General features: G+C 39.0%; 1 protein-coding gene across 3 annotated transcripts; it reads left to right on the plus strand.

Moving 5' to 3' along the window:
• The first annotated feature begins 4,864 nt into the window (after positions 1 to 4,864).
• ZNF84 (zinc finger protein 84) lies at positions 4,865 to 32,646 on the plus strand. Of its 3 annotated transcripts, XM_055550228.1 has the most exons (8): positions 4,865 to 5,038; positions 6,635 to 6,747; positions 8,541 to 8,643; positions 9,936 to 10,128; positions 17,860 to 18,048; positions 23,689 to 23,815; positions 25,085 to 25,180; positions 26,607 to 32,646. In XM_055550228.1, exons 5-8 carry the CDS (start codon positions 17,995 to 17,997, stop codon positions 28,577 to 28,579), a joined length of 2,250 nt encoding a protein of 749 aa, XP_055406203.1. In that variant the 5' UTR covers positions 4,865 to 5,038; positions 6,635 to 6,747; positions 8,541 to 8,643; positions 9,936 to 10,128; positions 17,860 to 17,994; the 3' UTR covers positions 28,580 to 32,646. The 3 variants fall into 3 exon arrangements, with proteins under 3 accessions (XP_055406203.1, XP_055406205.1, XP_055406204.1); XM_055550230.1 differs by lacking the exon at positions 17,860 to 18,048; XM_055550229.1 differs by lacking the exon at positions 8,541 to 8,643.
• The last annotated feature ends 35,034 nt before the right edge of the window (positions 32,647 to 67,680 follow it).

The following is a 67,680-nucleotide window of genomic DNA, read 5'->3' on the forward strand; positions in this document are numbered from 1 at the left end:
AAATAACTGTACACATGTGAAATTGGGAAAAATTATGAATAATAAGACATATAAAGGCCAAAAATAACTGCTAGTTCTAGGTGCAGTGAGCAAAAGAAGGATAGTGTGCATGATCCCTGAACAAAGTGGGTGGGTAGGCCACCCTAAGCCACCCATTTGGCCCAACCCACTGATCCACCCCTACCTTCACCCCATTTAAGGGACCAGCTTACCCTATCTCAGAAAGCAAGCAAGGGCACTTTTTTTCTTGTTCTGCAGTGTGAGTCCCAATAAAGCCTTGTCTGAACTCCTTATCTGGTTACTTACCAATTTCTATCCATTAAAGAGTCCAAGGACCCAAGGTGGTAACAGAGTCATTATGTTGTTTAACAGGAAGTAACTTACAATTATAAGACAAACAAGTACTAGGGATGTGTTGAGGTCCTTTAATGGACCCGAACCTGGTGGTCCAGAGTCGACAATAAGAAATTAAAAGAGAGAGAGAAAGAGGCTGATATTCCTTGGTTTACACAGAAAGCCCATAAAGCCTTTGACACAAGGCTTGCACTGCTACACGTAGGCATCAGGAGCCCTCTTGAGGAGGTGAAGGCACAGTGTGCCTTCACCAGAGGGTCTTAGAAGCCCGGGCAAGAAAGTGAGCTCAGTGAGCTTCTGCACTCCAGAGAATTAGCCTGAGAGAGACAGAGAAAGAAAGAAAGACATGGGGACCCAAGCTCTGATGGAACAAAGGTGTTTATTTCAACATGCTATGCTAAGTCACTTCAGTCGTGTCCGACTCTGTGCAACCCCATAGACGGCAGCCCACCAGGCTCCCCCGTCCCTGGGATTCTCCAGGCAAGAACACTGGAGTGGGTTGCCATGTCCTTCTCCAATATTTCAACATAGTGTGGGTATTTATACTGTCTTACAAGGTAACTATTTTCAGAAAAGATAAAAATCAAAAGTCCAGACTTACAAATTATCATAAGGTGATCCATATCAAAGACAGAGGGTTATAAATAATCACTTTTACCATATGGTTCATAAAAAGGAAGAGGGTCATAAATAGTTACTTATCACCGTATGGAAAAACTAACGAAGGAAATGCATGCATACTTCAGCCCCTGGGAGTAGTTTGCTACCCCCACTTAATTCCTGAATATTCAGGAATTAATAAGGGACAGAGGATTCATGACAGATCCAAAACAGCACACAGGAAGCCTCCTGTTAAATGCTTCGTGACAGGGATGTAATGTACAACATGATAAATATAATCAACACTGATGTATGCTATATATAAAAGTTTTTAAGAGAGTAAATCTAAGAATTCTCATCACAATGAAAAATATTTTATTTCATTAAATTTGTATCTATATGAGGTGATGGATGTTCACTAAACTTGTCATAAACATTCTATGATGTATTTAAATCAAATCATTATGCTATACACCTTAACTGTGTATTGTGAAAAAGTGAAAATGTTAGTTGCTCAGTTGTGTCTGACTCTTTGTGATCCCATGGACTGTAGCCCGTCAGGCTCCTCTGTCCATGGAATTCTCCAGACAAGAATACTGGAGTGGGTTGCCATTCTCTTCTCCAGGAGACCTTCCCGACCCAGAGATGTGTTCAAACCCTCATCTCCTGCATTGCAGGCAGATTCTTTACCCTCTGAGCCACCAGGAAAGCTGAAATGCATACTGTGCTGTATATGTCAATAACGTCAGTTATATATCAATACAACTGATGAAAAAAAGGAGACTAAGACAAGGATATGCACAGATGGAGGACTATGTGAGGGCATGGGAAGAAGACAGCCACCTGCAAGCCAAGCAGAGACCTTAGAAGAAACCAAAGCTACAAAATCATGATATCCTGTCTCCAGAATTGTGACAAAATAAATTTCTGATGTTTATCCCACCCATCTATGATATTTTGTTATGGCGGTTCTAGCAACCAAACAAACTGGAGATGAGGAAATTGGCTTCCCATGTGGAAACAAAATGAAACTGGAACAGTATCTCATACTATGTGCACACATACAACTCCAGACAGAATACAATTTAAATGTGAAAGCAAAACACTGAAACTATTAAAAGATAATACATGGAAATCCTTTATGATATCAGAATTGAGAAAGATTTCTTAACAAAACACATAAGTAAACCACAAATGAAATGATAAAGGAAAAGCTAGATAAATTTTATGTCAAAGATAAAGCCTATGGGATCAACAATTTTATAAACAAAGTCAAGCATATATTGACAGAAAAAATTAAAACATATATTGCATATTGAGGATTAGTAAAAATATACATTCAGCTCCATGAACAGATAACACAATTGAAAAATGGCAAAGATAATTGACAATTTATGGAATAAAAGCCTCAAGTGGTGTAAAAATGTGTATGCTTCACCAGTGATTGTTGACACACATCCTTGTAAAATAGGGAAGAACAAATCTGACTCCATATTTGATCTGTTTCTTTTACTTTAATCTTTGTATTCTATTGCTTTTGCTAAAATAGTGTTGCCTATAGCCTAAAATTTATAGGATAACCCATTCTCAAGTCTCTGACCTTTAAAGGTATAACACTTTTCTATTCATAGAGATAAAAAGTTGCAGAAGAATAACATTTCTCTTATTGGAGGTTTAAGTGAACATTTGACCAGACCTACATGAACAGCTCTGAGAACAAAGGATTCCAACACTAAGAAGTTTGAAAAAACCAATCACTCCCCCTCTCCTTTCATTATAAAAGAAGCCTGAATTCTGACTCAGGTAAGATGGTTCTTATAAAACTCAATATTCAAAAACCTAACATCATGAAATCTGGTCCCATCACTTTATGGCAAATAGAAGGGGGAAAAGTAGAACCAGTAACCAACTTTATTTTCTTGGACTCCAAATTCACTGTGGATGGTGACTGCAGCCATGAAATTAAAAGATACTTGCTCCTTTGAAGGAACACTATGACAAACCTAGACAGCATATTAAAAAGCAAAGACATCACTTTGCTGACAAAAGTCTGTTAGTCAAAGCTAGGGTTTTCCCAGTAGTCATGTAAAGATGTGAGAGTTGGACCATGACTCTTTGGTTGTGCACCGGAGAATTGATGCTTTCGAATTGTGCTGCTGGAGAAGACTCTTGAGAGTCCCTTGAACTGCAAGGAGATCAAACCAGTCAATCCTAAAGGAAATCAACCCTGAATATTCATTGGAAGGGCTCATGTTGAATCTGAAGCTCCAAATTTGGTTACCTGATAAGAAGAGCTGACTCACTGGAAAAACAAAAACAAAACTGATGCTGGGAAAGATTGAAGGCAAAAGGAGAAGAGGACGGCAGAGGATGAGATGGTTAGACAGCATCACTAACTCAATGGACATGAGTTTGAGCAAATTCCGGGAGATAGTGAAGGATAGGGAAGCCTGGTATGCTTTACAGTCCATGGGGGTCACAGAGTCAGATATTATTTAGCCACTGAACAACAACAACAAGATGGTTCTTTGGGACACTAGTCCACCATCTTCTCTGTCTACTGACCTTCCAAATAAAGTCACTCTTCAGTGCCCCAGCAACTCACCTCTGGATTTACTGCCCTGTCATGCAGCCGCCAGCATGAACTTGGACTCGCTTGTGTTCTGCATTTTAAGTATTAGTTTAGTTTTTCCGTGAATAAAATAATTAAATTATAGTGATTTAATTATTTTTCCGAGAGGTGGTACTTTGTTTTGGCCATGCCACTCAGGCTTGTGGGATCTTGGTGAGTTCCCCAACCAGGGATCAAACCCGAGCTCCCTGCAGTGGAAGCAAGGAGTTCTAATCACTGGAGCACCAGGAAATTACCAGTATTAGCCTGGTTAAAAAAAATCTGAATCCTGAGTATGGATCCCTTGTTCCTAACTCCTAATGATATTCCACCTTTAAGCAGCATAGTGGTTTAATAGTTGAAATGGATATTTTTTCTATCAGGCTAAATTAGGAAACAATTTTTTTTAATTTATATTTTAAAACCTATAATGTATTTTTTCAGTTAAACATTTTTTTCATCTCGTCGAGGTAATATCAGTTTTTCCCTTTAACTTATTTACTTATGTCAATATATACCCTGATTGCCCTTATATTTCTAGAATAGAATCCCCTTGGTTTCCAGTCTACGAAAATATTTCTATTTCTACAAAATATTAACAAAATATCCTACAAAAAATTATCTGTTAATAACTTCTCAGTATTTTTGCATGGGCAGCAATAATCAAGTTCTGTCTGTGCTTCCTTTTAAATCATAATTTGTCCATTTTGGTACCTTTATGCTATTAAATAAATAGAAACTTTTCCTTCTTCTAATTCCTCTAAAACTATTTAAATATAAGAGTTCTCTGATCACTGGATGTTTGAAAGAATTCATTGGAAACGCAATGATGGATACTTTTCGGCACAGATTCCCTGATACTGCCTTCATTTTTATTCACGTCCAGGTTTTCTCGTTTCTCGGATCAAATCTGACACATCTACTCCTTGAGAACCATAAAGAATTTAGAATTTATTAATACAGAGTGGATTCTTAATCTCTTAAGTGTCTGTGGCTCCTTATTTTCTTTTTTCATCCTACCTTTCACTCTTTTAAAAAAAAATAGTGAAAATTATAACCTACCCCACTGCACTTGAGTTATATATTAACTTCGCTTTTTTTGTGCTTTACTATCTGTTTTCCATAAATGTGTTAAAATTATTTTTCTGTTTTCTCCAAGACCGACCCGCGTTCCAGCGACTCCTGACGCTGCGTGTCCCAGGGCCTCCTGGGAAGTGTAGTTCGGCAGGGCCTTTCCCGCGCGCACGCGCAACCCTCTGCAGCCGGCTTGGCCCCTCTCTTTGTCCTTCGCCACCACGCGAGAGGCCACTGTGCAAGTGTCCGCGTGCTCGTGCGCGCGCTGTTCCCCGGCTAGGCTCCAGGCCGTCGGGAATCCCGCGGATCTGCCCGGGTCGCGCAAAGCCCGGGGGCGGGGCGGTCACTTGGGTCCAGGTCCCCGTCCGGCGCGTCCGTGGTCCGAGGCATTTTTTGCAGGTTCCGGGGCTGGATCCCTGTGGGGCGGGCGGCGGGGGCTGAGAGGGCTCGTGGGGGCCGGGTTGGGGGTCGTGCCAGGGCTGCAAGTGGGCGTCCTCATTTCGGCCTGGATCTCAGTGGCTGGGTTGCGGTGGGCACCGGTGGGCTCTAGCGGTGGGGGGAGGCCCTTCCTCCGCCGCTGCAAGTGCTGAGCACCTTGACGTTTCCTTCCAGACCGGCTCGTACAGGTGGTGTCTCCCACGCGCGTGCCCGGCCGCGCGCGACCTTCGGGACACACAGCCAGTCGTGTGGGCACCCTGGGCGTGTACGCGGGGCGACCCGATTGTTCGCCTCCATCCCGGCTCCACCCAGCTTGCCTCTGCTTTTATCAGTAGGATTTTTTTCCGAGGCGTCTCTAGTAACAAAAAAGCCAAACAACTTTGACAGTTGCTAATGCGGTGAGGACAGCGTTGGCCTCAAGCCTTGTCTCTGACTTTGACCCACAACTGCCACTTGAAACAGTCAACTCACAGTTCCTGGGTCTCAGGCTTTTCATCTGAAACCGAGGGTGTGGCAAGAAATGACCTTTTCTTCCCTAGCTTGGAAGCTTTTTGCAGTCATTAAAACACATTATTTTATTGATTACTTATTGATTCCTTACTGTTTGTTTCAACCACATGGTGCTGGACTGAAACTACTTTGCTTGCCTGTTTTCTTGGGTTAAGGATTTTAAAATATGTTCACTGTCGTCAGTTTAGAGTATTGATAAACAGATTCAAATGAAAATCATTCATGATCCCATCAACAGGAAATAGTCACTGCTAACGTTTTGTACATCTTTTAGTCAATAAATGTGTGTATATTGTTAATAATCTTAGTTGTTCCCTTTAAGAAAAAAACAACAAAATTGGGAATATGCTACATATCCTGCTTAAAGCCCTTACAATCTATCACAAATATGTTAAGTTGAAATATTTTGTCCCAAGTGGGGAGTTTGACCTTTCTGGGGGAGTTCTTTCAACTTGCCCCTGAGATCTTTTCTTTCTCTTATTTTTCTCCTTAGTCTGCCCTGCTGCCATCATCTCTGGACAGGGGACTCTATCATGCGTATACTGGGAATATAAACAGGGACGCCCAAGACATTTGCCCATCCCTCTTTCTACTGCTGTTGTGGATCTTTGGTCACAGGCCCTGGGGTAGACTGCATGGAACCAGTGGCCCCAATCTACCATTCGTGCATATATCATCTGTTTGGGGCACATGAACTTTTGTGCAGTATTACTTCTGTAATGAATGCTGAATGCATCAAAAAAGACAGCATGGTATATAGAACATCTGGCACATAGTTGTTTACTTGCTACATTGTGTCTGACTCTTTTGGGACCACATGGACTGCAGGTGGGCAAGGCTTCTCTGTCCTCAAGATTTCCTAGGCAAGATTACTGGAGTGGGTTGCCATTTCCTTCTCTAGGGGATCTTCCCAACCCAGGGATCCCACCTGTGTCTCCTGCATTGGCAGGCAAGTTCTTCACCACTGAGCCACCAGGGAAGCCTGGCACATGATAGGTGTGAGTAAATGTCACTTTTCGTTGTTCTTTTTCCCTTGTAATTCCACAGGACTTGATGCTGAGTGGGAACTTCGGGATGATGATGAAGGTGCCCCTTCCTCCTGCAGGTGAACGTGAGCATGTCATGGGGAGAACTGCAGTGCTGTGCAGGAAACTGCTGAGGTAAAGTCAAACCCATGAAGTTAAAAGGGGTCAAATTTTATAGCGGAGGGGTAGGCTTCCATTTGCTGAAGGAATACATGGAAGTCAAGGGGAAGAGCACTCAGGGAGAGCTCTCTCAAGAGCCAACCTGCAAAAACATTTGTTTAAATTAAATGAAAATAAGGTCGAATCTATTGTGCTGAGCAGTTAGCATCAAATTTTTAAAAACTACCACACTTATGGCTTATCACACTTTTTCCACCTCAAATTCTTATGCCTCATTTCAACATTTCTCTCTACTCTTGATAAATTTTCTCTGAAACCCAACTAAACTTTGCCAAGTAGTTTCTGACAAAGGAAATTTAAAGATCACATTGTGAATTTGGCTGTCTGCTTAATTTTTATTCCATGAAATAAAGTGAAAGCGTAACACAAAGGAAATGACCTATTTATTTACTAGAGGTGTATCATCCTTGTCTGGGGTTTGTGTGTATGTTTGTATTATGATTGACTTTTCTTGAACCACACAGAGGTTATTACATTTTTTAATGGTTAAATCTATTGGCTTTTAAGTAACATTTTTTTACTTTTGCCTTCGTAGCATGTGTAGGGACATTTTCCCCCAAACTACACAAATACTCACTTGTGTTTCTTTAGGCACTATCATGGTTTTCATTATTTTAAGTTCTGATCCCTCTGAAAGTACATTTGACCCTTGAAAAATAGGGGTATGAAATGCGTGGGTCCACTTATATGCAGTTTTTTTTCAATAAATACCACAGTACTGTATGATCAGAGGTTGGTTGAATCTGCAGATATGAACCTTGGATATAGAGGGCTGACTATAATATTATGTGAGGATTTTTGAATGCATGGGTGGTGAGGTGGGTTAGTGTCCCTAACCCTCAAATTGTTCAAGGGTCAACTGTAGTTTGTTGTAATATATGAGATAGATATCTGGCTTTATTTTCTTTCAAGTGTTAATCACTTCTCCTATTCATTAAGTAATCGGGTTTTACTTTGGGTGTGAAGCGCCACATTTATTGCATGAGAGATTTACATATTTGGGCTGTTATGGTTTATTTAGCTGTAAATCTTTTGTGGAGACAGTATGAAATACTTTTTTTTAATGTAATTTTACAATATATGTTAATATTACATGGACCTATTTACACTCATTATCTTGTGTTTCCCAAAATGTCCAAAGCTGTTCCTGTACCTTTTTTTCTTCCAGGTGAACTTTAGAATTGCTTGTTAAAAAAATTTTTTTGAGATTGTGATTGCAATTGACTAAAAATATAAGTCATTCAGGGCTGAATTATGAAGTCTTTCTGTCCTAGAAAGACCAATTTGTGTGTGAGGAAGTCTATTTTTATAGTCCCCATTGGTGGTTTTAGTTTGCTTTAGCCTATGAACTGTGTACATTTCTTGTCATGTATATTTCTATATTTTATGTATTTTTTCTGATATACATAGATTTTTTTCTACCTTTTTATTTGTTTAAATAAGAAGGCTGTTGATATTACAGTACTATGTCTGTTGATCTGGAAAGATGGTTTGCATAGTGGGAAGAAAGCAAAAACAGTTTTTAAATGTGACCTTATATTTTTGTTAAAAATATCCAGGTTGTTTATACCACCTCTTAAGAATGGTTATGTTTGGTCACAAGAAAGAAATTTTTCTTATTTAGTTTATATACATTTCTAAGTTTTGTCATCATATTTTACTTCTGTAATAATAATTTATGTCTCTCTTTGTTTAGTTCTTATGTGTGCCAGTTCCAGTTCTAAAATGAATATATTTTCACAATTTAGGGTATATAAAGAAATCATTTCTTGTGTAACTGGAAAGAACTACAATATATATTTCTGAGTTGACACCAAGGGCTGAATCACAGGAAGACATGAAAGGGAAGAGGTTGGTGTTTGAAGTGCTGCTTTAGTGTGTCATAGGGATGAGCAGGCTGTTCTTCATTTGTGTTTCTCTGGAACTAAGGTGACAGAATGTGTGCATGGAAATAAGAGCTAATTCTGGGATGTATGGTGAGTGTGTGAACATATCTGTACATGAATACACACAATAACTTTATGATTTTGGAAGTAAATATCTTGAATGTAGGGCTTCCCAGGTGGTTCAGTCATAAAAGAATCCACCTGACAATTGAGGAGATGCAGGTTTGATCCCTGGGTCAGGAAGATCCCTGGGGAAGGAAATGGCAACCTACTCTAGTATTCTCGCCTGGGAAATCCAACGGACAGAGGAGCCTGGAGGGCTATAGTCCATGGAATTTGAAAAAGGGTCAGACACGACTAAGCAACTAAATGACAACAACCCTGAACATAGCAAAAAAGAGAATAGCATTCATTGCTGATACTTAATAGTTGTTCAGTCATTGGCACACTCTAAGTTTCATTTTTTGTTCTATAAAATGGAGATTTTTAATGCTTTTCTGTCAAATGCCTTTTGGGTTGTCTGTGAGGGTTGTTATAAAGTGTTTAGTATTTTGTCTTATATACTGAAAACACTCAGATGTGAGAGCTATTGTTATTGCCAGGAACTAGTCACTTTCCCTTTAATATCTCATTTATTCCTCAGAATCCCCATGGCATTACATAGCAACTAAAGATTAATTCTCCAGAAATATATAATCTCTATGCTTCAAACAACATAACTTTAAGCATATAATCAAAACATCAACAGAAGTATAAGGAAAAACTGGCCAATCTATAGTATTGGGAGAATTTAACATACTTCCTTTAGAAATTGATATGATTGGCAGACATAAATTAGGGAGGTTATAGATTTTAAACCTTAGTTTCCTATTTGTTCTTACCCAAAGTCACAAAGCCAGGAAAAGGAAAAAGTTGATTAAAACTTAGATCTGTTTTAATACAAATCACATAAGCTTTCCAAAAGTCTATCTGTCTAACACAAAGCTGCCTTGTGCTCCCCAGCACTGTCCCTCAGTGTCCTCAGTGGACATTAACTGAATCTCAGGATTACTTCTGCTGAGTAATCTTTATCTGTGTGTAGAGACATACACTTCTGCCATTCTTTTGTATCACATTCTATTTCTATCCCTGGTAGTCCTGTGTCAGTTATACAGAAAACACACTCTGGCATTAGATGATTATCAATTCCTATTTCCTAGCAAGAAAGGGATTTTAGGTGCACTGTGAATATACCAATTGAAGTGCATTGGTCCCCAGGTTCACAGATCCTGGTTCCCCACAAATAAGCCTGCTCGTGTGAGACAAGAAAGGCATTCCCAGCAGAGAAATTCATTCCTGGTGTTAAAGACCTCACTCCAGAGCTTCAGGGTAGAAGCAGAGGCCACAGGACTGAACAAAACTCAGACTTGCTGATCATCTCACACAGGCTGCAGAAATGACCGTGTTACAGGTGAGTTTGTGTTTATTCCTCATTATTTTTCCAGGGGATTAGAAGGAGTATGTAAGAATGAAAAAGGAAATATTACATTGTTAAGAAGTCAGGGGAAGATTACCCTCAGAATGGAAGATCCAAACTGGGACAAAATCAAAGCAGTGATGCAATAACTATAGGGCCTTGACAAGTTCTTAAAGTTTCAATTTTTATAAGCCTTAGTGTCCTACATAATTATTGAATGAGCTATAAACTTCTCAAATTCTCGACAAGTGTAATAAATATATGAATTGTATTATCTAAAGGAAAAAGCAAAATTCTTCATGGAAAGGAAGTATTTATTGGTCACTCCTTGGGGAAGCCTTTAAATAAATGATATAGTGGTAATGTCCTCAGGAGAAACATGGTAATAAATACAAGAGTATTGTAGCCATTTTTCATGGTTTTCCACAGAATGTGACCCAAGGGTAGTATGCCAAAGCCGAACTTAATCACCATAATTATTTATTTATTTACCTCTTTAGTCGTGAAGCAGAATTCACATGGAGAAAAGTTCATAAAATATTAAAGTGCAGCTTAATGTGTTGTCAAATGAATACCCGTGAAACCACCATTTCATTTCAAGAAATTGAAATCACAATTTCAGTCCCAATCACAGCTTCTTCCTGACAGAGGGAACCAGGACTCTAGCTTCTGTAACCATTTCCTTGCTTGTCTGTTTAGTTTTACCCCTAAGTGTTTATCCGCAAACACTGCAGTTGGTTTTGTCTGCTGTTGTGCATGCTCATTTGTGTTTTGCTTCTTTCACTTTCACTTTCATTTGTTTCTGAGATTCATTGCGTTTGCAAGCTCTTCAATGAAGGCAGCTTCTTCTTTTTTTAAGAAATATACATTCAATTTCCTCAGTTTATTTTTTTCAAAGCTTTAAAAAAAAAAAAAGTTTATTTATTTGGGTGTGTCGGTGTTTAGTTGTGGCATGCAGGTTCTTCCTGCATCTTTTCAGGATCTTTCATTGCAGTGCACAGACTTTCTGGTTGTGGCACATGGGCTCAGTAGTTGCGTTGTATGGCCTTAGTTACTCCACAGCATGTAGGGTCTTAGTTCCCAAACCAGGACTCAAACCTTGTCCCCTGCATTGCAAGGCAGATTCTTAACCACTGGACCATCAGGGAAGTCCCTGAAGGCAGCTTCTTAATACCATCAAATCCAGCCATCATCAAGTTTCCATTAGTCTCATAAATTCATAAATTCTCATTTGTTTGCATCAGACTCAAGTAAAGTTCATACAGTGCAGTCAATCTGTCTCTTAATCTTGACACTGCGTATTTTTTTCTATCCAAATCATTTGTTGAAGAGGCCAGGCCATTGATCTGTAGTTTCTCATTATCTGAAGGCTCTGAATAAGTGATGTGGTGGGTAATACATCCCCATGGTGTTACTGGTGTGTTGTCACCTGTGTTTCCTGTAAATTGGTAGATTCAGAGATGTGCTGTCCAGTACTGAAGCCACCGGCCACATAGGACTGAACTTAAGTTAATTCAGTTAAATCCTTTTGTCACAGTTGTCCCCGCTCAAGTGCTTAGTAGCCACAGATTGGACAGCCATGAACTGCGTAGCACAGGTAAAGAACGTTTCCATCATCACAGCAAGTTCCACCCTGAGGTTTGATCAGGTTCAAGTGTGACTTCTTGGCAAGAATGCTTCAGAAGTTGTTGTCGTGCTTCTTTCAGGAGTTGCACGATGCCCACAGGTCTCTCTTTGTCTTGCTATGGCTTTAAATGATCACTGCTTGTATGGATCATTTCATTAGGAGCTGCAAAGCGATAACACCCTCCTTGTAACATTTTTCTTATTTACTAACTAGAATGCTGTTCTCTAGTACCACAAAATACATCAAGGCTCAGTTTGTACATCTTCTGCCCTACAATTAGTAGCTTAAAATTTAGTTATCATAAAATTTTGTTATAATTTTTAAAGTATGGCCAAAACATAGAAATATACTATATTTTTGCTTATTGGCTTGGTATTCAGGAACTTCATAAGCCCATTTAAACTAACTAATAATTTTTCTTTAGATTTGGTTAGATTTCCGTATTTATAAAAATATCAGCAATACTTTTTTTTTAATAAAAAGAAATTCCACTGACTTCCTAGTTTGCTAAGACTTTCTATAACAAATAAATGTTGATTATTTTTCAATTTTTGATGTGTTGTTTCATCTGTTTGTTCTTTTTCATACTTTTATATTCTCCCTTATGAAATCTAGTCCTTCTTTTTGAAAAACATAAATGTGCTTTTTTAAAGCTGTTAGATTTTTCTGTTATTTGTAGCTCTTGTGATGTACATTCTTCCACTTACAGATATGTTTTATCTGTATCTATTGAGATGATAATATGTTTTTCCTTAATCTATTAATATAGTAAATATCAATGATTTTTTTTAAGTATTAAATCAACCTTGAATTTTGGGGATAAACTCCAGCTTATTTTTGATATATTTTATTCTTTATATTTTGTTCAGTATAGTACTTTGGTGATGTTGTTTAGGATTTTCAAATCAGTGTTCATGTGTAACTTGGCCTTTGCTTTTCCCTTCTTAGCAGTATCCCTATTGAGTTTTGTTATCAAGATCATGTAAGTGTCAAAAAGTTTATCAAAAGTTGCTTCCATATTATAGAAGAGTTTAGTAAAATTGGAATTACTTCAGCATTAAATGTTTATAAAATTAACTAGTAAAGCCATTTTTTTGTGAGATTTAAATTCAGGAAACCAGTTTTCCACATGGCCAATGCATGATTTGTAAAATCATTAATGAGTAAATGATCCATTTAAGAAGCAAGATAAAACAATAGATTTTAATGTGACCGTGTGAGAAGTTCACCAATATGAATGAAGATTCTACATTGCAGCTCATTTTTGTGAGACCAGTTGATTAGTTTTGATGTGATATCAAAGAAGAATGTCCACAATGAACTAATTCTAGTTGTTGTAGGGTCTTTTGGATTTTCTTTACGCAATCATGCCATCTATGACAGTTTTACATGTTGTTTTCAATATTTATACTTGTTCCTCGCATTGTATTGTTCTGACCTCCTGCAGTACTTTGTGGACTAGAGATGGCATTAGGATCACCCTTATCTCCTTAGGAACACCCAGGCCTGCACTGTCCACTACATTGCACATCACAGGGGCTCACTTCTGACACCAGCCACCTGGAATTAGCACAGACTCTGCAGAGTGAGAGCACCATCCCCAACAAGAGTGCCTTCACTTTAGTTGATAGCTGTAAGTTCAAGAGTCCTCAGGCCACACACAACACTTCTGTCCAACTGGCTGCAAATTGGGGGGGTTCCTATGACCCCCTCAGGTTCGATGGAACAGTTCACAAGACTTAGGAAAGTGCTATACCTAAAACTAGTTTTATTACAAGGACACAAATTAGGACCAGCCAAATGAAGAGACACAGAGTGAGGTCTGGCAGGGTCCCAAACACAGAGCTGCTGTGCCGTCTCCCGGTGGAATCAGGATACATCATCCTCCTGGCCTATGTCTGCTTACCAGCCAGAAAGCTAACCTGAGGCAGAAATATCCAGAGTTTTTATTGGGTGTTCACTGTGTAGGTGTGATTGATTAAATCCCTGGCCATTTGATGGAACTCAGCCTCCAGCCCTGTCTGCTCCATGGAGGTTGGACTGATAGCATCTCTCTGAAAGCCCCAACCCTCCAATCCAATGATTGGTTTTCCAGCATGGCCAGTGCCCGCCTGGAGACTCCAGCAGCCCACCATGAGTTACCTTGTTCCATAAACTCAGGAGGGACCCACCACTAATAGCACAGAAATCTGCCATCCCAAAAAAATGGCACAAAAACCAGTTGTATAACCTATAGCCATTAGCTTCACACACTGCTTAATTAAAATTAAGTAAAATAGAAAAGTCAGTTTCTAGTCACCTTTGACATATTCAGTAGACACTGGTGGCTGCCAGTGACTATATTGGATGGTATAGATATGAGCATTTCTGTCGTCACAAGAAATTCTGTTGGACAGTGCTGTTCTAGTCCTCAGAGACCAAGCACTCAGTGTTTCACCATTAAGTATGATGCTAGCTGTACATATTTTATAGATTATGATTATCAGATTAAATTTCCTTCTATTTCTAGTTTGTTGATAGTATTTTACAATGAACAGATTTTCACAATATGCCTTTTCTGCATTTTGAAATGATAATGGCTTTTCTCCTTTATTCTGTTACTATAATAGTGATTTCAGAATCAATATCTTACATAATTGAAAGAAACCTCATTTGGTCAGGCCACATTATACTTTTTATGCATGTGAATGTGTTAGTTGCTCAGTCGTGTCCAACTCTTTGCAACCCCATGGATGGTAGCCCTCCAGGCTCTTCTGTCCATGGTATTCTCCAGGCAAGAATACTGAAGTGGATAGCCATTCCCTTCTCCAGGAGGTCTTCCCAACCCAAGGATCAGACCCGGGTCTCTTGCATTGCAGGCAGATTTTTTTACTGTCTGAGCCACCAGGGAAGCCCCTTTTCTGCATGGCTAAATTCAATTTGTTAACACTTTGTTAGGAATTTTGATTCTCTAAGAGCTTGTAATGTTCTTTTGTTGTGTTCATGTCTGATTTGGGATTAGAGGTCTGCTGGCCTTATAAAATGAATTGAGAAGTCTGCACTGTTTATTCTCTGAAAGAATTTATATGAGATCATTTTATTTATTCCTTGAATGTTGGGAAGAATTCACCTCTGAAACCATCTAAAACTTGTGGGTTTTTTGAAGGAAGGTTTTAAATTGTAGGGGTGAATTCCTGTAATAGTTAAAGGACTAATTCAGACCTTCTTTCTTCTGTCACTTTTGAGTACATTGTCTTTGAAGAAATATATCTATTTTATCTAACTTGTCATGTATGTTGGCATAAATTGATTAATATTGTTATCTTTTTAACACCTTTATTGAACTATGTCAGTAGTATCCACTGACATCACTGACAAGTGTATAATTCTGTAATTTTTTTAGTAACTTTATATTGTATAACCATCATCGCAGTCCAGTATTAGAAGGGTTTATCATCCCAAGAGAATCTCTGTGACATTTGCAGTCGGTTCCTCCTCCCATCCCCAGCCTGAAGCAACCACTAATTTTCTTGCTGTCTATACAGGTTTTCCTTTTGGAAATATCATATAAATGGATTTTTATAAAAGTGAAATCTTTTGTTTCTAGCTTCTTTCAATTAGCATAGTATTTTTGAGGTTCATCTATGTTTTAGTATATGTCAGAAACACATTCTTATTGTTGAATAGTATTCCATTATGTTGAATATATCATTTTTTATTTATCCATTCACCACTTGATGGACACTTGGAATATTTATACTTTTTGGTATATTTGTTATATAAATATAATTTTTATAAGTAGTACTAATATGAACAATCACTTATAAGTATTTTATTAATCAAAGTATAGGTGATTTACAATGTTGTGTTACTTTCAAGTTATAGCATTTGTATCTATATGCATATATATATTCTTTTTCAGATTCTTTTTCATTACAGGTTATTATAAATATTGAATATAGCTCCCTGTGCAGGTCCTTGTTGATTATCAATGGGATTTTATATATAGTAGTGTATATATGTTAATCCCAAACTTCTAATTTATCCCTTCTCATTTCCCTCCTTTCCCTTTTGTTAGCCATAAGTTTGTTTTCTATATTTATGAGTTGTTTCTGTTTTATAAATAAGTTCATTTGTATTACTTTTTTAGATTCCACTTATAAGTGATGTCATATAATATTTGTCCTTCTCTGTCTGACTTACTTCTCAGCATGATAATCTCTAGGTCCATCCATGTTGCTGCAAATGGCATGATTTCATTCTTTTTTGTGACTGGTATTCCACTGTGTATATATGTACCACATCTTTATCCATTCATTTTTCCATGGACATTGAGGTCACTTCCATGTCTTGGCTATTGTAAATAGTGCTACTATGAACTTAAGAGGTGCATGTATCTTTGCAAATAAGAGTTTTCATCTTTTCTGGATATATGTCCAGGAGTGAGATTGCCAAATCTGTGGTAACTCTATTATTAGTTTCTTAAGGAGCCTCCATACTGGTTTCCAGAATGGCTACACAAATTTACATTCCAACCAACAGTGTAGGAGGGTTTCATTTGCTCCATGCCCTCTCCAGCATTTAGTATTTTAGACTTTTTGATGATGGCCATTCTGTCTGCTGTGAGGTGATACCTGATTGTAGTTTTGATTTGCACTTAAAAAAAAAAAATAATTAGACATCTTTTCATGTGCTTTTGGACCATCTATATGTCTTCTTTGGAAAAATGTCTACTAATGTCTTCTGCCCCATTTTTTGATTGGATTTTTTTTTTTATATTGAACTTTATGAGCTGTTTGTATATTTTGGAAATTAAGACCTTGTCAGTCACATCATTTGCAAATATTTTCTTCCATTCTGTAGGCTGTCTTTAAATGTTGTTTCTGGTTTCCTTTGCTGTGCAAAAGCTTTTATGTTTAATTAGATTCAATTTGTTTATTTTTGCTGTATTTCCATTACTCTAGGAGACAGATCCAAAAAACTATTTTTTGAGATTTATATCAAAAAGTATTCTCCCTGTGTCTTCCTCAAGGAGTTTTATAGTATCCAGTCTCACAGTTAGGTCTTTAATCCATTTTGAGTGTATTTTCGTATGTGGTGTTAGAGAAGGTTCTACTTTCATTCATTTACGTGTAACTGCCCAGTTTTCTTAGCACTGCATATTGACAAGATTATCTTTTCTTTGTTGTATGTTTCCCCCTACTTTGTTGTAGATTAATTGACCCTAGTGTGTGGGTTTGTTTCTGGGCTTTCTATCTAGTTCCATTGATGTATATGTCTGCTTTTGTGCCAGTACCATGTTTTGATTACTGTACCTTTGTAGTATAGTCTGAAGTCAGAGGGTATGATTCATCCAGCTCTATTAAAGATTCTTTACTGGTTATTTGGGGTCTTTTATGTTTCTATACACATTTTAATACTATTTGTTCTATTAATAGTTCTGTGGAAAATGCCCTAATTTCATAGGGGTTACATTGAATCTGTAGATTGGGTATTATGGTCATTTTAACAGTATTGATTCTTCCAATGCAAGAAAACATAGTGTATCTTTCCATCTATTTGTATCACCTTTAATTTTTTTCATCAGCATCTTGTAGTTTTCAGAGCACAGGTCTTTTGCCTCCTTAGATAAGTTTATTTCTAGGTATTTTATTCTTTTTGATGCAGTGGTAAATGGGATTGTTTCCTTAATTTCTCTTTCTGATATTTCATTATTAGTATATAGAAATGCAATGGATTTTGGTGTATTTATTTTGTATGCTGAAACTTTACCAAATTTATTGATGAGTTCTAGTAGTTTTCTGGTGGCATCTTTAAGACTTTCTGTGTATAGTATCAGGGACTTCCCCAGTGGCTCAGCAGTGAAGAATCTGCCTGCACTGCAGGAGACTTGGCAGTAGACAAGTGTTCAATCCCTGGGTTGGGAAGATACTCTGGAGAAGGAAATGGCAACCCACTCCAGTATTCTTGTCTGGGAAATCCCATGGGATCCCAGACAGAGGAGCCTGGTGGGCTGTAGTCCATGGGGTTGCAAACGAGTCAGATATGACTGAGCAACTAAACAACAATGTATAGTATTATATCTTCTGCAAACTGATAATTTTACTTCTTCTTTTCAGATTTGGACTCCTTTTATTTCTTTTTCTTCTCTGATTGCCATGGCTAGGACTTCCAAAACTGTTGAATAAAAGTGGCAAGAGTGGGCATCTTTGTCTTGTTCCTGATCTTAGAAGGGATACTTTCAGCTTTTCACCATGGAATATGATGGTAGCTGTGGGTTTGTCATATATGGCCTTTATTATGTTGAGGTATGTTCCCCCTATGCTTACTTTGTGGAGTTTTTATCATAAATGGGTGTTAAATTTTGTCAAAAGCCTTTTTTGCATCTATTAGGATGATTATATGGTTTTTATTCTATTGTTTGTTAATGTGGTATATCATGTTGATTGATTTGCAGATACTGAAAAATCCTTCTCTCCCTGAGATAAACTCCTTTTGATGATGGTGTATGATCCATCCCTTTACTATATTGTTGGATTCACATTGCTAGTATTTTGATGAGGATTTTTGCATCTATGTTTATCAGTGATATCAGCCTGTAATTCTCTTTATTTGTGTGTGATACCTTTGTCTGGTTTAAGTATCAGGGTGATGATGGCATCATAGAATGAGTTTGGAAGTGTTCCTCTGCAAGTTTTGGAATAGTTTCATAAGGATAGGTATTAACTCTTTAAATGTTGATAGAATTCACCTGTGAAGTCATCTGCTCCTGGACTTTTATTGTTGGTAGTTTTTAAATTACTAATTCAATTTCATTACTGGTAATTGATCTGTTCATATTTTCTATTTCTTTCTGGTTCAGTCTTAAGAGATTATACTTTTCTAAGAATTTGTCCATTTCTTCCAGTTCAGTTCAGTCACTCAGTCGTGTCCAACTCTTCATCCCCATGGACTGCAGCATGCCAGGTTTCCCTGTCCATCACCAATTCCTGCAACATGCTCAATCTCAAGTCCATCAAGTTGGTAATGCCATCCAACCATCACATCCTCTGTTGTCTCCTTTTCCTCCTGCCTTCAATCTTTCCAGCATCAGGCTCTTTTCTAATGTCAGTTCTTTGCATCAGGTGGCCAAAGTACTAGAGTCTCAGCTTCAGCATCAGTCCTTCCAATGAATATTCAGGACTGACTTCCTTTAGGATTGACTGGCTTGATTTCCTTGCAGTCCAAGGGACACTCATGAGTCTTCTCCAACATCACAGTTCAAAAGCATCAATTCTTTGGTGCTCAGCTTTCTTCATAGTCCAACTCTCACATCCATAGATGACTACTGGAAAAACCGTAGCTTTGACTAGATGGACCTTTGTTGGGAAAGTAATGTCTCTGCATTTTAATATGCTGTCTAGGTTGGTCATAGCTTTTCTTGAAAAGATGCTTTTCAAGGAACAAGCATCTTTTTAATTTCATGGCTGCAGTCACTATCTGCAGTGATTTTGGAGCCCACTGAAATAAAGTCTGTCACTGTTTCCATTGTTTCCCCATCTATTTGCCATGAAGTGATGGGACCAGATGCCATGATCTTAGTTTTCTGAATGTTGAGTTTTAAGCCAACTTGTTCACTGTCCTCGTTCATTTTCATCAAGAGGCTCTTTCGTTCCTCTCCACTTTCTGCCATAAGGGTGGTGTCATCTGCGTATCTGAGGTTATTGATATTTCTTTCTGCAATCTTGATTCCAGCTTGTGCTTCATCCAGCCCAGCATTTCACATGATGTACTCTGCATATAAGTTAAATAAGCAGGGTAACAATATACAGCCTTGACATACTCCTTTCCCAATTTGGAACCAGTCTGTTGTTCCATGTCTGGTTCTAACTGTTGCTTCTTGACCTGCATACAGATTTCTCAGGAGGCAGATAAGGTGGTCTGGTATTCCCATCTCTTGAAGAATTTTGTGCAGTTTGTTGTAATCTACACAGTCAAAGGCTTTGGCATAGTCAATAAAGCAAAAATAGATGTTTTTCTGGAACTCTCTTGCTTTTTTAATGATCCAGCAGATGTTGGCAATTTGATCTCTGGCTCCTCTGCCTTTTCTAAATCCAGCTTGAACATTTTGAAGTTCACAGTTCACGTACTACTGAAGCCTGGCTTGGAGAATTTTGAGCATTACTTTGCTAGCGTGTGAGACGAGTGCAATTGTGTGGTACTTTGAGCATTCTTTGGCATTGCCCTTTTTTGGAATTGGAATGAAAACTGACCTTTTCTAGTCCTGTGGCCACTGCTGACTTTTCCAAATTTGCTGGCATATTGAGTGCAGTACTTTCACAGCATCATCTTTCAGGATTTGAAATAGGTCAACTGGAATTCCATCACCTCCCCTAGCTTTGTTCGTAGAAATGCTTCCTAAGGGCTGCTTGACTTCGCATTCCAGGATGTCTGGCTCTTTGTGAGTGGTCACACCATCATGGTTATCTGGGTCAGGAAGATGTTTTTTGTATGGTTCTTCTGTATATTCTTGCCACCTCTTCTTAATATCTTCTGTTTCTATTAGTTCCATACCATTTCTGTCTTTTATTGAACCCATCTTTGCATGAAGTGTTCCCTTGGTATCTCTAATTTTCTTGAAAAGGTCTCTAGTCTTTCCCATTTCATCGTTTTCCACTATTTCTTTGCACTGATCACTGAGGAAGGCTTTCTTATCTCTCCTTGCTATTCTTTGGAACTCTGCATTCAGATGGGTATATCTTTCCTTTTCTCCTTTGCCTTTAGCTTCTCTTCTTTTCTCAGCTATCTGCAAGGCCTTCGCAGACAACCATTTTTCCTTTCTGTATGTCTTTTTCTTGCATTTCTTCCAAGTTGACCATTTTATTGGCATATAGTTACTTGTAGTGGTCTCTTGTGAGCCTTTCTATTTCTGTAGTGTTGGTTGTAATTTCATTTCTGAGTTTATTGATTTGGGCCCTCTCCCCTTTTTTCTTGATGAGTCTTGCTAAAGGTTTGTCAGTTTTATCTCTTCAAAAAACCAATTTTTAGTTTCATTGATCTTTTCCTTTTTTTTTTTTCTTTCCTTATCTCTATTTCGGTATTTCTCTTCTGATCTGTATGATTTCTTTCTACTAACTTTGGATTTTGTTTTTCTTTCTTTAGTTGCATCACATGTAAGGTTGGCTTGTTTATTTGAGATTTTTCTTGTTTTCTGAAGTAAGCTTGTATCACTATAAACTTCTCTCTTAGAACTGCTTTTGCTGCATCCCGTAGGTTTGGGGTCATCATATTTTTATTTTCATTTGTCTCTAGGTATTTTTTTTTTATTTCCTCCTTGATTTGTTCAGTGGTCCATTGAATCACTGGCATATTACAGCCTCCATGTGCTTGTATTTTTTGCAGTTTTTTTTTTTTCTTTGCAGTTGATTTCTTCAACCATGTTGTGGTTGCAAAAGATGCTTGATATGATTTTAGTTTTATTAAAATTATGTAGGCTTGTTTTGCAGTGATCTGGAGAATGTTCCACATGCTCTTGAAAAGATTGTATATTCTGCTGATTTTGAATGTAATGTTCTCTACGTTTATATTAACCAGTTTAGTCTAATGTGTTCTTTAAGGCCAGTGTTTCCTTACTGATTCTTTAGTCTACATGATCTGTCCATTGATGTAAGTGAGGTGTTAAAGTCCCCTATTTTATGTGTTTGTGTGTGTGTGTGTGTAATATATAAAACCAGTGGCCCAGCAGTAAAGAATCCACCTGCAATGCAGGAGACACAGGAGATGGCAAGTTCAAACCCTGGGTCAGGAAGATCCTCTGGAGAATGAAATGGCAACCCACTCCAGTATTCTTGTCTAAAGAATCCAGTGAACAGAGGAGCATGGTGGGCTACAGTCCATAGGGTTGCAAAGAGTCGGATATGACTGAAGTGACTGAACACAGCAGCACAGCACATTATTGTGTTACTGTCAGTTTCTCCCTTTATGTCTGTTAACATTTGCATTATACATTGAGGTGCTATGTTAGGTATATATTTTTACAATTATTATATCTTCTTCTTGGATCGATCCCTTAATTATTATATAGTGTCCTCTTTTGTCTTGTAACACAGAAGTTCTGGATTTGTTTCTGTAGGTCTCCTTTTTCCTGTCTTTTGTTCTCTTCTCTTGTGATTTGATGACTCTCTTTAATGTTAGGCTTGTATCCCTTTTTCTTTTCTGGTGTGTATATCTATTACAGATGTTTTGATTTGTGGTTACCATGAGGTCTTTGTATAGCAATCTATATATATAAGTGATTAAGTTGCTCATCTTTTTAATTTCAAATGCATTTTTTAAAGCCTGCATTTGTGTTCTCCTCCCCTCACAATTACTGTTGTTACCATATTTTACATCTATTTTATGATCCCTTAACTGCTTATTGATAAATGATTTTACTAGCTTTGTCTTTTAACCTTACCAGCTTTATGTGTGGATTACCAGCTTTACTGTGTGTTTGCCTTTACTGGTGGACTTTCTCATTTCTTAATTTTCTTTTTCACCTTGAGACATTCCTTTGTCATTTGTTGTAAAGCTGGTTTGGTGGTGCTGAATTCTTTTAGGTTTTCTTTAGTCTTTAAAGTTTTTGATTTCTGTCAAATCTGAACAAGATTCCATGATAGGCTAAGTATTCTTGATTGTAGATTTTTCCCTTTCATCACTCTCAAAGTGTGTGATGTGCTGTTTACAGTCAGGTTTCTTATTTTCTGGTGGTATTTTGAATTTTTAAAAGAGTATGTTTATGCTTTCTTGTCATCTTAGAAGACTTTGGGACAGAAATCCATCTTGATTTAAAATCCAGATACCACGACTTCTCTAGTGGTCCATTGGTTAAGAATCTGCCTGCTAATGTAGGAGATAGGGGTTCGATCCCCAATCTGGGAAGATTCCTCATGCCATGGGGTAACTGAGCCCATGCAACTACAGAGCCTACACTCCAGAGCCTGCGAGCCACAACTACTTAAGCCTGCTTGCTCTAGAGCCTGCATGCCACAACTACTGAGCCTGCATGCCACAACTACCAAAAGCCCATGTGCCCTAGAGCCTGTGCTTTGCAACAGGAGAAGCCACCACACTGAGCACCTTGTACACTGTAGCAAGCGAAAGGCCAAGCACAGCAACAAAGATCTAGAGCAGTCAAAAATAAAAATAAATAAATAAAATTAATTTTTAAAATATCTGGATATCTTTCTGCAACCTAAATTAAGTTATATCACTTCCATCCTGTAAAAGCTCTAATGGCTAATTGTCAGCAGTGATAAGGTGTGGTAACCACATCTGCCTTGCTCCCACTGTGGCCTGCAGTCCAGTCACTACAATGTACCCTGTGACCTTGTCTGACTGAACTGTTTATACTGTGTTACCCCTAGCAGTTTGGGTCCCCATTTTGGACCTGCTGTCACTCAGAATGCTTTTGTACCCCCTTTTCTATGGAAACCACTACTAATTTCCTAAAACTTTATTTCATGTATCACCTCTTCAATAGAGACTGATGTGACCATAGATGGAGTGCTAGGCTCCCTCTCTGACCCATGTCATGCCCTCTCTGGCCTTTCTGCCTCAACTCTTAAAGCAACTTGCTTTATTTATAAGTGTACACATTTGTGTATGTCTACAACCTAAGAAGTTTTTGAGGATATTGTTTTATTATCTTTCTTTTGTCACTGCCTCTTCTGGTGCCAAATTTGACATTCAGTGAAAACTTTTTTGGTGGTTTGGAAAATTTAAAGTCATGTATTTCAGTTCTCATGTAAATGAGAGGATGAAAGAATGCATAATTGCTTTTTATCTCACAAAATAGAGTGCAAAAGTTTGGACCCAATAGACATTCTGTAACTTGCCATGATAAGAATGATGTGTTTAAGCTCTGGTACTTGTTTCCTACATCACCTAGTGATTCCTGCTTCTGATTCACTAGGATTGTGCTCTTACAGGGGTCATTCTCATTTGAAGATTTATCTGTGGACTTCACCCAGAAGGAATGGCAGCTACTGGACCCCCATCAGAAGGACTTGTACAAGGATGTCATGTTGGAGAATTATAGCAGTCTCGTGTCACTAGGTAAGAAAAGCTACCCAGGATTTCCCTGGCAGTCCAGCAGTTAGAACTCTGTGCTTCTACTTCAGGAGGGCCTGGGTTCAATCCCTGGTCAGGGAATTACCATCCTGAGAGCTTTGTGGCATGGCCAAAAAAAGAAAAACTTCCCAGAAGACCTCATATTGTATCTAGTACCTTGCTTGTTCTTTTTTAGTTTCTGAGAGTTCTGGGACTTGCAAAATTTTTAATGATTTTGGACCTAAATTTTAGAGATCAAAGTTCTTGGACTAGGACAGTCCCAGGGAAAGTATTTGAACCTCACTTTCCAATAATGAAGTCTGAATTTCATTGTGCCGCCTCTGAAGCTAATAGTAATAGTGGTAATTAGGCTCCTGAGGCTTTGCCAACAAAGGTCTGTATTGTCAAAGCTATGGTTTTTCTAGTTTTCATATATGGATGTGAGTGAGAGTTGGACCATAAAGAAGGCTGAGTGTTGAAAAATTGATGCTTTTGAACTGTGGTGTTGGAGAAGACTCTTGAGAGTCACTTGAACTGCAAGAGGATCAAACTAGTTAATCCTAAAGGAAATCAATCCTGAATATTCATTGGAAGGACTGATGCTGAAACTGAAGCTCCAATACTTTGGCCACCTAATGTGAAGAGCCAACTCATTAGAGAAGACCTTGATTCTGGGAAAGATTGAATATGGTTGGATGGCATCACTGACTCAGTGGACATGAGTTTGAGCAAGCTCTGGGAGATGGTGAAGGACAGGGAAGCCTGGCATACTGCAGTCCATGGGGTCACAAAGAGTCGGACATGACTGAGTGACTGAGCAACAACAAAGCTCCTGAGACATGTAATTTACCGAATTTCACATACTGTTCTTATATTGACTCAATTGTAAGAGCAATCCTGTGTGGCAGATGTGTTGCACTCTTTTTTTCTTCTTCTTCTTCTTCTAATGAGGAAATTGAGACAAAGAAAAAAGTTAAGTATTTTTCCCAAGGCCTGACAGCTAGGAAATGAAAGAGCCTGAATTTGAACCAGGGCAGACCAACTACAGAGCCTCTGAAGGGTTTATGGTTTTGGACTTGAGTTATAGAAGTCAAAGATTCTTAGACCATATTATCCACTGGGGAGACTGTTACCATTCCTCTGAGGATTGTTTACTTTGTTGGTATTCATGTGGGTGGCTTCACTGGGTCAACTAATTCCAAACCTTGCTCCTTCTTCAGAGGCCTCAAAGGCCATGCAGTAGAGGCCAAGGTCTTTGTGATTTTCCCTGAACAGGGTATGAAGTTATGAAACCTGGTGTCATCCTTAAATTGGAGCAAGGAGAAGACCCATGGACAGGAGATGGAGAAATTCCAAGTTCAGACTCAATAGGTGAGTGTATGAAGACCAGGCAGAGGAGAGAAGGTGGAAGTCATTCTCAGCGGGGTGGTGGTTGGCATCCTTGAAATGTGCCTTAGAGGGCTCTGTTCAAAATCTCAAACCTTTAACGGTGATTCAGAACAGTTAACACGAGCTACTGAAGTGAAATCACATTACATGTGGCTTCTTTGCTCATAGCTTGAAGTACATATGGCTTCTTTGCTCGTAGCTTGAAGTGAAATCTTTCCAGCTGATTTGGCCCATGACGTTATTCCCAGTCTTTCACATCTGGGACTTTGACTTCTTGTTAGGTATTCTGTCTCCTGATGTGGTTAATCTCCTTTTGTCCTCCCTTCTCTCTGTGGTCAAAGACACCTGTGCTTGACCATCAGGGCTTTATTTTTCCTCGCTTTGGGTGTCTCTGATATGAAACCCTCTCTGTTCAGCCTTATTATGTCAGAAAGTGGATTATCATTCCTCCCAAACTGTTGGTCCACTTCTCCCCTAGTTGGTCAAGTTCTGTTGTGCTTTTTCTGTAGCTTAGACATGGAGTATATGGAATTACCTCTTTTCTACCTTTTTTTTTTTTTTACTAAGTTTTTTACCTTTGGAAAACATCTTTTGAAAGACTTCTCTATTCCCACTTAAAACTAAGGCTAGTCTGAACTTCCCAAATTACTAGCTAGTGTAGATCCTGGTTCTCACCTTCTTTTGTGAGTTACGTGGCACCACCAAGCATCCAGCACTGCTCTGATCAGCTGGGCCCTCCTCCTCATTTCCTATTGTGTGACACTGACTTAATTCAAGGTCCCTCAAAAGCAGACCCTGAGATACTTAGTGGGACTGTGATCTCCACAGTGTTAGTGGGAGAAGGGGAAGTGAGATGGGGTGAGAGAGGAATGCATGAACAGTGTGCTTCTGGGAACCCTCTGAGGAACCGGAAAGCTAGTACCACCCTCTGCCTCCTGTCTCTTAGTGACTGAGTATTGCCCCAGGGAATATTAGGGCTCCAGAGTATCTGGCATCCCTGAACATGGCCCAAGAATGCACTTGCAGCCCATCTCTCCATCTCGTGGTGGAACAATGTGGGCACGCTGGTTGGGCCCCACAATTGACCTGAGCTGCAGTGTCCTCTGAGTGTGGCTGAAGGGGGGCAGATGACACTGAGGACCTGTGGAGTGAGCCCATGTAGCCTATTCAGCAATTACTCCCTTTGCTCCAAATTGGTGGTCAGTTTCATTTAAACTTAATCTACTGTCTGCTTTCTGTTCTTGTTTACAGTGTTTAAAGTGTTTTTCAATACCTAGAGGTTAGACATTGCAGTCATACTAGGAAACTAAACATTAAAAGGCATTAATTCCCTCAAATAGCATTTCTAGGTTTTTATTCAATAAACACGACTATGGAAAGACTTATGGGATTTTTTTTTCCTTCATAGATCAAGTCTTTCAAGTAAATGGTCACATGACTTGGCACAAGGATAACAAGAAGTTTAAAAATATGAAACAAGATCATGAATGTGATGCACTTGGAAAAAAGTTTAATCTGAGCACGAACTTTATCCCTTTAAGGAAATCAAACAAAGAAGGTGACATAGATGGATTAATTTTAAAACATCATTTAGATTTTCTTATTCCGAAAGCAAACTATGTAAGAATGGAACCAGCTGACTTAAACATATTTGATAAATTATTTCTCCATACCAAGACTGAGGAAACTGATACTTGGTTAAAATATTATGCATGTGATAAAGTTAGCTATAAGAAGTCACAGATCATCATATATCACAGAAGTCGTTCAGGGGAGAAGCTCTATGAATGCAGTGAATGTAGGAAACGCTTCAGTAAGAAATCAAGTCTCATTAAACATCAGAGCAGACATATACGAGAAATAGCCTATGGCTGTGGTAAATGTGGCAAGACTTTCCCCCAGAAGTCACAGTTTATTACACATCATAGAACTCATACAGGAGAGAAACCTTACCATTGTAGCCAGTGTGGGAAAGCCTTCTCCCAAAAGTCACAGCTGACATCCCATCAGAGGACACATACAGGAGAGAAACCATATGAATGTGGTGAGTGTGGGAAAGCCTTCTCCCGGAAGTCACATCTCATATCACATTGGAGGACACACACAGGAGAGAAACCCTATGGATGCACTGAATGTGGGAGGGCCTTTAGTGAAAAGTCAAATCTCATCAATCATCAAAGGATTCATACAGGAGAGAAACCTTTTGAATGCAGAGAATGTGGAAAAGCCTTCAGCAGGAAGTCACAGCTTGTCACACATCACAGGACCCACACAGGAACAAAACCCTATGGATGTAGCAACTGTAGAAAAGCCTTCTTTGAGAAATCAGAGCTAATTAGACATCAAACAATTCATACTGGAGAGAAACCCTATGAATGCAGTGAATGTGGGAAAGCCTTCAGAGAGAGGTCTAGTCTTATTAACCATCAGAGAACCCATACAGGAGAGAAGCCTCATGGATGCATCCAGTGTGGGAAAGCCTTTTCCCAGAAATCTCACCTCTTATCACATCAGATGACACACACAGGAGAGAAACCCTTTGTATGCACTAAGTGTGGGAAGGCTTTCAGTAGGAAATCCCAGCTTGTCAGGCATCAGAGAACTCATACAGGTGAAAAACCCTATGAGTGCAGCGAATGTGGGAAAGCTTTCAGTGAAAAATTAAGCCTCACTAATCACCAGAGAATTCATACAGGAGAAAAACCGTATGTGTGCAGTGAGTGTGGGAAAGCCTTTTGTCAGAAGTCACATCTCATATCACATCAGAGGACACACACAGGAGAGAAACCCTATGAATGCAGTGAATGTGGGAAAGCCTTTGGTGAAAAGTCAAGCCTTGCAACACATCAGAGAACCCATACAGGAGAAAAACCTTATGCATGCAGGGACTGTGAAAAAGCCTTCTCCCAGAAGTCACAGCTCAATACTCACCAGAGAATTCATACAGGAGAGAAACCGTATGGATGCAGTCTTTGTCAAAAAGCTTTCTTTGAAAAATCAGAACTAATTAGACATCAGAGAACTCATACAGGAGAAAAACCTTATGAATGCAGTGAATGTAGGAAAGCCTTCAGGGAGAGGTCAAGTCTCATAAATCATCAGAGGACACATACAGGAGAGAAACCCTTTGAATGCAACGACTGTGGCAAAGCCTTCTCTAGGAAGTCACACCTCATACCACATCAGAGGACACACACGGGAGAGAGACCCTACAGTTGCAGTGAATGTAGAAAGGCCTTCTCTCAGAAGTCACAGCTTGTTAATCATCAGAGAATCCATACAGGAGAGAAACCTTTTCAATGCAGTGAATGTGGGAAAGCCTTCTCCCAAAAGTCACAGCTCATTAATCATCGGAGAACTCATACAGTAAAGAAATCCTAAGAATGGTGTTAATGTTAGTCTTTGACAGAGATCTTCATCAGTTATGGTAAATCTTTCAGATAATAGTTACATCACTTTATATGTCTGAATGCACTTTTAAGTTAGGAACTCTAAATAGGTTATGTCAGGGAAGCTTTCAGCAGACTAATGTGTTTATTATATTAGAATCCATAGAAGGAGAATGACCCTATGAATTGCAGTGGATTTCAAAAAGCTTTCAAACCGTAGTCAAACCTTTTACAGTAGAAAATTAACAGTACAGAAGAATACTGTGACTATCAGAAAGCTTTCCAGAGATCAAATTTCATTAGCCATTGGAAAAATTACCACTGAAAATGAACCCTATTCCAGTGAGTTAAGGAAAACTTCATGAATACAGCAAGTGAGGTGATATTTTCATCAAGAAATAACAGCTCATTGTACATAAGAAGATGCCCTCAGGAATGAATTCTTTGAAAATACTAAATATAGGACAATCTTCGGCAAGTAACCCCACCATATTGTATCCTGTGGGTATACCTAACAGTTTAAAGACATTAGAAATACATGCCCCTTGAAATAATGCTATAATAGAAAGCCATGCACTCTTTATAGACATGGGTACCAAAAATAACTGGTTCTAAATTATATTAAGGCTCAAGTATGAAGTTTCTAAAAATGTCAATAAATTGAGTCTTTGGAATACAAAATTTCTCCATGGTATATAATTATGGCTTATTTTCCTGTGTCACAGGCTGTGTTTTGTATTTTGGAATTACAGATGGTAATGTAATTGGGAGCATGAGATGCACATGCCTTGTAGTGCCTCTGATGTCTATCAAGACATACTATGTGCCACTGGTTTTTCTATTTTAATAATACTATAAAAATGGTAACTCATAGGACATGTCTTACTGCTCAATAAGTAGCATGTAATATCAACACATTTCCTTATGATTCGTTAGTTTATAAAAAGCTCTATTGTTGTCAGTGACCTTTCTTTTTAGTAGTAAAAGCCAACATTATATAAAGTCTTTTGGATCCTAGACTCTGAAAAACAGTTTATATAAAACTTGGTTAATAAGTATTCTAGTGGTACGTGTGAATTGTGAGGAGTGTGCACTGTGGCTCTGCACTCCTCAGCGGCATTAACTTGGAGAAGAATGCCCTCCTTGTGTAACGAGGTGCCTCCGTGCATCCAGTGTGTGTATCTTAAGTGTTATGTCACCCAAGAACAACTTGTATTTTAATTTACTGTGATGAATTGTCATGAATATTGTGTGCTGCTATTATGTTTTTGGTGTTTTGTAAAATATCCTGTAAAAATTAGATGAAGAAACTAGTTATTTGAGAGTCACTATCCAGAGAATATAAAATACAGAAGATTTCGTGGTGAGAACCATATTTTTTATGTATCCCAGGAAGCCTATTTTGCCTTCCTGCAGATTTCTGTGATTACCAGACAGGTATCAGAAAACAAGCTTTTTATTATTTTATCATTGGAAATATTTGTGTTTAACTTGCCTTTCAACTGTCATATCATGCACAAGAGAAAGTTCCCATGTGTGCTTACCATTTTATAAGGGTGTTCCTTCTGGAAATGCATGACCCATGCCTAGGTCTATTTAGACTTTTGTAGTAATCTCTCTATAATGTTGTTCGACAAAATCAACTATGTTTTTTGTATGATGGTGAAATTCAGAAAAGTCTAGTCTAGTTTCCATACTTGGAAAAATCAGGCCTTCTCTCATGCACAAGTCGTTTTAACAGTGTGGTGTTTGGTAACTTTGATTCTAGCAGCATTTTTTTACCTACAATTTTACATCATTGTTGGAAAATTGGAATATTAAATAAATAAGGGTAATTTCATAAACTATTGTACCAAAATTTCAACAAAATCCTATTTCCCAAATTTTTATTCATACATAAATTTATGGACTTCCTACTTTTCTCCCTAATACCTTAGGTCATTTTACCAGGTTGGTGAAACAGACCTTTGTAAAAGAACAAGTAGTTACAGTGTGGTGTTTTACTTTGTGGGTTGTTGTTGTTGTTTTCCATTTTTTCTTTTCCATCTATCCTGGGTCTCTTTCCTCAGCCCAGTGATTGACTTGTTGGGTCTTGGATTGGAGCCCAGGAGTCTGTTGTCTAAAAACTTCCAAGTTTTTCTCACTCCTGTTCTAGATTATTTTTGAACTATTAAGCAGTTAGTCTTAGAACTTCCTTTATGAGATGATGAAACTTCACCAGCCTTTTGATTGAATCCCAAGGGCGAATGTGTTTCCTAAGGGTCTGATGTCAGTCATCCCGTGCCAGGGCTGATGGCTGGCAGCAGGGCTTTTGTTTATCAAAATACCTGATGTTCCACATCCCAAGTGTGTGGTGTAGAACTCACCTGGCATTCTGTCTTCTGAAGGGTCACAAGAGGCCTCTGATTCTGAAATTAGAGATTCTTAGTGTTACATTTTTAAGACACCTTGGTAAACCACAAAAATATATTTCCCATCACTGATTCCTACTACAAATGCTGCATCAAGAAGAAAGCCAATTTTAAAGTTAGGCTGGATTTACCTATGGTTTTGTGAAGCTCAATAATTGAGGAGCATCTCTTTCCCTTAACTCTTTCACCACCCAGGTTCCTCCATTGGTGTGGAAACAATCCTGCAGGGCATACTTTCTATTATATTCCTTACACTAAGTACTGGATCTTCTGGAGGTCCTATCTATGAATTCTGAGACCTATACAAGGATTGCCTTGTGTTCAGCTTTTCTTTGTGGGCTCTGATATTTTCAGACACCATTATCTGTATGAATCTATATGTTCCTGACATTTTGATTTCATGTGACATTTTGATCACATGTAGAACCCTGAGATGAAATGAACCCAAAGAATACCAGACATATCTACCAATATCTGCATTACATAGCAAAGTATACATCCATAGACATTTGAACTCTACACTCAAGACCTCAGTCATTTGGTCATTTACTCCAGTATGTGCCCAGATTGTCAATTTCATTGAGTTTGTTAGCCTACAAACATGATACCAACAAGTTTTCAGATGCTGAGCACCTAGTGCTGGCCTGCATGCCAGTTAAGTAATTCAGCCATGACTTTTGCAGCTGTATGCATATTTTTTTGCCCTTTTCATCCTTTCAGTCCATTTTTTGCACTTATATATATACTAGTTATTTTAAGATGCAATTCTGACTATACACTCTTGTATTGAAATACCATGTGGCTAACTGTAGACTTGGCTTCCCAGGTGGCTGAGCAGTAAAGAATCCACCTGCCAATGTAGGAGACACAGGAGACATGGCTTTGGTCTCTGGATCAGGAAGATCCACCTGGAGAAGGAATGGCAATCCACTCCAGTATTCTTACCTGGCAAATCCCATGGACAGAGGAGCCTGGTGGGCTACAGTCCATGAGGTGGCAAAGAGTTGGACATGACTGAGCACATGTGTGTGCATGCACACACACACACAATTGTGGACTTAAGCTGTAATATCTTCATTGTATATGAGGACTTTTATACAAAACCATACCTGTTCATAATTTATGAATACTTTATCTTTCCTCTTACAGTTTTGGTTTTGTTTTGTTTTTGCGTCCTTAAACTATTTGAGAGTTCTACAATCTCTCATTTTATGCTTTTGTGTGTGTGTGCTTTTTTGTCGATCTACTGCCACTGAAATGCCTTTGTTCCTTGTTAAATACCTATTCAACCTATGTGAGCCTGTACATGTATTTCACTGGTGATAAAATCGTTGCATGTTTTATCTTTCCCATTAGGAAGCTTCTGGAAAGCTAGGACTCTCTTGTTTGTCTATATAATTTTCACAACTGAAGCTTTGGTACATAAATGTGAGTGGTGTCAGTGGCTGTGTTTTCTACCACATGAGGAGGCATAGCTGCAATGAGAGAAGTGTGAAGCCACCATGGAAGCCAAGTCATGAGCATCCTGGCTGGGTTCCAGGATCTGGTTCTTGTCTTGAAGTCTGGGTTCATCTCTGCCATTTTCCTGCCTTGATTATTGGATTTTTCTGTGAAATATCCTAAATATCCTTATAATAAATCCCCATGTTTGTTTCAGCTGGTTCAAGTTGTGTTCATTATTACAACCCAAGTGCTGCTCCTCACTGACAGCAAGATCAGACTCATAAGTTGGGGCCTCTGGAAGCAGATACTGAGGTGTGCTGGGGTCCAGCCCCGGTTGGATCCAGGGATTCCCTCAGGATGACGGCGTTGACGATTAAGGGATAGCAAAGGCTGAGATTTATTAGATGCTCAATAATAACCGGTTTACGTGGGAAATCAATAAAGTTCGTGGCACCAAACTTGCTCTGACCACAGAGGCTGCAGGCTCCCTCTCGAATAGCGGAAGATGCCCCCCCTTAGGGACCTTCTCGAGTGGGTCTTAGAAGCCCAGGCAAATAAGTGGTTGCAGAGGACCCCCACGCTCCAAATTATTTTGGCATGAAGGAAGAACAGAAGAGAAAAGGAGGAAAAGGAAACAAGAAAGAACAACACCGGGAGACCAAGCTTCGGTGAGCAAGGCCCGTAGCTTTATTTTCAACAGGGGCTTTTATACCCTAAGTTGCACCTAGAAGATAATAGGGGGTGTGAAATCATGCAAAGTCAGCAGTCTTTGATCTTTATCAAAACCAGGGTTTCTTTTCTGCAAACTTATCGTATACAAACAGTTTAGGTGATTTACATCATCTTCTGGCCAGAAGGCCTGTTAACATTTTATGACTCTGATAAAGGTTTGTCAACCATAAGACTTATTTTCTCTAAGAGTAATTATTTTAAAATTTGGCGCTATCCTCTGAAGGTGTTAGATAAAGTTGATTCCTACAGGGCAGAAGTGCAGTGGGTTTACAACAAAGGAAAGAATTTATTACCTTAAGGGCCTAAAGTTGTTAACACCAAGGCCACTACTTATTTTTTCTACATACCAACTATATTAATTAATACATTTCCAAGGATACAATACAGGGGATGTGGAAACTTGGCAGCAAGCATTGGCTCAACAATGAAATCTTCTACTAGTTCTATTCTAACAATTTCTAACTCTCCGAGAGGCTCTATACTATTTGAATATCTTAAGCTTCCCGTGCCTCTCGCGGCTGGGAGACTGTAGACAATTGTATGCATAGCTGCAGGAGTCCGGGTAAGCCTGTCAGGCAAGTTAGAGAGCCATCTGAGGGGTTTGTGAACTAAAACACTCTTGTCACGCCCAGGAACTTTATCAACTGGAGCTGTAAGTTAACTCTTTTTCAGAGAGAGAGATGGTGGTGGGGGATAGCCCCCCGTAAAGTCAGAGGTGAGAGCACAAAGCAGTAAAGTAGGCAGACTCTGGTTTGGGGGGTAGATGCTCGAGAATTTCCAGGGGGACTCCTGAGGCTCAATCCCACCTTTGCGTATGTCGAGCCTCCTTCCTCATGACCTTTGCCACGGGCGGAGTTCCTCATGCTGGCTCCCAGCAGAGGTGAACTTTGAGGTGCAAGATGTTTTTTGAGAATCAACATGAAGTAATGGAAGAAGAGAAAGGAATGGATTGGTCAGAGGAAAATCACAACTGCACTGTAGGTTGTGGAGACCTTGGCCAGACCAGCAAAGGCTCTGAAGAGAATCACTCGTAAAAGTGTCTCATATTTGGCCATGACATTCAGGCCCTTACAATCCTGAGCTGTGAGTCAGTAGAGGCAGGCTGCCCTGAGGAGAGAGTGATCTCAGGTGAAGCAGCCCTTTTCCCCTGAGACCAACTCTGGATAAGCTGGCAAGTGGAGGGAGTCCCTGCCTCTGGGCATCAGGTTGTTCCTGGAAGAGGGATCTGGGTGGTTCAGCTCCACAACTGCACACAGCATCCCTTCCAAGGTTGGGTTTGTCTAGAGGGAGACTAAGAAGAGGGAAATCAGGAAGAACTACAGCCCTCCTGTTGCAACTGTTTGCTCTCACCTGTTATGCATTCCAGATTCTCATAGCTACCACCATTGCTGACATCAGCATGAGCCAGATCCTCATTTCTAAGGGCTCTGGGCCCTGGTCACCATGCCCTTCACACACCCAAGCTGCTGTGTTTCTCCAGTTACCATCACAAGTGGGCAAGGAAACTCCAAGAAGGATCTCAGTGGGTTACCCGCATCAACTCAGATTCCCTGTCCTGTGTATGAGAGCAGCCCATTCACCCCATGATGTATCAGACACCCTGCATAGACAACAGCTCCTCTTTCCTGCTGGTCCCTGGTTACAAGGAACACAATCCTCAAGTCGTTTCTGTCTTTATTAATTAAGTGGAAAATGCTCTGTCCCTGGTGAAATGTATGTCTCCTGTGGGGTTCAAGACCTCTTAACTCTGCAGCCTGGAGTGGAGTGTCCAGGAAGCACAAGGGCCCCTGGAGGGTCTTTGGTAGTGGTGGTTGGTGAGGCCCACCCTCACTGCTGGGTTCTTCCACTTTGAGAACACAGCACTGGCTTTTGTCCATTTTGTAGACTGGACTCTGAAGGGCAGCACCCTGTCCTGGCAAAATATTGCTTCTGAGCTGGGGCTTCAACTGTGCTTTCACTAGGCTGTTTCAAAGCTCTCTTGCAGAAGCAGCTTCTGGTACATGCAGTGGGTCCTTTTGTGCTGGACATAGTCTTGCACATCCTTTAATGCAAAGTGGGTCCTCTGGACTGATGCAGTGTATGTGGGATAGCATACTGGCTGACCAGACATTTTGTAAGCCTTTGGATAGTGGTGCCGGCTGAGGCCCTGGGGGCAGGAAAGAAAACACATGCCTGGAATATTAGATTTTCCTGTGAGGACAAACACTGGCCTTTTGAGGGCCAAAATAGTCAAGTGCTAGTTGGTCTCTCCTAGTAATGGTGCTATATTGGGGACTCAGTCTTCGTCTCTTATTTTAGATGTTCAGTAGTGGCCAAATCAGCCCTGGTGGAAGATACTGCTGTTGGACAGGATTGAAATTCTTGGTGGGCTGCCATCTATGGGGTCGCACAGAGTCAGACACGACTGAAGTGACTTAGCAGCAGTAGCAGCACTGAAGATACCATAGGACTCACATTTCTTCACACTGCTTTATAGGTTTTTGTTAAATTTTTAAAAAATAATTTCATTTGTTTTATTTTTGGCTGTGCTGGGTCTTCAATGCTGCATGGGCTTTCTCTAGTTGTGGCAATCAGGGGCTACTCTAGTTACGGCGCACAGGCTTCTCATTGAGGTGGCCTCTCTCGTGGTGAATGAGATCTAGGCATGTGGGCTTCAGTAGCCTCGGCTAATAGGCTCAGAGTTACTCTTAAGCACGGGCTCAGTAGTTGTAGTGTATGGGCTTAGTTGCTCCACAGCATATGGGATCAGGGGTCGAACCTGTATCTCTTTCATTGGCAGGCAGATTCTTTACCACTGAGCCACAAGGGAAGCCCCTGCTTCATAGATTATCCAGGAAGTTTGAGTAGGCTGGTTTTCTAGTAATTTATATGATGTATTGACATCAAGTTATAGGTATTTTCTTACTAACTGGAATCTTCTCTGTGCTTACGTTGAATTTTTCATTAATAAAATCAATAAATTCTGTTTTCTTATTCCATCTTGGCAGAAGTATGTCTATTAGCTTTTACAGTGAGCAAGATTTTGATTTTGTTGATCTGTCGGTACCTTTGTTTCTGTTTAGTTAGTTAGCTGAAAGCTGAACTGGGCAGAGGCCAATACTAAGATACTAGAAATGCCCTGGCATAATATAAATACTGAAGGAAATATGGTTGTTGATGTAGATTTATCATGAGTAATTTACTCACCAATTTCCCCAATTTTGACCTCCAAGAGGGACTAGAAGACACGTCTGCCAGGGCCCTGAGAAACTGCTGGGTGATGGGATCCCCAGCATCCTAGGAAAATGTGAGTTATTGAGGTCAGGTCATGGTCAGATCATGGTCAGGTCACAATGAGCCTATAAACCTCTAACAAAACAAATGTTAGGGCCTCCCTGGTGGTCTAGTGGTTAAGAATCTCCCTTTCAATGCAGGGGACACCAGTTCAATCCCTTGTCAGGGAAGATTCCACATGCTTTGGGACAACTAAGCCTGAGCACCACAATTACTGAGCTTGTGCTTTAGAGCCTGTGAGCTGCAACTCATGAGGCTATGTATCATAGAGCCTGTGCTCCACAAGAGAAGCCACCGAAATGGAAAGCCCACACACTGCCACTAGGAAGTAGCCCCTGATTTCTTCAACTAGACAAAGCCCACACGTAGTAACAAAGACAGAGCAACCAAAAACAAATAAATATATGTTTTTAAATGTTATTTTCTGTTAAGAAGAAAGAAAAGAGGAGGCATTTAGTTCTGTCTCCATTCCTCCTTGCAGCTTTTAACACTTGGCAAACCCTGTAAGCAAAGCAGCATCATTATCCCTCACTTTATTTGTTCAAGGTCCTGAGCCTTGACTTTCACCCTCTGAGGTCCAGGCCCTGCTTAAGAACAGGGGTTCCCTGTGTGGACTGGTGACCCTAATTGAGAGTTTTTGTCCAGCACCTAGTCTGGGTCCTCCCACCAGTGCCCATGCCTGACTGAGGAGGCAGATCTCAGCTGGAAGGGCCCTCAGGGTCAGGTCCCCAGGCTTTGTCCAGCAATCATCACTGAAGGAGCCAGGTATCCAGGACCCAGCTGGCCCCAAACTTGTCCCTGGGCTCCCCAGTTCACCCATTGTCCCAAGGCCAGAAAGTCTGAAGGGCCCCAGGGAGAAGGCCACCAATCCATCTCTCACCAAACTCTCTGACCCAGGACTCCTGCAAGTCTGACTATTGACCTAGTAGGACTTCTAACTGCTGGGTTAATGGTCCCTCCTTAAGGGACTTGTGGTAATGATCATGTTCCGGTGGCCGTCCGCCTACCTCATCCGTTACAACTGCAGTGGGCTCAAGGTCATTGTGGTAATCAGAATTGCTTGACCTACAGAAGTCTTTGGAAGTGGTTAATTGATCATGGGATCTTAAGGACCAAAATAGAGGGACAACTTATGAAGGACTTATCTTTGTAATATCAAAAATATAGAAGTTGGATGTCATTGAGGACCGACCCTGTCATTGGTTCACAAGTACATACAGTAAAATTTAGGAACAGTCAATGGGCCACTTTCTTGTGTGTCAGACTGACTGCTTCTAGGTAGCAGATAAATGTTAATACTAGTGGACTTACCCATGATCATGATTCCATCACTACACTTTCTCTGCCTTAAAATATATTGTTGCATTTGCACAAAATGAGCCTCTCTGTCCTGTTTGCTTTCTCTGTCTCTTAGGCATCAGTGTGAAACACAAAACTCCACACGCTTTATGTCCATGACCAAAGTACCAAGTTCAACCACATTGGCTTTCCTTCACACTTCCTTGTCACTGATGTCCCAGTTTTGTGTCCTGTTGGGATTCTAACAACCAGACAAGTGAATTACTTCTGCCAAGAAATTGATTCATATCCATGTTCCCAGGCATCCCTCCTCCTACATAAAGCAGATTTCCAAGTATCTTGCTCATAGCTTTGACCACTAGGAAGGTCTTCACAAAATGGGGGCTCCACGTATCAGTGGTGCCTTTCATATGGTGCTGATGTATCTGTGAACCAGGCCTGAGTTGTCTCCTCCTCGGCCAGTGGTCATAGGGAGGTCCCCATGAATGACATAGGGCTCTGGACTCCCCATTTATCCATTTTACTTTATGGACTTTCCAGGGCCCAATTCCAAATAGATCATTTCCACAATATGATGAGATGCAGCAGCAGTCAACAAACCTGATACTTCATCTGAGGATGGCTGTCACTGGTCAAGGACCACATGGTGGTGACAAGGTTGATCTCTATTAGAGTGTGTTGCCACAGAATCTATTTCTCCAGTGATATAGTGAAATAGTTCTCTGCCACAGAAGTCAAGGTCTTCCTCCCAAATCTGAGGCCTTTGTAAATCTATTAGAGACTGAAGTCCACTCCACACAGTATCCCATCTCCCTCCTGTCCTAACAGCAAGAGCTGAAGCATCTCACAGTTTCATCTGGAGGAAATCTAGCACCCACGCTGGGCCTGCTGCCAAGCTCTTGATCTGAGCTTCACTCAAAATTGGAAACTGTTCACAGTAGAATTTTCAAGTGTGTTCCAAAATGCCTTCCTAATGCAGAGAGGTCCACTAAGTGTTATACCTCTTTGTGGTGTCAGGTGTGAATTTAAATAACTTGTCCCTTACTTTACAGGGCTGTCTAAGCATTCCTAGTTCACTAAACTTCTGAAAACATCATTGATATCAGGCTTCTAAATCTTTGTGGGGTTTGCCTTACACCTCTGGGGCATATGTGTGTTACCAGTGCATCTGTATTTGCTACCCCTTACAAAATAGTGATGGAGCTGTCCTCCACAGGGCCCAGGCTCTGATCAATTGCTGCTTTTAATGGGGCTAGACCTGCTATTTTAAAAATTATTCCTTTAAGGGCTTCCCTGGAGGCTCAGTGGTAAAAAAATCCGCCTGCCAATGCAGAAGACACAGGTTCAACCCCTGATTCAGGAAGATCCCGCATATCATGGAGCAGCTAAGCCCTGAGCCACAACTATTGAGCCTATGCTCTAGAGCCCAGGAGCCCCAACTACTGATGGCTGAGAGCCCTAGAGCCTCTACTTTGCAACAAGAGGAACCACTGCAATGAGAAGCACATGCACTGCAACTAGAGAGTAGGCCCTGCTCACTGTAGCTAGAGAAAAGCCTGCACAGCAATGAAAACCCAGCACAGCCAAAAATAAATCAAAATTTTTTTAATTGTTCCTTTAACAAGTTTTAGTCTACCTATCTTCATTCTTTCTTCAGAACCACATTTTAAAAATAAATTTTATTGATAAAATATATCTATTTTAACATAAAGTTCAAGTTCCATGCCTTTTGGGGGGGTGGGGAGGCACCTCGCCACACAGCATGTGGAATCTTAGTTCTCAACCAGGAATCAAACCTGTGCCCCTTGCATGGACTAGAAGCATGGAATCCTAACCACTGGAACACATGAAGCCCTGAGTTCTATGCATTTTGATAAATGTCTGAGTCTATATAACCACCACTGCTACCAAGATGTACAACTTTCCAGCACTCAAAATGTTTCCTATGCCTCTTCCCAGTCAGATCTCACTCCTACTGCTAACCGCAACCATTGATCTCACATTCAACCCTGTGGATTATTTTTATCTTTTCTAGAATTTCATATGAATGGAATTATACAATAAGTAATCCTTTGTGTCAGCTGAATGTTTTTGAAATTTGTGGGCATCAGTAGCCTGTTATTTTATTGCTGAGTAGTTCATTCTATGGTTACACCAGTTAGTCCATCCGTTCACCTATTGATGGACATTTGGACTGTTTCATGTTTTCAACTCTTAAGAATTAACCAAAGATGCAACATGATACTCAGAACGGCCAGACGTAAAAGACTCCAAGACAAAGTGTTGGCAATGGTGTGAGACAGTAAAACCCTCATACACAGCTGGTGGGGATATAAAACAACATGCAACCACTTTCGAAAACAGTTTGGCAGTTTCTTCAAAAAATTAACATGAACTGACCACAGGATTCAGCAATTCTCCTTTTAGCTATATGGCCAAGGGAAATGAAAATGTCCATAAAAGCTTGTATACCCTGCTCATAAGATCAGTTTAATGAAGGTTTGATTTGTCTTTGCTTCTGGTTTCTTTTGCTGAAACTATGATCTGAAGGTCAAAGATAAGAAAAAGTCAATAAAAGGAGAAACCTGAGGGGGTGTACCTATACATTCTTATTCTTAAAAATCTGTTCAGGAGTTTACCTTCATGTGACAGAGTCTGGGAGCCCATGTGACCATAAGACTTCTAATTTGTCCTTATGTAATCTCTGGGTCACTTAAATTTAAATAGTATGGCAGAAACCAACAAAACATTGTAAAGCAATTTTCTTCCAACTAAAAAGTAAATTTAAAAATTAAGAGCAGGATGTTTCATTAATATATGTTGTTGGGACCTTCAGCCAAACATTTTGGACAAAATAATAGCATTGCATTCCTTGCTGTTGTTGTTATCTAGTCTCTAATTCATGTCCAACCCTTACACTCCATGGACTGTAGCCCACCAGGCTCCTTTGTCCATGGGATTTCCCAGGCAAGAATACTGGAGTGGGTTGCTATTTCCTTCTCCAGGAGATCTTCGTAACCCAGAGACAGAACCCATGTCTCCCACATTGCAAGAGGATTCTTTACCATTGTGCCACCTGGGAAGCCCCATTGCACCCCTACGTTACACTAAAAAACATCAATTCCAAAAGGTGTAATTTGTAATTGCAATATAAGACACAACAAAAGCATCATATACAATCATATGGATACTTATAATATTATGGATGAAAAAGATTTTTAAAGCATATTAAGGAGATCAATTATAAAGCATAGATTTCACCTCACAAATTCAATGTTATAGGCTATAAAATTGTCTTCTATTACTTGACTATGGTTTTATTTTTAACATTTAAATCTTTTATCTATTTGACTATTTACAGTAAATTGATACATTGAAGGAATGCACATTTACAAAAATATACTTATTGAATATATTCAATTATGCAAAAAAATTTATGAGCCTATACATACCATTTACCACAGTTCTAGGCAATGAGGTAAAGGTCCAAATAAGACAGAAAAGGTTTCTGTTCTCAGGATCTGATATTCTAATGAAGGAACATAGACAATAATCATTGAATTTTTAAAAACAGAAGAAGTTATCTAGTATAAATAAATGCTATGCTAAAAACAAAACAGGTCAATATGATATAGAATAATTTGAGTATGAGAGAAGCTGCTCTTGGATGGAGTAGTTTTAAAGAACCTTTTGAGAAGATAAATTTGGGTGGAGACCACAGAATGTCGTAGGCAGAGGAAAGAGAAATCGGTAAGAATTATCTTAGTATGTTTGAGAAACAGAAGAAAAATAGCAACAAAAATACAGTATAATCATAGCTAAATATGAGTGTGTACTGGTTTTGTACATAAACATGAGTTGGGACTTTAAAATTTTTTGCTCCTTGTTTATCATACCTCTTTTCCAATTTTCATGCTTTTCTGTGGGTTACTTGAATATTTTTTAGAATTCTACTGTTAATTATTGAAAGTATTTTTGAGTGTCTCTTTGCAGCTTTCTTTCTTTTTTTTTTTTTGTTAGTGGTTTCATTAGATATTACACACCCTACTTAACATAGTCTACTGGTTTTTGACATTTTCCCATCTGAGTGAAGTGCATACATTGGATTTCCATATCAGATGGTGGTGTAATTTTTTGTTTCAACCATCAAATGTGATTTTTAAAACTCATGAGAATAGTCCATCATATTTACCCTTACTTCTACCCATTTCTACCCATTTTTTAAATTTATTTATAATATGTGTAAAAAGAGTTTTGGCTGTAAGAGTTTGTTTAGTTTTAACAATCTTTGTATGAAGGCAACGGTAGATAAGAAATATAATTGTCAAGACAACCACTAAAATTAAGACTTGATGTTGTGAGTAATGTTTTGAAACCATCTGTGTGGGTCTGGCCCTGATAATTGATCAGTTAGTTGTTTAGTTAGAGTTTTTAAATTAGTGGAAGAGGGCAGATTATTAGAAAAGGTTTTAAATTTTTTTTGTAATAATTGTATATTTAGAGAGGCATTATCATGTATGTTTTGTAAATGAAATTCGCTTTGTTTTCAGTTGTAGGCACTATTATTGAAATGAATAGGAGTAACACAAAATTGAGTAGAATTTTAATCACATTTTAGCATCACCTGTTTTTGTATATCTGTTAATTGATTACTAACCCATTTGATAGCTGTTTTTAGTTTAGTTTTGGTTTTTTTTAATATCTTTATTTATTTGAGCCTGAGTGGCCCACATAGTATGAGCATCTTTAGTCTAATTTTGAATAAAATTATGTGTTTGAATTGAGGTTTGTAAAACAACACCAGTGACAGCAGCAGTGGTGTAAATATCTATTAATTTCAAAATGTCAAAATCGGCCATCTAATGAATTGTTTAGATCATCAGAGCAATTTAGTAAGTAACCAGAAAGCAAGTCTAGCCATGGGACCTTTTTATCAGGGCCGCTGGAGATTTATTGGTAACCAAAACAAAGGTCCGTCTAGTCAAGGCTATGGTTTTTCCAGTGGTCATGTATGGATGCAAGAGTTAGACTGTGAAGAAAGCTGAGCGCACAAGAATTGATGCTTTTGAACTGTGGTGTTGGAGAAGACACTTGAGAGTCCCTTGGACTGCAAGGAGATCCAACCAGTCCATTCTGAAGGAGATCAGCCCTGGGATTTCTTTGGAAGGAATGATGCTAAAGCTGAAACTCCAGTACTTAGGCCACCTCATGTGAAGAGTTGACTCATTGGAAAAGACTCTGATGCTGGGATGGATTGGGGGCAGGAGGAGAAGGAGACGACAGAGGATGAGATGGATGGATGGCATCACCGACTCAGACGTGAGTTTGAGTGAACTCCGGGAGATGGTGATGGACAGGGAGGCCTGGCGTGCTGCAATTCATGGGGTCGCAGAGAGTCGGACACAACTGAGCAACTGAACTGAACTGAACTGAACCGAACAGAACAGATTATGTCGAGACTGAAGAATCAAAAGGGAGTCATTTTTTAAGGAAATAGAGGAGTTAAGACAAGTATATAATTTACAATTTATGTAAGTTACAGAAAGTAAAGATTGAATTGTAAAATTTTTATAGCTATAACAAAAGGAAGTGAAACACAGGCTTGTATAAAATATGATTGATTATAGCAAAAGAAATAATTTTTATGGCTATGACTAGTACTCTTGCCTGGAAAATCCCATGGATGGAGGAGCCTTGTAGGCTGCAGTCCATGGGGTCGCTAAGAGTCAGACACGACTGAGCGACTTCACTTTCACTTTCACTTTCACTTTTCACTTTCATGCATTGGAGAAGGAAATGGCAACCCACTCCAGTGTTCTTGCCTGGAGAATCCCAGGGACGGCGGGGCCTTGGTGGGCGGCCGTCTATGGGGTCACACAGAGTCGGACACGACTGAAGCGACTTAGCAGCAGCAGCAGCAGTTTTTGTGAAATGTCTGGTCTAAGTCTCAAGTTTTTCAGTGTTTGTAGCAGGTTTTTAGATGTCTCATTGTTCAGGCCCAATCTGTTTATCAAGAATGATTTGAGGACGAGGGGGGGCCATTTTACCGTCAAGCCATCTAAGAAGTCTTTTGTCGTGGTAATGTTTTATTGTAGTATTAGTAACCTTTTATGTTACTTGAGTAACATAATCATATATAGTTTTGTCAATATCATCTGAGCAGTTAGATAACCACATACCATGGGGTCTCCAATCGACAATTGTACGATTAGCCACAAACATTAATTTTTTTGATTTGGCCTGACATTTGTCCCAATGAACAGGAATATATTTAAAGTTTTTATTAGTAAACTTTTTGTATAGTGTTTTTCAGGGGTTTTTTCTAACTTTTTTTCTAAAGTTTTAGTAGTATAAACATGGTTTATGGACAAAGAAAGGGCAGTAAATAATCTAAGTAGTGTCTGAAAGTCTTTTTTTTGGAGACAGGACGAAAGCCCAAGTTTGTTTGCTAACATTTATGTATAATTTTGTTGGGCTCATACACAAAAAAAGGACTTTATAACTTAGAGAGATATTAATTAGTTTTTTGTTTGTTTGTTTGTTTTTATAGGGTGTGAGGGCCCTTTAAGGCTCTAGGGTGACGGCATATGTATGGAGTCATTGGCTAATATGATTGGAGTTTTTCTGTCTATTTTACAACCTGAAGTAAAGGGGGGATGGGTATGTAAGTCCAGTAAGTGTGATTAATCGGTTCAGTTTGAGCAGAGGAGGCGCAAGCAAGCAAAGTGAGCATAGTGAGGCTTTTAGGACTTTGAGGCATTTTTTGTTGAGAAACCAGATTTTTAGTTTGATTAGTAAGGGTTTTTATTTGTCTCCAAGAGGGGAGATTATAAGGTTGATATCACCAAGGGTGGTGTTTTTTGGAGATCTTTAGAGCCACCATGGCCCGTATTGGATTTTTTTTTTTTTTTTTTTGAGGGGTGGTTGTTGTTTCGTCTCTATCTCAAAAGCCAGGGACCCCTTGGGTCGTATCTTTTGAAGAGGAAGCCATGTAAGTTTGTTGGATCTATCTGGGGAAATATAGCATACCCTTTTTTCTGTAAGATTAATTTTTCAGATTTTCATTGTTTATTTAACCCGTCTTGATATAAAATGGGCAGAGGAGGAGACGAGTCTTTTAATTTTTTGAAATTCTTTTTGTTCTTGTCAAGATATCTTCTTGTGGTAAGTTTAAAAAAATTAAAACAAATAAACCTGTATTAACAATAGTTGTTAATACAAAACAAGTTGTTAATGCAAAAACAAGACCAGGAGCTGACTGTGGCTCAGATCATGAACTCCTTATTGCCAAATTCAGACTTAAATTGAAGAAATTGGGGAAAACCACTAGACCATTCAGGTATGACCTAAATCAAATCCCTTATGATTATACAGTGGAAGTGAGAAATAGATTTAAGGGACTAGATCTGATACACAGAGTGCCTGATGAACCGACAGAGGTTTGTGACATTGTACAGAAGACAGGGATCAAGACTATCCCCATGGAAAAGAAATGCAAAAAAGCAAAATGGCTGTCTGAGGAGGCCTTACAAATAGCTGTGAAAAGAAGACAAGCAAAAAGCAAAGGAGAAAAGGAAAGATATAAGCATCTGAATGCAGAGTTCCAAAGAATAGCAAGGAGAGATAAGAAAGCCTTCATCAGTGATTGATGCAAAGAAATAGAAGAAAACAACAGAATGGGAAAGACTAGAGATCTCTTCAAGAAAATTAGAGATACCAAGGGAACATTTCATGCAAAGATGGGCTCATTAAAGGACAGCAATGGTATGGACCTAACAGAAGCAGAAGATATTAAGAAGAGGTGGCAAGATTACACAGAAGAACTGTACAAAAAACAGCTTCATGACCCAGATAATCACGATGGTGTGATCACTCACCTAGAGCCAGACATCCTGGAATGTGAAGTCAAGTGGGCCTTAGAAAGCATCACTACAAACAAAGCTAGTGGAGGTGATGGAATTCCAGTTGAGCTATTTCAAATCCTGAAAGATGATGCTATGAAAGTGCTGCACTCAATATGCCAGCAAATTTGGAAAACTTGGCAGTGGCCACGGGACTGGAAAAGGTCAGTTTTCATTCCAATCCCAAAGAAAGGTAATCCCAAAGAATGCTCAAACGACTGCACAATTGCACTCATCTCAGTACTCTTGCCTGGCAAATCCCATGGACGGAGGAACCTGGTATGCTGCAGTCCATGGGGTCGCTAAGAGTCGGACACGACTGAGCGACTTCACTTTCACATTTCACTTTCACGCACTGGAGAAGGAAATGGCAACCCACTCCAGTGTTCTTGCCTGGAGAATCCCAGAGACAGGGGCGCCTGGTGGGCTGCCGTCTCTGTGGTCACACAGAGTCAGGCACGACTGAAGCGACTTAGCAGCAGCAGCAGCAGCAGCACATGCTAGTAAAGTAATGCTCAAAATTCTCCAAGCCAGGCTTCAGCAATACATGAACTGCGAACTTCCAGATGTTCAAGCTGGTTTTAGAAAAGGCAAAGGAACCAGAGATCAAATTGCCAACATCCGCTGGATCATGGAAAAAGCAAGAGAGGTCCAGAAAAACATCTATTTCTGCTTTATTGTTATGCCAAAGCCTTTGACTGTGTGGATCACAATAAACTGTGGAAAATTCTGAAAGAAATGGGAATACCAGACCACCTGACCTGCCTCTTGAGAAACCTATATGCAGATCAGGAAGCAACAGTTAGAACTGGACATGGAACAACAGGCTGATTCCAAATAGGAAAAGGAGTACGTTAAGGCTGTATATTGTCACCCTGCTTATTTAACTTCTATGCAGAGTACATCATGAGAAACGCTGGGCTGGAAGAAGCACAAGCTGGAATCAAGATTGCCTGGAGAAATGTCAAAAACCTCAGATATGCAGATGACACCACCCTTATGGCAGAAAGTGAAGAGGAACTAAAAAGCCTCTTGATGAAAATGAAAGAGGAGAGTGAAAAAGTTGGCTTTAAGTTCAACATTCAGAAAACTAAGATCATGGCATTTAGTCCCATCACTTCACAGGATATAGATGTGGAAACAGTGTCAGACTATTTTTTTGGACTCCAAAATCACTACAGATGGTGATTGCAGCCATGAAATTAAAAGATGCTTACTCCTTGGAAGGAAAATTATGACCAATCTAGATAGCATATTCAAAAGTAGAGTCATTACTTTGCCAACAAAGATCCGTCTATTTTTCCAGTGGTCATGTATGGATGTTAGAGTTGGACTCTAGAGAAAGCTGAGCACTGAATAATTGATGCTTTTGAACTGTGGTGTTGGAGAAGGTTCTTGAGAGTCCCTTGGACTGCAAGGCGATCCAACCAGTCCATCTTAAAGGAGATCAGTCCTGGGTGTTCTTTGGAGGGCCTGATGCTAAAGCTGAAACTCCAATACTTTGGCCACCTCATGCAAAGAGCTGACTGATTGGTAAAGACCCTGATGCTGGGAGGGATTGGGGGCAGGAGGAGAAGGGGATGACAGAGGATGAGATGGCTGGATGGCATCACTGACTCAATGGACATTAGTTTGAGTGAACTCCGGGAGTTGGTGATGGACGGGAAGGCCTGGCATGCTGTGATTCATGGGGTTGCAAGGAGTCGGACACGACTGAGCGACTGAACTGAACTGAGCAATAGTTGTAGGTTTAGAAAATATCTTATGTTGGATTTAGTAAAGTCTGTTTTAGATAAGGAAGACAGCAGTGTTTTGTGTATTTTTTAATTTTTTTATTTGTAAGTTAGTAATTTTTTATTACTAAAACTAATAATTTTAGTGTGTGATGTGTTCGTTTGACTATGTCTTGTGTCTGTGGATTATAAGGAATGTCTGGAATATGTTTAATAGAAAAGGATTGTAGAAATTGTTTGAAATATCTTGAAGTGTAGGCAGGGCCATTATCTGTTTTAATAGAACTTGGAGTTTTTATTATAGCAAAGCAGGCTAATAGGTGAGTTATAAAGTGATGTGTAGATTTACCACGAAGAGGTGCGGCTCATATAAAAGAAGAATTGGTGTAGATACAGACATGTAGGAAGGAAGATGGAGAAAGTTTAGGACAATGAGTTACATTCATCTATCATAGTTTATTAGGCTGTAATCTTTGAGGATTAATATCTTGTGTAATGGGTCGAAGATGTAGGGGTTTACAAGTAGAGCAATTATTAATAATTTTTTTAGCCTGGCGGTATGGGATTTTTTATAGCTGGTGTAGGGAGCCAGCATTGTTGTGTAACAGAGCATGTTATTTTTTAGGAGTAGCAAAATAAACAAGTTTATCAGTCTGTTTATTACCATGAGTCATAGGACCAGGAAGGTAGGAATATGTCTGAATATGGGTAATATAAATGGGAGAAGTATGGCTTTTAACAGTGGATTGTAATTTTTTTTAAGTTGTTGAATAATAGGTTGATTGGGGTTTATAGTAGAGGTTTTTATTTTTTAATACAAAAACTGACTATAAGGAATCAGAGACTATATTAATGGGGTAAGGATGTAGGCAAATAACTTGAATAAGAGTATATAATTTATTTTGTTGAGCAGAATGGAATTTAGTGTAAGAGACTTTCTATTTTTTGAGAGACCAGAATGAGGCTTTGGCGTTTTTAGTCCAATCTATATAGAAAACTTTAGCTTGTAGTATAGGCTGTGAGCTGACGATATGGGAAATAATAAATTTAGTATTTTTGAAGAAATTTCATAGTTTGTTAGACAGATAATGGAATGAAATTTCTCCAAAATATTTTAGAAAGGTTATTGGAAGATCGGTGGAAGTTTGTAATGTGCTTTTAAATTGAGATTTATTGATAGGTATTACAATTTTATGAGGATCAAAGCCAATTAGAGTTTTAGTTTTAGTTTTTTTATTGATAATGATGAGAGTAATTAAATCAAGGTAAGGTGTAAGTGACTTTATTTTTTTTTAATGGGTATAGATCTATTTTATTGGATGTTTTTGTTGGGCAAGAAGTTTTGTGGGAGAATGAAGAGAGGGGAGTACAAATAATTTTAGAGGTAAATGTAATCTCATGTAAGAAACTTTTTTGTAATTTATTTTGTATAAATAGAGTTTTTATCGTGTTTATTTAGAAAGTGAATGAGGGCTATCTAAATTAGGATCTCTTTTTAAAGTATTAAATAGATTAGTTAGTTGATAATTAGCAATGTCTAATGAGGGTATAATCTAATTTATATCATCCAAGAGTTTTTGAAAATTATTTAAAGTTGATAATTTATCAGTATGAATCTGAGTTAATTGAGGAATAATATGTTGTCTATCAACAATAAATCTTAAGTAATGGTGAGGTCTAGAGGTTTGAATTTTTTTAGGGGCAATGATTAACCCAGAGTTTTTAAGCATTGTTGAGCTATATCAAACATATGTTGCATTTTTAAAACAGATGGAGCCGAAAACAATATGTCATCTATATAATGAACAACAAGAAAGTCAGGAAATTGTTTTTTCACAGGCTCAAGGGCTTTAGCCACGTAGTATTGACACATGGTGGGAGAGTTTATCATTTTTTGAGGCAGCACATTCTATTGATATTGCTTATGAGGCCCGATGTGATTAGGAAAAGGGAGAGAGAAAGCAAATCTCTCTAGGTCTAAAGGGTGTAAAGATATATTAAAGAAGCAATCTTGTAAATCAATAATAATAATATGTCAATTTTGAGGAATACTAGTAGGTGATGGGATTTTTGGTTGTAATGTACCCATAGGTTTTATAGATGTATTAACTTTTTTAAGGTCTGTTAAAAGGCACCATCGGAGAAGGCAATGGCACCCCACTCCAGTACTCTTGCCTGGAAAATCCCATGGATGGAGGAGCCTGGTAGGCTGCAGTCCATGGGGTCGCTAAGAGTCAGACACGACTGAGCGACTTCACTTTCACTTTTCACTTTCATGCATTGGAGAAGGAAATGGCAACCCACTCCAGTGTTCTTGCCTGGAGAATCCCAGGGACGGAGGAGCCTGGTGGGCTGCCGTCTATGGGGTCGCACAGAGTCGGACACGACTGAAGCAACTTAGCAGCAGCAGCAGCAAAAGGCACCATTTGTTAGATTTTTTTTTATATAACAAAAATAGGAGAGTTTCAAGGAGAGTAAGATTTTTCAATATGTTTTAATTTTAATTGTGTGTCTATAAGTTTTTTAGCAGCCTGTAATTTTTTTTTTTTTTTTTTTGGTAAGGGGCCACTACTCTGTTTAAATAGGCTCATCATTTTTTAAAGTTATTTTAATAATTGTTTTGTTTGTTAAATGAGCAGTGGCCCCTAGGAAAACTGTGGAATGTATATCTGAGTCTGTCATTGTATAAGTCTCTTTTTATTAGATTAAGGGGGACATTTATCACATAAGGTCTTAATGTTGTAGGTTGGCCTTTTGGTCTCTCACATGGGTATATCTGAACACTTTAATAGACTTTTTGTATTTTAGTTTGAGAAATTTTTGCAATTTGGCAAAAGACCTTTTGTATGGGCCAGGATTTAGGCCATAAGTGTTTGGAAATAATAGTAATATCAGATCCAGTGTCGAGGAAACCAGAAAATCTTTTACCATTAATTTTGATATTTATATTTGGTCGGGCATATTTAGATACCAATGATGTCCATAAGGATTGTTTTTGATTTTTACTGTCGAATCTGTCTGTCTGTACATTATTAGAGGAGTTAATAGAAATGTAAGGCAAAAGAAGTAATTGAGCAATTTTGTCTCTCTTTTTGAATTGTCATAGAATCTGAGATGACATCATAATTTGAATTTTAGTTTTATAATCTGAATCAATTATTTCAGGGTGAACAGTGATTTTTTTAGAAGTCAAACTAGATGGGCCAAGCAAAAGACTGAAGGTTTGTGGGGGCAGGGGTCCAAAAAGTCTGGTAGGTACTCTAGAAGGGACTGTTTGAGGGTAAAGGAAAAAATCATTTAGGGCTGGTATATCAACGGCAGCACTGTCAGATGTTGAGGGTTTGAGGGAAACGATAAAATTTGTCTCTGGTTTTTGTGGTAAGGGACCTGAGGTGGGGGGGGATCCCCTGTTTGGAGTTTTTTGGAATAGGTTTTTCATCAGTATCAAATTTAGATTTATAATCCTTGGCCCAATGTATTTTTTTATGGCAACGAGGGCACATTTTTGGAGGTTTTTTATTAGCCTTTTTAGGGCAGTCTCTTTTTAAATGGTTTTTATTTCTACATGTAAAGCATCTTTTATTTTCTTTTTTAAAGTCAGCAGCCATTGTCTCAACTAGCATTTGTATTTTTTGAGTTTTTGATCTTAGATTGTGACAAGCCTTTAAATAATCAATAATAGTCTCAGTCTCATGAATTGAAGCAATAGCTCTTTGACATTTTTGATTTGTATTTTCATAAGCAAGTAATTTTTTTAGCTGTTTTTTGGCCTTTTTTTATTACAGTATGGGAAATAGCAGTTTCTAATCTAGCTAAAAAATCAGTATAACTTTTATTAGGTCTTTGTAATATTTTAGTGTAACTACCTGTAGTTTCCCTTTGAGGAGTAATTTGATCTCAAGCTTTAAGGGCCACTGGTTTTAATTGTTTATGTAACAAGGGAGGGCACTGTATTTGAGCTTTTATGGTATCAAATTGTCTGGAGCCAGTTAACATTTTATAAGTAATTTGGTTTTGGGGCGTGTCAGCTCGAGCATTTTTGTTAGCATGATCTTTGGCTATATCATGAAACCACATTGTCTATTGAAGATATTTTTTCTGTTTAAGGAGAGTTTTTATTAAAGTTTGTCAATCATAGGGAATAAAGTTTTTAGTAGAAGATGTCACAACATTTAGAAGCTTTCTAGTAAAAGGCGAATGTGGGCCATACATAGTTACAGCCTTTTTTATTTGTTTTATGTGAAAAAGATTAATACCGTCATATTGAGGTATTATGCATCTTTGAGTGTCAGAATTTTTTAAAACTGGAAAGACGGAAAAACCATCAGCATCAGAAACTTGTGATTGTAAAGCCAATAATTTAGAGAGCCTCTGTTGTGGAGGAGAGTGAATGAGTGTTGCTTTTTTGTAAATATGAGTCTGTGTCAAGGACTTATCATAATTGTCTATAAGAGCATTGTCAGTTTTGGTGTCAAAAAACGTCTAAGGAGAGTCGTTGTCAGAATCATTATGTTTTAACAAAGGAGAGACTTTTGGATTCATGTCTGTTGGCAGAGGAGGAGGAATTGGAGCAGCCAGGGCAGGGCCAGTAGGAAAAAGATGACATATTTTATATTGTTCTAATTGGGCCTTTTGTAAAGTTTTATCATCTAATTCATATTTATGCAATAATTGTTCTATCATTGAATATCGTGAGGGCTAGAATTATCTTGAAATGGCAACATTATGGCTTTAATGAGAGCCCATAGAGGCCAGAAATCAATTGGAATATTTTTTCCTTGTCCAGTGGCTCATTCAACATTTTTTTTTGACCCAGTGCCAAATTTCTAAATCAAAACTGTCTTTATCAGGGAACCAGGGATTATGTTCGACTACTGTTTGAAGGCAAGCCTCTATTCGTTGGTGTGAAACCAGAAGTCCCTGAACTTTAAACAAATGGTGAAGTAAAGTAGAGAAATGATGGGGCTTTCCAGCCGTTTGACCCATGTCTTAGTACTTACCAACCTCAATAGGCCCTGACCTCCTGGAGTCACTCTGCCTGAAATGTCACGTATATCAGAGTCCCTGTTCGGGCACCACTTGTTGGGGTCCTTTAATGGACCAGAACCTGGTGGTCCGGAGTTGACGATAAGAAAGTGAAAGAGAGGAAGAGGCTGATATTTCTTGGTTTATGCAGAAAACCAATAAAGCTCTTGGTACAGAGCTTGTGTCGCTCATGAAGACACCAGGCGCCCTCTTGAGGGGGTGAAGGCACAGAGCGCCTTCTTGAGAGGGTCTTAGAAGCCCGGACAGAAAAGTGAGCACAATGTGTCTCTACACTCCAGAGAATTAGCCATAGAGAGAGAGGGAGAGAAAGAAACAAAAATGACACAGGGACCTGAGCTCTGATGGAGCAAAGGTGCTTTAATGATTTTTCTGTGAGTATATATAGGCTGTACTACAAGAAATTTTTTTTGACAATGATAAAGATCAGAAAACCAAACGTACAGTAACAGTTACCAAGGGAACAAGGGATAATAATGGTCACAAGGTCAAGAGACAATCTATATCTCAAGAAAAGGGGGCCGAGACTAAGCAGTTTTGTTGTAAAGAGAATGTTTACTAAAGGAGACCCAAGCCTGTATCACACAATGACCTCAGTCCTGAGAACTGCATGCAATTCTACTTGCCTCTGGCAGAAGCTGATAAGGAACAGAGGATTTATGAGAAACAGCACGTAGGAATCCTCCTGTTAAACATTCCCTGAAAACTGTTGTTTTTTTCTTTTGAGGCTCTAACCCTCTTCTTTTTACCAGTTCCTTTATAATCATAGAATTTCTTCTAGCTGGTCTTTATGGTTAGGCCTTCTGGTGACAAATTCTTCATTTTCCTTCATCTGAAGGTCTTCATTATCTAGAGGTCTTTATTTCCCCTTCATTTCTAAAGAGAATTTTTGCTAGATGCAGAATTAGGAGTTTACAGTTTGGGTTTGGTTTTTTTCCAGCACTTGAAAATTACTGTGCCATCTCCTTCTGGTCTCTGTGGTTTCAGATGAGAAATCCATGTTTCAGATGAGAAATCCATGTTATTTAATAGTTCCCCTACAAGGAATATATTTTTCCTCTCTTCAAATTGAATAGTCACAACTGAGTTTCTAGTGAATTAGTATAGAGAATTAGGCCAGATTATTCTAAAGTTTATCCAGAGATACAAACTCATAAGACTAACCTAGAAAAATCAGGAAAGAGAGTAAAGGGGGACATGCTCTCCCAAAAAGCTATAGTAATTAAAACAGTATGATATGTATAAGAATAGAGGAATAGATCAATAGGACAAAACAGAGGAAAGAGACATAGATATAAGGGGATTTAGTATTAGAAGAATGTAGGGTATATTTTCAAATTTGGTGTGCAGAAACACTTTCTAAATGAGAGGAATTCAAAGTCAGAAGGGAAAAGACTGATAAATCTGAATGCATAAAGATTTCAATGTACAGCATGCATATGTATACACACACACACACACACACACGCACAACTCCAAAGGGAAAATACAAGTAATGATTTATGCAAATATGCTGTATCTGAAACATACATATGAAAGTTATAAAATCTAGCCACCTAAGAACTCCTATGTGTGTGCTCAGTCATGTCTGACTCTTTTTGGACCCATGGACTGTAGCCCTCCAGGTTCCTCTGCTATGTAATTTTCCAAGCAAGAATATTGGCGTGGGTTGGCACTTCCTGTTCCAAGAGATCTGCTGGACTCAGGGATTGAACCTGCATCTTTTGTGTTTCCTGCATTGTCAAGTGGATCCTTTACCACTAGCACTACCTGGGGAACCCTAAGAACAGCTGCAAATCTATAATAAAAATACAGGGATACTAATGGAAAAATAGGCAAAGTACATGAACAGGTATTTCAAAGATAAATAAGAACTAGTCAATAAACAGTTGTTTATTCTCACCAAAAAAGTAAATTAAAACAAGATATTTTAACTCATCATATGAGTATTAAGTTTTGATGATATCCTTTTGCCACTCACTGAGCCCTCACTCTGTGCCAAGCAATGTGCTATAGTTATGGGTATAACTCATAGTGCTTCTAGTCTAGTAAGAAAGATAATTACTAACAAAATAATCACAAATACACACAAGTAATTACAAATATAATTGCAAATTATTGTAAATTTTAAAGAGACTACATATAGAATCCAAGGAGAGTTTACAATCAAAGGAACCTATTCTGAGGAAGAGTTTCTTGGGCTGCAATATGAAGTATAAACTTGAAATGTACCAATTAACTTATGGGAAACGCTGGACTGGAAGAAACACAAGCTGGAATCAAGATTGCTGGGAGAAATATCAATAACCTCAGATATTCAGATGACACCACCCTTATGGCAGAAAGTGAAGAGGAACTAAAAAGCCTCTTGATGAAAGTGAAAGTGGAGAGTGTAAAAGTTGGCTTAAAGCTCAACATTCAGAAAACAAAGATCATGGCATCCGGTCCCATCACTTCATGGGAAATAGATGGGGAAACAGTGGAAACAGTGTCAGACTTTATTTGGGGAGGCTCCAAAATCACTGCAGATGGTGACTGCAGCCATGAAATTAAAAGACGCTTCCTCCTTGGAAGGAAAGTTATGACCAACCTAGATAGCATATGCAAAAGCAGAGACATTACTTTGCCGACAAAGGTCCATCTAGTCAAGGCTATGGTTTTTCCAATGGTCATGTATAGATGTGAGAGTTGGACTGTGAAGAAGGCTAAGCGCCGAAGAATTGATGCTTTTGAACTGTGGTGTTGGAGAAGACGCTTGAGAGTCCCTTGGACTGCAAGGAGATCCAACCAGTCCATTCTGAAGGAGATCAGCCCTGGGATTTCTTTGGAAGGAATGATGCTAAAGCTGAAACTCCAGTACTTTGGCCACCTCATGTGAAGAGTTGACTCATTGGAAAAGACTCTGATGCTGGGAGGGATTGGGGGCAAGAGGAGAAGGTGACGACAGAGGATGAGATGGCTGGATGGCATCACTGACTCGATGGACATGAGTCTGAGTGAACTCCGGGAGTTGGTGGTGGACAGGGAGGCCTGGCGTGCTGTGATTCATGGGGTCGCAAAGAGTCGGACACGACTGAGGGACTGATCTGATCTGATCTGATCTGATGAAAGGATAACCTTTTCAGAGATAGAGAAAATTAACGTGCTCAAAGGTCCTACAATGCATGTCATACAGGGAAAGAAGGTTAGCACATTCAGAGAGGAGGGGCCTAAGAAAAGTCCCCTTGAAAAGACAGGGGTAAGATCATGCAGACAACTGGGGACTATGCTAAGGACTATTGTCTTTAGAGCAAGCAAAAGCCATCATATTAGGTTAAACAGAGGAATATATTTTTAAAATTTTTATTTATCTGGCTGCATTGGGTCTTAGTTGTAGCACGTGGGAACCTTCATTGTGGCACAGGGACTCTCTGGTTGGGGTGCACAGTCTCAGTAGTTGTGATGCACAGGCTTAGCTGTCCCACTGCATGTGGGATCTTAGTTCCTTGACAAGGGATCAAACTGGCATCCCTTACATTGCAAGGTGGATTTTTAACTACTGAACCAGCAAGAAAGTCCCCAGAGGAATATATTTGGAATTGCTTTTATAAACATCAGGCTGACTTCTATATGAAGAAAAAAATTGGAGGAAATGGATGTGAAGATATAGCAAGGTTGTGGGTGAGAAATAATAGTTTGGACAAGATTGGTAGTTGAGATTAAACATAGACATGTCAATCTCAACATGTTCCCAAACAAACCTATTTCTTCTCTCCTAAATTTTTTTTTCATGTGTTTATCACCTTTGTAAAATATGATGATTTACTAAAAGACCTGAGCAAGTTGTATAAGTGGAAGTTGAAGTCACAAGAATGGATAACAGTGGTAGCAGAGGTTTTAAAGAATGAACTTCTGGAAACATTTCACCCAAGTAAGAAACCTACTTCCTCCATCTCCCCAGTCTGCCATGTCCAATTCATTACCAGGTCCTTTAAGTTCTTCCTTTAAATATTTTCTTGACCCTGTTTACCTTAGTCCCCAGCTCCTGATCTCCAGGATACAGAATCACTGCCTTCATTGTTGTTCCTGGATCAAGACATTTTTCTGTTGATACTCAGCATCACACTGTACATGGGATGTAACAGCCTCTTCAGAACTCTTCATTGTCTTCTCATTCACAGCATGCATGTTCCTTCACATGTCCTTGTGAAGGATTAACTTTTTCAGTCTCTTCTCTTTTCATACTATCTCTCCTTTGCCCTCTTTTAAACAGGCAAGTGAATTTCTTGGTTCCTCTTTTCTCTTCCAGTTTTTATACTGGACTGTAACCAAATAAAACCTTAAGGGACCTCCCTGGATAGTCCCACTACCATGTTCTTCACCTGCCTCTTGTTTGTAGAAAAAATTTAGTCTCTTAGGCCTTCCCAAAGTTCCAAAGAACAAATTTAATCAGAAAAGTGAGAAAATGCAGAAAGGAAAACAAACAAGAAAAAATAATGGCTTATCCATTAGACAAAGTCAAGGACTTTTAGGTCCTTCTTAATACAAAAGTAGGAAGTCAAGAGATACTTGGAGTAACAGGCAAATTTGGCCTTGGAGTACAAAATTAAGCAAGTCAAAGGCTAATACAGTTTTACCAAGAGAACGCACTAGTCATAGCAAACACCTTCTTCCAACAACATGAGAGAAGACTCTACACATGGACATCACCAGATGGTCAATACCAAAAGCAGATTGATTATATTCTTTGCAGCCAAAGATGGAGAAGCTCTATACAGTCAGCAAAAACAAGACCGGGAGCTGATTGTGGCTCAGATCATGAACTCCTTACTGTCAAATTCAGACTAAATTGAAGAAAGTAGGGAAAACCACTAGACCATTCAGGTATGACCTAAATCAAATCCCTTATGATTACACAGTGGAAGTGAGAAATAGATTCAAGGGATTAGATCTGATAGAGTACCTGAAGAACTATGGATGGAGCTTTGTGACATTGTACAGGAGGCAGTGATCAAGACCATCCCCAAGAAATGCAAAAAGACAAAATGGCTGTCTGAGGAGGCCTTACAAATAGCTGAGAAAAGAAGAGACATGAAAGGCAAAGGAGAAAATGAAAGATGTACCCATTTGAATGCAGAGTTCCAAAGAATAGCAAGGAGACATAAGAAAGCCTACCTAAGTGATCAGTGTAAAGAAACAGAGGAAAACAATAGAATGGGAAAGATTAGAGATATCTTTAAGAAAATTAGAGACACCAAGGGAACATTTCATGCAAAGATGGTCACAATAAAGGACAGAAACAGTATGGACCTAACAAAAGCAGAAGATATTAAGAAGAGGTGGTAAAGAATACACAGAAGAACTATACAAAAAGTGTCTTGATGACCCAGATAACCATGATGGTGTGATCACTCACATAGAGCCAGACATCCTGGAATGGGAAGTCAAGTGGGCCTTAGGCAGCATCACTATGAACAAAGCTAGTGGAGGTGATGGAATTCCAGTGGAGCTATTGCAAATCCTAAAAGATGATGCTGTGAAAGTATGGCACTCAATATGACAGCATGTTTGGAAAACTCAGCAGTGACCACAGGACTGGAAAAGGCCAGTTTTCATTCCAATCCTAAAGAAAGGCAATGCCAAAGAATGTTTAAACTACTGCACAATTGCACTCATCTCACATGCAACAAAATGCTCCAAGCCAGGCTTCAACAGTACATGAACTGTGAACTTCCAGATGGTCAAGCTGGTTTTAGAAAAGGCAGAGGAACCAGAGATCAATTCCCTAACATCTGCTGGATCATCGAAAAAGCAAGAGAGTTCCAGAAAAACATCTACTTTTGCTTTACTGACTATGCCAAAGCCTTTGACTGTGTAGATCACAACAAACTGTGTAAAATTCTTCAAGAGATGGAAATACCAGACCACCTGACCTGCATCCTGAGAAATCTGTGTGCAGTTCAAGAAGCAACAGTTAGAACTGGACATAGAATAACAGACTGGTTCCAAATCAGGAAAGGAGTATGTGAAGGCTGTATACTGTCACCCTGCTTATTTAACTTATATGCAGAGTGCATCATGCCAAATGCTGGGCTGGAGGAAGCACAAGCTTGAATCAAGATTTCTGGGAGAAATATCAATAAACTCAGATATTCAGATGACACCACCCTTATGGCAGAAAGCAAAGAACTAAAGAACCTCTTGATGAAAGTGAAAGAGGAGAGTGAAAAAGTAAGCTTAAAGCTCAACATTCAGAAAATGAAGATCATGGCATTTGGTCTCATCACTTCATGGCAAATAAATGGGGAAACAATGGAAAGAGTGACAGACTTTATTTTGGGGGGCTCCAAAATCACTGCAGATGGTGACTGCAGCCATGAAATTAAAAGATGCTTGCTCCTTGGAAGAAAAGCTATACCAACCTAGACAGCATATTAAAAAACAGAGACATTACTTTGCCAACAAAGGTCCATCTAGTCAAAGCTATGGTTTTTCCAGTAGTCGTATATGGATGTGAGAGTTGGACTATAAAGAAAGCTGAGCGCCGAAGAGTTGATGCTGTTGAACTGTGGTTTTGAGGAAGACTCCCTTGGACTGCAAGGAGATCAAACCAGTCAATCCTAAAGGAAATCAATCCTGAATATTCATTGGAAGGACTGATGCTGAAGCTGAAACTCCAATACTTTGGCCACCTGATGCAAAGAACTGACTCATTGGAAAAGACCCTAATGCTGGGAAAGACTGAAGGCAGGAGGAGAAGGGGATAACAGAGAATGAGATGGTTGGATGGCATTACTGATTCAATGGACATGAGTTTGAGTAAGCTCTGGGAGTTGGTGATGCACAGAGAAGCCTGGCGTGCTGCAGTCCATAGGGTCACAAAGTGTCAGACACAACTGAACAACTGAACTGAACTGAATGAGGGTTATAGATACTGTTCTGAGCCAAGTCCTATGAGCTATTTTGCAGATAGTGAAAGCCTCACCAGGTAGAATTTAACCCTATGCTGCCCACCAAGCATGTTAACCCCAGAAGGTTGATGATGTTGACTCCAAATTACCTCACCATCAAGCAATCAGAAGAATGTTCATGAGCTGATCATGGTCCCCATTTAACCTCTCCCTCATGTTTTTGTCTTTAAAAAATCTTTCCCTAAAATCCTTCAAGATGTTCAGGCCTTTTAAACACTAGTTGCACTGTACTCGTTGCTTGCCACCTGAAATTAACGCTGCAGTTTCCTTCACCACAACCCAGTGTCAGTATATTGGCTTTACTTGTCATGGGCCAGCAGACCCAGGTTTGCTTCAGGAACAATTTTGGTACCCACAATGGGGCAGAAGTCCCAAGTGAGCATCTTCCCTGTGTCACATCAGTCCCAGGCTGATGGAGGCTCTTGGATCCCAGCTGCCTGAGCACCTTTGTCTCAGGCACAGCCCCAAATGCCTCCCACAGACCAGGTGTCACTGGCTCCCAGTGCCTTCAATTCTGTGATGAAGGAAACAAGGCTTTGATTTTGGTCTCTCTGCTAATAGACAATTGACAGTTGACAATTTAGTGGTTGACAGACTTAATGTAGGAGGGTAAGTCACTTTGGTGCATACAACCAAAAACTCCCTTCCTCTCCACCCTGGGCTTTTCCTCTCCAGAATAAGCCCATTTGTTTTGTATTGGTGTGGGGTACCCTGCTGGAGTCAGGAATAGTTGTTAGGCTTCTACCCTATTTGTGAACCGGTTCTTTGTTTCTTTGAATGCAAGCATTTGGCTTTGGAGGTGACACTTGTGTTTGGTTGTCGTCTTGGTAGAATGCCCTCTGGAGTACATTTTGGGGAAATGATTTTATTATAGCTATCAGTTCAAAGTTCAGTTGTTCAGTCGTGTCCGACTCTTTGTGACCCCATGAATCACAGCACGCCAGGCCTCCCTGTCCATCAACAACTCTCAAAGTTCACCCAAACTCACGTCCATCGAGTCGGTGATGCCATCCAGCCATCTCATCCTCTGTCGTCCCCTCCTCCTCCTGCCCCCAATCCCTCCCAGCCTGAGAGTCTTTTCCAATGAGTCAACTCTTCGCATGAGGTGGCCGAAGTACTGGAGTTTCAGCTTTAGCATCATTCCTTCCAAAGAACACCCAGGGCTGATCTCCTTTAGAATGGTCTGGTTGGATCTCCTTGCAGTCCAAGGGACTCTCAAGAGTCTTCTCCAACACCACAGTTCAAAAGCATCAATTCTTTGGCGCTCAGCCTTCTTCACAGTCCAACTCTCACATCCATACATGACCATTGGAAAAACCATAGCCTTGACTAGATGGACCTTTGTTGGCAAAGTAATGTCTCTGCTTTTGCATATGCTATCTAGGTTGGTCATAACTTTTCTTCCAAGGAGTAAGCATCTTTTAATTTCATGGCTGCAGTCACCATCTGCAGTGATTTTGCAGTGATTATAGCTATGAACCTATTTTACTATAGCTATGGGGGCTTCCCTCATAGCTCAGCTGGTAAAGAATCTGCCTGCAATGTGGGAGACCTAGGTTCGATCCCTGGGTTGGGAAGATCCCCTGGAGAAGTGAAAGGCTACCCACTCCAGTATTCTGGCCTGGAGAATTCCATGGACTATACAGTCCATGTGGTTGCAAAGAGTCGGACACGACTGAGTGACTTTCACTTTCACTATGAACCTATGACTAAGGAAAAGAATGACTTAACACTCTCTTCAGGCTCCAGAGAAAATTAGTTAAGATGAAACTATTTTGAAATCCCCAAATTGTTTTTTTGTTTATATATATGAAGTTATAGAAAGCTGACTTGATAAAATATTTTTTCAGAATTCTGGCTCCAAAAGAACAAACACACTTCTAGGACAAAGTTTGAAGTTAACTCTTATCATATATTTGAAATATAAAAACAGCCCACTTTGCTTGAGACTTCAGCCTTGGGTTAATTAATAGAACTTCAAACCAAAGGCGTGGGGAAGGGTGCGGGATGGAAAAGAGGCTTTTTAAAACTCAAATAAGTAAATTTATTTTTGGTTTTACATTTGCCAGGTGAATTACCATTACATACGAGGTCATGATTCCTTGTCTTTCTGCTTGCCTGTTGTGTTGTTTAAAAGAGGGATCCTCATGTGGAAAAATTTAGGAAAAAACTGTTGGACTTCACCCTTTGGATTTGTCCTGCAGAAATTCAATTTTGTTCTTTGTGTGTATGTTTGCATTTGTCTTGTGTGTAAGTGTGCTGGCTGTGGGAAACTCAAATTGGTTTCCTGAATGCAGCCGCTTGAGGTGCGTTCTCCAGAACTGAACTACTTTTAGTTACAAGCCAATGAAATATAAAAAGTTGATTTTCCTTTGTAATACAGCTTAGTTAAAATACTCCCAAGATTCAAAGTTGTCCATTAATGGATCCCTAAATTATGCATCCATGGTGCAATTAGAGCTGTTTTACAATAGAGAGAGGATAAAAGATAAAAATTATAAATTAATTGGGAACTTACCTGGTGGTCCAGTGCTTAAGAACGTACCTTGCAATACAATCCCCCTGGTGGGGGAATTAAGATCCCACATGCCTAGGGGCAACTAAATCCATGCTCCACAACTACTGAGCCCCACCTGTGCTGTGACTGGAGTCCATGAGCCAATCCGTGCACTGCAATGAAAGATCCTACATGATGCAATAGAGATTCGAGTGCCACAACTAAGAGCCAACACAGCCAATAAATATTTTTTAATTATAAATGAATATGTTTTGTATTTAAATAACTGACTCAGGAATAAGTTTTAAAATAGGCTATGAGGCCTCTGTGTGTCTGGATATAAGTATGTCTCATGATTATGTCTTTGTCTTTGGAAAATATTCTGAGGTTATTTTGTAAATTAGCTCTATTTACCTGGCTTAAAGAAAAGTAAATGTTTACAAATCAAACATTTTAAAATGCAATAGAGAATAACCCAAATGAATTTCATGTTCACTTGATCTGGGAAATATTCAGTATTAAATTAATAATCTGATATTACAGTTAGTTTAAGTTTGTTGATTAATACAGACATGTCTTTAGAATCATCAAATTCTAGGTACTTTTATTGTACCTAGATTTGCTAAAAGTCAATAAATTCATACTATATCTATTGCAAATTTGTCAACAAGAAAATTAACTTGGTAGGATGATACTATCACAAGTAATACAATAGAAATGGTATAGGAGCTTTCAGGTGAACTCTGTAGAAATAATTATATTTTAGTTTTTCCAGATTCTTACTAAACTTCAAATGTTAGAATTTCACTAAATTAACCTAAATGATAAAAATTCATTGGAGGTCTAGGTCATATTTAATTAGAATAAAATACTACACCATTGATTGCTATAGAAATCTAAGTTTATGTATTTTTTCCTTTTTGTAAGAGAAAAAACTAAGATGCTTGGGCTTATTAGTCACATATCTTACACCACATTAAAAAGAGAAATTATGCTATGAAAAAATGTATGTTTTTAGAAGTTATGTAATATTTTCTTAAGTTTTCTAATCAGGAAATACTGATATGATAAACAGTACACAATTGTTTGCTTCTTGATTTTCATTAGAGATTAAGGTTTTTTAAGGGTTAAAAATTGCAATGTAACTGAAGCTACTAAAATAATAAGGGAAACATTTCAGTGTGTAAAGAAATCAGGATTTATGTTGTCGGTGGTAGAAGATACAAAGACTAGAAATACATTTGTTGGGCAAAAAAAAATAATTTTGTCCTAGAATTGCTTGTTTATGAAATGGAAAAATAAGGGACCAACTAATATGGATCTGGAAAATTATAAATGGTTTGTGGAAAAGGATCCTTGAGAAAATCATTTTGTACATTGTCAACATTAATATTAGATTAAATTCCATTAAATAAATGAATTTTATTATTAACAGTAAGCTGGAATTTGTTTTTCTGTCTGTGTTAGAACAAAATTTTCCTGATATATTGAGCTGCCTTTGATAACAGATTGTAATCTTCTTTCTCTAGCTAACTTTCAGTATTCCAAAGGGCCCCTGAGGCATCTCAGAAAAATGTTTAAGTAGGATTATTTGGTAGATTAAATTACAGAAGAAGTGTTGTAAAATAAAACATAACATTAAACCTTCTTTATGGTATATCTATAAAAATGTATGTTTTAAGTGTTCCAGAAATCATAGGAAATTCCTGAAAATCATATATATCCCGACATAAAATGTTATCTGTCATCAAAATTGAAGCTCACAAAGACTGAACCTGAGAATTAGGGAAATGCCCTAATGGATTTTCATGTAAAGGCAAACACAGAATCTGTAAAGCCTGTGGCACATGTAGATAAAGTCCATTCTGTTCCCACAAAAAATTAACCCTTCATTGTCAGACTTTTGCCATCCTGATGTCCTAACAGCATGGCAAAAATCTGCTCATAAATCAGAGAAATTAAGATTGTTAACAATAGTTGTGAATTTAAACAACTGGGCTATGGGAAGCACAAGACTGCTGCTTGACTCTTCCTGGCTCCCTGGCAAATCTCATTTTTTATTTGATGAGTTAAAATCTTCCCTTGTTGCAAGGCTGATACACTCAAAATGAAAAAATAAATGGTTATAAAATCCATTTTTCACTTGGGGTATACTTCTACAGTCTCTAGTGATCAAGGTACCTACTTCAACTGGGCAAATTATATGAGCCTTAACAAAATCTCACATACTTCTTGAAGATCACCACTGTCACTATTATCCTTGGTCATTAGGTAAAGTACACAAAATTCATGGGAAAAAATGAACTCAAGCAGGACAAAAATTAAGTACATTGGATTGAATGAACTGATAAATATAATGTTATGCCTTTCTTATGACTTTTCTATTTTTATGATTTTATTTTGTCTGACACAATTGGTTTTTAATCTTTGTCTCTGAGATATAAGGAAACATTTCCCTTTAAGCTGATTATACTTTATAACAACTTGGTAAATTATACCATTGTAAATGGAATTGAAATATACATCTTTTATATCTACCTGACCCCTCCAGAAATTAGAATCTCTCAGGTTCCCAGAAGCTTTATCAGATGAATAAGGAAGGTAATCTCTTAACAACTGAAGAATCTCAAAATATTTTGTGGACCTTAAGAGAGAAGAATTCACCTAAATCTACAGATGGAATCTGTGACAAAGCCTTGCTGTGGCTTTCCCAACCTTGAGAGGCCTTTTAAAAATTCAGTCTGAGATTTCTGAAGAAAAGTTACAGCACGGTCAATTTTAAAAAGCCTTTGTGTTTGGTGTATGTGCTTGACTGAGGAGCCAAGGGGACGAAGCTACCATCTGTGGGATTATGACTGAAGGCCTCTAAGTCAGAATCCTGCCCAAGTGAAACAATATGGCAGTGCCACCGGAGCCTCTATAGGCCTTGGATAGCCGGTCTCCTGCTGTCCCCACCGGCGGGCTGCCACCCATGTCCCTCCGAGCATGGCCCACCCCGCCTTGCGTCGGGACCAGGTCCGGTGAGGAGAGCCCTTCATCCTGGGAAACGGGGTGCATCTGGAAAGGTGACCGCCCCCTTGCCCATCACGCACCGCACGTTCGTGAGGAACCTGGTGCTAAACCTTTCCTAGGCGACCTGCTTCTGGGTTGGGGTTTTCCTGTGTATTAGAGCAGCTCCCTTGCTGCAATCTACCCAAAGTCAGCTCTCAATACAAGGGTTTGAAAAAAACAAAAATTGACAACAACAAAATGATAAAGGAGAAGAAAAAAACAAAGAAAAAAAAAAAAGCCTTGTGAATAATTAACCAGACATTTTGCAAACAAATTGATCTTAATTTGGCTATATTTGGTAAAAATGAAGGTAATTTAGAAAGAAAAATATTATGTTGTAATAGATACTAAATTCAAGTTTTGTTAATTGAGGTCAATTTTTACTGTTTAAAACTTACTTCCCAAAAAGAACTTTGTTGCTATGCTACATTATTGAAAAGTCTGAGTTACTAAGAAGATACTCTAAACTTGTTTTTGAAGATCACTGTAATCTATCTTTAGATGAAAATCAGATGCTCCCTGACCTATAAACAGGGGATTATGCATACTAGAAAAAGCATTATTTAAAGGGCTGTCTCCAACCTAGATGAAAGAATACTCTTGCCAGGTATTCTTAAGTACCCCATGCACAAAGAAACTGAAGGGAATTTACTCAAATTCTTATTTCCCATTTAAGAAGGGCCTCCGCATTGGACTAGTCTACAGAAAGGACTGCTGACTTGCTGACCTCAAACAACATTCATACAAGGATAAAAAGACAACAGCAATGGTAGGCAGCGGACCCAAGAATCCAAATCAGGCCTGTAAGACCAGTCACACTACTTTAATTGAGATATTTACTCAATGTTTATCTCCCTATCAACGGTTAAAGTTATTATTTCACTTTTAACCACATTGTTGTCCTGCATGTTTAGCATAGAAAAAGGATTTCTTAATGGAGTTTTCACAGAGCATAACTACTCATGATGTGTAGCACTATTTAAAGTCTACTGATGAAAGAACATGTACAATGCTTCTGTGACAACTGGGTATGGATGACAAAATGCCTAGCCTATTAAATGTTTCCCTGTTAGCATAACTTCTGACCTTAGTCACAATATCTGATTAGTTTCCCCCTAATGTGGAAATTACTGGAAAAACCATAGCTTTGACTAGATGGACCTCTGTTGGCAAAGTAATGTCTCTACTTTTTAATATGCTGTCTAGGTTGGTCACAACTTTTCTTTCAAGGAGCAAGCATCTTTTAATTTCATGGCTGCAGTCACCATCTGCAGTGATTTTGGAGCTGGAAAAAACAAAGTCTGTCACTGTTTCCATTGTTTTCCCAATGTGAAACATTGTTTCCCCATTGTTTCCCTATAAAGAAAGCTGACCTCTGAAGAATTGATGCTTTTGAACTGTGGTGTTGGAGAAGACTCTTGAGAGTCCCTTGGACTGCAAGGAGATCCAACCAGTCCATCCTAAAGGAAATCGGTCCTGAATATTCATTGGAAGGACTGACGCTGAAGCTGAAACTCCAATACTTTGGCTACCTGATTCGAAGAACTGACTCACTGGAAAAGACCCTGATGCTGGGAAAGATTGAAGGCGGGAGGAGAAGGGGACGACAGAGGACGAGATGGTTGGATGGCATTACCAACTTGATGGACATGAGTTTGAGTAAGCTCCAGGAGCTGGTGATGGACAGGGAACCATGGGGTCGCAAAGAGTCAGACACGACTGAGCGACTAACACACAGCACCAAGGGAGACGATCGGCACCTGGGACAGGCAGCTGACCCACCATGGTATAGGGTGATAGATATGTTGATTATATCAATGCTTTCTATTGAAAGATTTGCAATCAAAAGGGGAAAATGATGGAAAAAATTTTCATATGTTAAGGTATGGGAAAGTGACTCTGGCTTATATATGATTTAATTTTAACTTTAGGCTAAACAAAACAGTCTATTTGTGGCCTAAACATGCACTGAATATCTGCTTTAGCCAGTAAGGAAAAATACATTTAAAAATCAGAATGAAGTAACTGTGGTTCATACATCAAAATGGAGCTGGGTGGCCATTGTGGATGTAGGTTCAGACACAGTCCTATATTACTGAGAACTTGAGTTAGCTAAACGTTATCAGACTTAAGGACATCATCAGCCATTTTATCAAAACATTAAAACCAAACATTTAACAAAACATCCAAACATTAAAGTCTACTGATGAAAGAACATGTACAATGCTTCTGTGACAACTGGGTATGGATGACAAAATGCCTAGCCTATGAAATGTTTCCCTGTTAGCATAACTTCTGACCTTAGTCACAATATCTGAAATAAAATATCAAAAGCTATTATATCTGCTAGCAGCTGCCAATCAGAACCTCATGGTCTTAATGTCTCCTCACAACTATGAAATCTTTCTCCTACTTAAGAAATAGTAGTGGCAAAAGAGCTCAAGCTATAGCCTATCGGCAAAAGGCAGAATTGTATTCATTAATAAAATTTCTTTAAATTATATTTTGGCAAAAAATAAAAACACTCCAAAACTTATTTTCCCAGTTGCCATATATAATAGGAGGGCTCTTTTCAGGAATACTACAAGGGTGCATTTTAGTCATTATCCTTATTGTAATTGTCTAATTGTCAAATGTTTGTCCAGGTGCTATAACAAAACAATCAAAGAGAGAAGTAATGTATTCATAATACAAAATATTGATGCTAAGCTTGGGAAATAGACTATTTCCAACTTTGTGTCCAATTTCCCCAAATTGAGG

This window comes from Bubalus kerabau, chromosome 16 (assembly GCF_029407905.1).
Source record: "Bubalus kerabau isolate K-KA32 ecotype Philippines breed swamp buffalo chromosome 16, PCC_UOA_SB_1v2, whole genome shotgun sequence".
Taxonomy (NCBI): domain Eukaryota; kingdom Metazoa; phylum Chordata; class Mammalia; order Artiodactyla; family Bovidae; genus Bubalus; species Bubalus kerabau.

What these genes read in the sequence shown, in the direction of transcription:
- ZNF84 (XM_055550228.1), top strand. Translation starts at nt 17,995, where the DNA reads ATGGAATATGATGGTAGCTGTGGGTTTGTCATATATGGCCTTTATTAT. An exon ending in ATGGCCTTTATTATGTTGAG is followed by an intron (nt 18,049 to 23,688) that starts GTATGTTCCCCC and finishes GTGCTCTTACAG; the next exon opens with GGGTCATTCTCATTTGAAGA. An exon ending in TAGCAGTCTCGTGTCACTAG is followed by an intron (nt 23,816 to 25,084) that starts GTAAGAAAAGCT and finishes TTCCCTGAACAG; the next exon opens with GGTATGAAGTTATGAAACCT.